The 72089-nt window shown below is 37.6% G+C and overlaps 1 non-coding gene across 1 annotated transcript; it reads right to left on the reverse strand.

Annotated features, from left to right (window-relative positions):
- Nucleotides 1–39663: 39663 nt before the first annotated feature.
- Nucleotides 39664–39768, reverse strand: LOC136385117 (U6 spliceosomal RNA). Its single transcript, XR_010747727.1, has one exon. It is a non-coding gene; the product is annotated as a U6 spliceosomal RNA (small nuclear RNA).
- Nucleotides 39769–72089: the final 32321 nt, after the last annotated feature.

Consider the following 72089-nt stretch of genomic DNA (forward strand, 5'->3'; position numbering starts at 1 on the left):
AGCCATAAAGGGTGTTTTTGATCAATGAGGCTCTTTCTGTGAACTGCCTGGCAAAATACGAGCAAGGGCATTTTAAAAAATGATGGCATTTTTCTTCCCTGAAGCTGTTCTTCTTGGGTGAGAACTCCTTAACCTTGTCACTTTTCTTTGGTCTGTAATATCAATATTATAAACAAATGAACAGATAAGCCCACCTAGTCATACAGTAATTTAAGTATCATAAAAATTACATTGACATTACATTGCACTTGTAGTTTTATAATTAATAAATTTATTGACATCTACTTATAGGCAATGCACTATGCTGATTGTTTTTGTTGTTGTTGTTAAAACCATAAAAAAAATGGTCCTTGGCACCAAGGGAATCATGATCTAGTCTATGATTCTTTCTTTGGTATATGACACTATTTCCTAAGATGACAAAATAGTATAAATTTGATCTAACATTTATTGAGTATCTATTATGTGTCAGCTACTGGTTAGACTCTGGGACTCAAAAATTAATGTCTTGGCTTCTAGATGCTCATGATCTAGTGACGGACACAGAGGGCTACATAAATAGCTCTGCTAGATGGCAGAGAGGGGTCAATGATCTGATTTCCAACCAATATATTACGGGAGTAGAGGAGAGAGGTGAAAATTCTGAGTGGAGCTGATGGAAAGACAAATGAGATATGGTGGGATATGAGCTTGCTTGAAAGAAAATGTAAGTCTTGGGTTTGATATGCTTTCCAGGTAAAATAATAGCTTGATTTAAACATGTATAGAAATATATATATATTAAAAAGGATAAAACTGGCAGAAATATCATTTCTAGGAGGCTAGAAATCAGCCACAATTATTGTTTAGACATCTGCTTGATGGAATTATATAGAGGTAAAATTACAAGAATAAAAGGATAATTATTATTTTCAAGATGCTTACAGTCTAGCTGGAGAGTAAGAGCATTTATTTTGCAGGATTGTATTTTTTTTAATGTAGTTTGTTGTAATGACAAAAACTTAGGTTTTAAAGCAAAACAAGTTTACCTACTCTCACTTTTTAAAGAGATTTTGTGACTATAAAGAACATATTTGGAATTGCTTTACCGATTCTAAAACTTTAAAGAAATATCAGTGATGTGACATTAGAGATGCACGAGTACTAAGTAGTAAATGTCCCCAAATATCACACAACTGATTTCCTAGCAATCCAAAGGGCTGTGTTAGACAGAGAAGGCAATACTGGCTTTTGCGACTTGACTAGCAGTGACAAAATGCTGTTAGTAATGTTGCCGCCTCATTGCAAGGCAAGATAGCATCATATTTCATCTACTGTGAACCTTGTTTTTGCAATTGACAAGCAAGAATTCTAGAAAGCAAGTTGCTATCACTGATTGAGATTGAGTGTCAGTGCAGGAGTCTTTGCTTCTCAGGTTGGGAGCTCTAGCCAGCTCTGTCTCCATCACAGGGTGGCAGAAGTTAGGATGGGCCTCCAAACACATCAGCAGTGGAAATCCCAGCAGCAGTAACAGCACTAATGGCCAAGCATCCCATGCTTGTGTAGATGGCTAGTATCATTAGTGTTCCCTGGCGCAGTGATACATCCCCATTAGGTGAGTCCAAACTGAGCAGGGCTTATAAAAACCTACTAAAATGTGAGGAACTTGAAGTCAATCTAATCTTATTTATGTAAAACCAAGTTCTTGTGCAGTGAAGGCTGGCATTCCAAATACCTCCCTCCCTCGCCACCATATTTTTTTTTATGTGACTCATATTAAAATAATTTTATGTGTGCTTCAACAATCACACAGCTCTGAGAAGTGCATGAGCACTATATTTGATTTCTTGGACACTTCACATTAATCTCCATGACTCCTCATGTCTTAAATTCTTTAAAGTATTGGATTTTTAATGTTACAATATGGTCTTTTACACTTTCCTAGATTTTCATCTCTTTGCCTTTGGACAGATAGACCTATGTTGGTATCTGACCATTACATAGTACTTTAAAAATCAATAACTATAATCACCACTAGCCTTTATTCTAACTGACCACTTAATGACAGTTACCATAGACTTAGTAATGGAGTTGGGGCATAAGATGTGGACTATTTATTCTCATACTTATAACTCAGTCAAAGCCCCAGTAGATTCTTAGATCTTGAAAAATTGTTAGAGTGTCTCTGTTCATTGCCCTCTATTTCAAATTGTTTAACAGAATCTATCCAGACTGATGCATTAGTGTCCAAAGAGGACGAATAAAATGCCAAAGAGATGGACATACACAACTCATTTGTTCAATTTTTAATACTTGAAGCATGCTGAATATTATTTCACACTTCACCCAAATGCCTTTACCCCAAATTTAAAATGACTCAGATATTTATATAAATGGAAAGTCCAATAAATTCCTGTTTGACGTGTGCACAGAAGGTCTTGAGACCTAACGAAAATCTGTCCATGTGTGCATGTTGGAAGATTCTGCATTTTTCCATTTTCCATGATTGTGTATGCATTTTAAATACTAAGGGATTAAGGAGTTTTAAAAAAGATTGTCCAGGGCTGACCTGCATAGATAAATAAAAGTGTTAATCTGAAAGAAGAAAGTTTGAAGTAGAAATGAGATAATTAGAAGTGAGATATGGTAGAACAAATAAGTAGATTAGAATGGAAGATTTAGCTCCACCAGCGGGCAGAGTCTTAATGAGTTTGCCATACTATCTCATTGATCAACTTGGTGCCTACAAATTGTGTGCTCTTAGTGGAAACAGTGAAAGTCCGTCAGTAATGTGGCATAAAATAAAGAAGCAAATCAGCACTTGACTTGAGACAGTATAATGGGGCCACTGAACCAAGACAGTGAAAACCACATTTCTAAATTAATTAATTAATTGCATGCCTTTTAAATGACCCTGGTGTCTTTCTTATTACTTTCTTGGCTCTTCATATCCAAACCCTTGATCGTTTTTCACACAGTTTTCGTAATGAGTATGTCCGCATTGCTTAATCTGCACACAGAGGAGGCAAAACTTGCAGCAAAGTTTTGTGGAAACAATAGCTATTCTTTAATGTGGCCTCTTCTGCATGAGGTCCTAGGACCTTGTAGGGGACTATAATTTCTTTAGAATGGATGTAATAGTTTAGCATTGATTACTTTCAAATTCTGAATGTGATTATGCCCTCTGGTAGGAACTGGATAGTCTTGGCTTTCTCAAATATAGTGGATGTTGAAAAGTATACCAAATTATAAGTAAATATTACCACTACTTTAAAAAACATCTCATTTATTCTCACTGACTTATTTTTTTGACTTCTTTCAGTTTCCAGTTACACAGAGACCCTAATAGCAAGCTCTTTTCTTTGTCACAACAGTGCAAATTTTATTTTTTATTAATATTTTATTTTCAAAAACCTTGATAAGCAAGTGCTCTTTTGAAAACACACGCTTCTCAAGGGTTTTGAGTGCACGCCGGCAGTACCGGGGTTCTTTGTGAATCCCACACAAATAAAATTCCATGTCAATTTGGATGGAGACTTTATTATTCTGTTTTCAGTGACTTGAATTGTGTGCTGACTTGTTGATCCAAAAATAACCATTTAAAAAACATTCCACACCACCTGGTTGATTCAATAGTGGTGAAAAAGCCATCCCTGTCAGGGTCTGGCCTATTGTATCCTACCCCAGGTGACTCATCTACAGAGACAGAGTGCAGATGGCATGCTCTGCCTAGTCTACTACACATGACAGCAAGACTGCTAGAATGAGACAATATATATGCTTTTCTTTCTTTCTTTTTTTTTTTTTTTTGAGATTTCCAACTGAAAAGAAATCTATAAGTAAAAGCCATCCTTATTATTATAAATAGAAATATCCAAGACACTCTGGAGGTATCAGTTTCCCAAACATAGCAGCATCCTTTCTCTCCCACAACCCACAACCAAAGAGAAAACTAGCCTTTGAACCACCCACGTCGGTGCAGGGAGAACTTCTTAACATTTGCGTTTGGATCTTATATTATTACAGAAGTCAACAGAGTTCCCCAAGAGGCTATATAAGTGAACATTGACTTTTTACTTTTTTTTTTTTTTTTTCTGAAGCTGGAAATGGGGAGGCAGTCAGACAGACTCCCGCATGCGCCTGACCGGGATCCAACCAGCACGCCCACCAGGGGGCGATGCTCTGCCCATCCAGGGCGTTGCTCTGTTGCGACCAGAGCCACTCTAGCACCTGGGGCAGAGGCCAAGGAGCCATCCCCAGCGCCCGGGCCATCTTTTGCTCCAATGGAGCCTCGGCTGCGGGAGGGGAAGAGAGAGACAGAGAGGAAGGAGAGGGGGAGGGGTGGAGAAGCTGATGGGCGCCTCTCCTGTGTGCCCTGGCCAGGAATCGAACCCAAGACTTCTGCACGCCAGGCCGACGCTCTACCACTGAGCCAACCGGCCAGGGCTGAACATTGACTTTTGACAGGTCTTTCATGTTGTTCAGCCAACCTGCGGTCTGGGTGGAGTGAAGTTAGAAAGCAGACAATTGCTGTGGGCCGGAATGTGTCAGTACCATGTATTTACCACGTGTGTGCCTGGGAGCTCTCTTAAATGACTATATAATTAAAAGGCAGTTTGTTCTTTACTCAAGCGGCTACTTTTCTCAGAGTAGGTGGGAAATATTTTTAGTAAAGTGTTGGGCAGATGAAATATATTATGCTCACTTTGTTAAAGATGGCGCTGCCCACGTGGAAGCCATTGCCCAGGTGATATTAATATGTGTTGGGGGCGAGCGATGGGCAGGCAGAATCCTTGTAGCCTGGGGCTTGGTTTTAGGACTAAGCCTTTCCCACCCTTTTTGATGTGGGGTGGTGCAATCCCATCATGCCCCAGATAAGTGACTTTGTATTAGAGACTTCCCTATTTTGTATATTGAATTAAAGGTTTTGATTTCTACACTATAAAATGGGGGCAGAATGGGAGCTTGCTCTCTAGGTTCCTGTGATTAGCATTAGAGGACAGAGCAGAGAGGAGGCCAGGAGAAGCAGCCAAGATGGCGGAGTGCTAAAGGAGAAGTTAGTTAGTGCAGAGTTTGTGCAGGGAGAAGGAAGGAAATGAGGAACAGAGGTGAATAAGTCTGGTGAGCTAGAAACCTTTGATTCTAGGAAACTCAGATAAGTCAGTAACTTTGTGAGCACTGAATGAGTGGGTTTTGGAGCCCAGTGTGTATTTTTACTTGCCCGCCGGTTGCAAGCTAGGATTAAAGATGATGGCCCATCAGTTTTTGGCTCCATTGTTTCTTTACAGACTGTCTGAATCCAATGCAAACCTGCATGGGCCAGGCGGCTGTGATGGTAGCCCTGGCTACTGGCTTAACATAAAGGCATTCATATTTTTCACAGAGTAGCTCAGACCACTGATGGATAACCTTAAAGTAAGTGGATGCGGGTTGCTTTCATTAACCAGTCATCGGGGTTTCAATTAATTTCCATTTTATTTCTGTTTCACTCTTTCAGACAATAGAGAACTTCACTCTTTTTCTGGTGGCCAAATGCTTAGAATCGAATAACGTGGTAAATGGTTTATCATATTGATAAAATTAATACAGACCCTCCTCCATCTGTTCATTTAGTAAAAAGAATGCAGCGCCTTTTGAAACACTTGTTTGTGGAAATATCAGATCCCGCTCAGCGGGAAAAGCAAAATGGTAATCAGATTTGTTCTGTATTTAAACAAACAGATATTAAGGGGAGAAATGGTCGCTGGTGACAAAAGGGCATTCAGGAATGAAACCTAGCAGCGATTTCCTAATATTTTGTTCACAGCAGGTTACTTCAACTATATGGCAGGAATAATGATCTTGTTAACTGTGTTTCCAGGTGTTCATGACAAAGGGCAATGCCTTTCAACCAGAAAGGCTTAAATAGTCCAAATTTCAAGTCACCTTAGAAAGTATCAGGGTAAATGAATGACTGCAGCAGAAATTTGCAATTCAAATAGAACCATTTTCTCTCCTATGTGGCAAACTGCTTTAGTTCAGAAAACAGAATGCCCCTCCCCCCAAAAAAACCCAAACCAAACCTCATGCTGTGTACACCTACCACTTGAAGTTGAAAAAGGTGTTAATTGTCCTATCAAACCACCCACTGTTTTTCATGGAATGTTATCAATGTTTCTCAGGGTGCAGTTAATGTTTTAAAACATTTTGCCTTTCATCATAATTACCTGGACCTTTCTCATACTCTTTTGCAATTCCGGCTGCTAACTGTCTTACAAGTAATGAGATAAGTGTGTTAACATTTATTGGATATTATTTCTTTCTGTCTTTTCTGCACTCTTCATTGGGCTGTGGGTAAAGGAGCAAGGGGGACTTTCTCCTGGGGCCTTCTTTCCTTCAAATAAGGTTTAAGATTGGTGTTATTTTCTAACCAAAAACATATTGAATATGTCATATACAGTATTTGCCTGCAATGCCTTACAGGTCTGCTGAATAAGTGGTGATTTCAGCCATCTAATACAGTGGTCCCCAACCCCCGGGCAGCGGACCGGTACTGGTCCATGGGCCATTTGGTATCGGTCTGCAGAGAAAGAATAAATAACTTACATTATTTCCGTTTTACTTATATTTAAGTCTGAATGATGTTTTATTTTTTTTTAAATGACCAGACTCCCTCTGTTACATCCATCTAAGACTCACTCTTGACGCTTGTCTCGGTTACATGATACGTTTATCCGTCCCACCCTAAAGGCTGCTCTGTGAAAATATTTTCTGACATTAAAGCAGTCCATGGCCCAAAAAAGGTAGGGGACCACTGATCTAATAGACACACAGAGGTGAATGCCAACGCGGAGGAAAGCTGGGAGGGTAATTGTGTAACCCACAAAAGAGAACCACAGAGAATCCTGGGATTTTGCACATTAGGTGGGATTATTTTTCAGGCATCTTCCTGGATTCATCCTGTAATAAAAATCAATTTGTCAGATGCAAAAACCTTTGGCAGGGAAATAGTAGACAAAATTTATGTCTATATCACTCTAAAGCAGGGGTAGTCAACCTTTTTATACCTACCATCCACTTTTATATCTCTGTTAGTAAAATTTTCTAACCGCCCACCAGTTCCACAGTAATGGCGATTTATAAAGTAGGGTAGTAACTTTACTTTATTAAATTTATAAAGCAGAGTACAGCAAGTTAAAGTATATAATAATAATTACTTACCAAGTACTTTATGTTGGATTTTTGCTAAGCTTGGCAGAATAAATCTTTATAAAACAATTTACTATAGTTAAATCTATCTTTTTATTTATACTTTGGTTGCTCCACTACCACCCTCCATGAAAGCTGGAATGCCCACTAGTGGGCGGTAGGGACCAGGTTGACTACCACTGCTCTAAGGGAAGTTTGAAAAGAAAAAATAAATGTAATTGGGAGTTACAGAGCATATATTGGGATACACACAAAATCGTTTGATTACTTTTCTAATTAACAGGTTGCTTGGGGATTATGTAGACCCAGCCTGATTAAATTAAAGTGTAAGGCATGCCTCACTTCCCGTCCAACATGGATACCAGTTGTTGCTACACACACATGCATAAGCACAGAGCTCTTTTCTAAGCAGAAGATAATGTGTATTTAGAAGAGTGATCTAGGCCCTGGCCGGTTGGCTCAGTCATAAAACGTCGGCCTGGCATGCGGAAGTCCCGGGTTCGATTCCCGGCCAGGGCATACAGGAGAAACGCCCATCTGCTTCTCCACCCCTCCCCCTCTCCTTCCTCTCTGTCTCTCTCTTCCCCTCCCACAGCGAGGCTCCATTGGAGCAAAGATGGCCCGGGCGCTGGGGATGGCTCCTTGGCCTCTGCCCCAGGCGCTGGAGTGGCTCTGGTCTCAACAGAGCGATGCTCCAGAGGGGCATAGCATCGCCCCCTGGTGGGCAGAGCGTCCCCTTGGTGGGCGAGCCGGGTTGATCCCAGTCGGGCACATGCGGGAGTCTGTCTGACTGTCTCTCCCCGTTTCCAGCTTCAGAAAAATACCAAAAAAAAAAAAAATGTATAGAAGAGTGATCTAAAGAGATTAGGGGAATAACAAATAGTTACCTTTTTTATTTTCTTTAGTATTAGGCTCCAATGAGGACACAACAAATAAAACGCTAATGAGTGTTTCGCATAGACTCTTTTAGATTTAATCTATGTTTGTATTTTTTTTTCTCTCTCTCCTAGAATTTCCTCTTCTCTCCTCCCCTCCCTTTCCTACTATTTGTATTTATTGTCTTAGAAGAGATGGAAGTTAGAAAATCTATAAAGCTCTTCTGGCTTTGATTTCTGTAAACCAAGCCCCTGTGGAAACACGGAGCCTTCAGAACCTTAGTAAGATGATGGGGAGAAACAGAGAGTAAATTAACTTTGTCATCTTAGAGAAGAAGTAGGTTTCCTTAGCCTTTCAGCAGAGAGAGGGGAGTAATGAAAGAAAATATGTTGATGTTTTGAAGAAAAAGGAGCGCTTTCATTTTCTTGCAAAGTTTGTCCAGTGATACAGGTGTAGCATCCACCGGGTATGAGAACAAACGTCAGAGACTTTCAGGAGTTAAGATGTTACTTTATTGGCCAGTTTAACCTGCACAGGGGCGAACTCCCGAGATGTCCGGAGACACCGTGCCCACAAGGAGCTGCAAATGGGAGCCGCACCTGGAGCTTACAGCCAGACCCTTATATATCCTAAGTGAGCAAGCATCATATACAGAAGCAGATGTGGCAGTTTAGCTATTGGCTAGGGAGATCACTTGCAGCATAGCAACAGGGGCCGGTTTTAGCTTAGTGACGAATTTCAAACATAAACTTCTGATAAGGGTCTCTGATTTCTTTGTTCCCAGCCTCACAGGAGCCATATCAGCACTTACTGTTCCTTCAATAGTTACACTCTTTGGCAGCCCCAGTACTCCCTGAATCTAACACAGGGAAGATGGGACCACAGAAATCTACCAGAGATTACTAGGTCCCTGGGGGTGCAGTTGCATTACAGATCATCCTATGAACCCAACACTGGCATGGAAATATTACAGAAAACTGGTAGACTGTTGGGCAAATGAGTTTGTAAAATTTGTATTTTTGAGTTTGCTTTCTTTTATTGTTAAAAAAAATGGTGCTGGGCAGCCAAGGGTGTGCTTGCCCTCAAGCAGGGCAGTTGGTTGCAAATTGCAGATTGCATTCCAGTTTAGCAGGGGCCATTGTTTTGATAATGTTTGCTGGAGGAGAGGTTTTCATGCCAGAAAGTTTTGAAAAGAGAGAGAAGGAGGAAAAGAGGCAGGAAGAAGTCATGTTTGCAGAGTGAGAGGGAGAGAATGCAGAGTGCTGAAGAGAAGCCATGTTGGCAGAGAAAGAGGTGTGCAGATGGGTAACCAATGCTGAGGGGCTTTGGGACCCCTACTGAGGCTTGTGGGGGGCCTTTGAATTCTAGGAGGAACTAGAGAAGATTTTCCAGGTTGTGGAACTAGAGAATGCTTCAGGGCTTTGGGAGCCACTGAATGAGAAGGAAGAGGTCATCCCTGCCTGTTTGCTTGTCGGCCAGTGTGAAACTTTTTTTTTTTTTTTTTTTGTATTTTTCTGAAGTTGGAAATGGGGAGGCAGTCAGACAGACTCCCGCATGCGCCTGACCGGGATCCACCCAGCATGCCCACCAGGGGGTGATGCTCTGCCCATCTGGGGTGTTGCTCTGTTGCAACCAGGGCCATTCTAGCGCCTGAAACAGAGGCCATGGAGCCATCCTCAGCGCTCGGGCCAACTTTGCTCCAATGGAGCCTTGGCTGCGGGAGGGGAAGAGAGAGACAGAGAGGAAGGAGAGGGGGAGGGGTAGAGAAGCAGATGGGCGCTTCTCCTGTGTGCCCTGGCCGGGAATCAAACCCGGGACTCCTGCACGCCAGGCCAACACTCTACCACGGAGCCAACTGGCCAGGGCCAGTATGAAACTTTAATAAAGAAAGAGCCCACCATTTTTTTTTTTTTTTGGCTTCACTGTTTCTTTATCTTCTGCCTGAATTCAATGAGAACCTGCATGTGAATGGCCATGACGGCAGCGGCTCCTGGCACTACATAGACATTATAGTGCCATGAGGATAAATATTGCTAATAAAGATATTATTAATCTCTACTGACCAAAGACTAGAAAATTTGAAATTTCCATTCACCAGTGTTTCAGCACTGCGTATCTCTTGCATGAACTTGACATAATAATAACAGGACTCTTAGATGACTATGGTTCAATTTTCCCATCAACCCCACTTCCCAATCCTAGTAGATGGCAGCTCAAGATTGCAACAATTTTGTTACTGTAGAGCTCAACAAAGCACTTGCTTTATACCTGAGATTGTAGACCTCTGATTTTGAATTTTGTGGGCCCCACTCTCAAATGATACAGGTGTGAGATTGGCTTCCTATCAAATGAGAAGTATGAGGAAAGAAATGTTTACAGGCAGTGTATTTGGAGGGGGGTGGGGGTCATTCCAGGAAGCCAGAATAAGGGAGAAGGGAACAGGAGTCAGAAAAGGAGGAAAAAACAAAAACCAATATCAAAGTGGGTTTCTGTGGTTGTTGCTCTCGGCAGTAAGGCTTGATTCTTCCGGGACCTCTGAGGAGTGTGGCCAAAGCCTCCAGAATTGTGCACTGGCTCTCATCCCCACCAGTGGAAGGTATCTTCCAAGAACATTCATTCTATCATGTCTATGCTACTTTTATACTTGGACTGAGTGGAATACTATCACGTTGGTGATGGCCTGGAAGCAGAAAAAGTAGAAAAAGACACCGAGCCTGCATTTACGTTGGGGCGCTGTCAGCATGGGAATGCACACCACTGCTATCAGCGATCAGGTTGGGTCCACGGGAGGTAACGGTGCCAGGCTGAGCTCCTCCCTTGCATGCCTCCGGTCCGCTGCTGCCCAGCATCACGTTCACTCTGACTGTTTTTTGTTTTTTATTTTTGGGTTTGTTTCTGTTTGTTTGTTTTGTATTTTTACAGAGACAAAGAGAGAGAGAGAGAGTCAGAGAGAGGGATAGATAGGGACAGACAGACTGGAACACAGAGAGATGAGAAGCATCAATCATCAGTTTTTTGTTGCAACACCTTAGTTGTTCATTGATTGCTCTCTCATATGTGCCTTGACCGTGGGCCTTCAGCAGACTGAGTAACCCCTTGCTCGAGCCAGCGACTTTGGGTCCAAGACAGTGAGCTTTGCTCAAACCAGATGAGCCCATACTCAAGCTGGCAACTTCGGGGTCTCAAACCTGGGTCCTCTGTATACCAGTCTGACACTCTATCCACTGCACCACTGCCTAGTCCGGCTATGTTCACTCTGATTGTTGATGACACGGGGGGGAGGTGTCAGATAATGTCTCCATAAAACACATCAATATGAAGAATTTATGGAACATGCTACATGCCGTACTGCTGCACATGTGCTGAGACCATGCAAAATCAGCATTTTCTCCTCCCACCGACTCTGCATTCCACTACCTTTGCCAGCCCGTCAGCTGTTCCATGGTTCTTCCCTGTTGAGGTGGCTCAACCCTTGTTCCTGAGGGATCTGACACCGGGTTGCCTTGTCCTATTAGGCTGTAGTTACTGACACAAAGCACCAAGAAAAGCCCCCAATGATGCCCTGAGCTCCAGAGATAATCTTTCCTCCACACTGTGTAGCAGTAACTAGAGTTCTTATGATTACTAAGGTAAACAACAGTGTGAATAGCCCAAAGTAATCAGAGTGCAGTTATAATTTTAGACTTTGGGGAAAATTTATTATAGCCCCTAGTAGGAACATATTGCCCCCCCCCCAACTGGGAACAAAGGCTTCTAATCTAAAAGAGTATGAGAAGCACAAATTTTGCAATTGGCTCACCAGGAGAAATGGTCAAAGAGATCAATACTTCTTCCACAGCTTGGCTTTGAAGCCTGTGCATTCTGGCTATGTAACACTTGGTACCATGTATTGATTTATTGGTTTATTGCACATAAAGCATCCCGAAGGACAGAAACCCAAAGCTGCAGTGTTATTCTTGAACTTGAGCGGAGCCTTTAATAACAATCTATTAGACTAATTCTATATGATGTGATGTAAGTAAGGTCAGATCAGTGGGTTATATGATAATGTGACAATCATTACTCCTCCTTGATTATAAACTTGGCCAACTGGTCCGAAGTGATGCTATATTAGGTCTATACAAGTACATCAAATATTCTATAATTTCTCTAATAGTGCTACTATAAGAAGAGAAAGGAAAAACATCTAGCCTAGATTTCAAATCCAATAAGGATTCATAACTGCCTCTATGGACAGGCTGGAAGTGACCTGGTATTTTCAACTTCAGAAAAAACCCCAGTTAATTTCCTCAAAGGACGTGACTTACTGAGGTGTCAGAAATGAGTTGTGTTGATATGTGTGCTGTTAAGTGGTTTCAGTAGCTAAATCAGTTTTACATAAAGGGGGGCCTTCTTGTTTGGAGCACACATGGATATTATCAAACATGGACACACCTTTTGTGAATCTATTGCCCAAACAGAAGACAGACAGATATAGAAGTTGGCTAACATCCGTGAGACGAGCCATTCTGTCCACCTGTTTCTGAGCACCTTTGTAGTGGGTCCTCTGTGGTGTTCACTGATATAATACACACATGCCCATATGCTAAGTGCCAACTAGCATGGATGCATGCATATGTATCTACCCCAAAGCTCCTGGGATTTGATATTTAAATTTCTTTCCTATCCCCAAACCAGCCTGCCAAGATATTTGCAATTTTTCATGAGCCCCTGTATATCCTTACTTCAGACCATTTTTCTCTCTCCAAACAAAATAGACAAATTATATTTCTGGAAGTTTCCCTCTCCGTTGTCAGTCAAGGTCACTCCTGAGACAAGCTGTAGGGCGGCAGAACAAAACTGATAAAGCTGGACATGACATCTACACAGCAGACTAGAATTTTTACTCCTCATTCATCTGGTGTGGGAAATGCCGTAATAGGCAACAGTCATGACCATCGGCGCCGCCTAGGTGAGGAACATGGGTATCTGGTGTGTGTGCTCATAAAACTGAGTGGTCCTCTCTGCACCTGCTTGGGAATGATTCTGAATATCATAGATTGCTCCGGATTAACATGGTATCATTCTTAAAGCATCTTAACACAGTGTTCTGCAGAATATGAAGATGATTTAGCTTCCTATGGACTATATTATGACGGAAATCAGGAGTTAACTAGCTCTTGGTTTATGCAGTGAATGTATATTGCTATATTTTCCATATAAAAGTGGATTATTTTTATTAATCCACTAGATTGCATATTTATTATTGGTGGGGTTTGAAAAGAACATTTTTTTTGCCAGATAAACTGCAGCAAATCTAATTAAAGTGGCTGTATTAACCTAGTTCAAGAAATAGTTCTTATCTATTAGAACAGTTTTGATTAGAGATATGTTAGTTACATTTGTAGTAATCATTAGTTTTTCAAAACCATATTCTGATTTTCATAGGAGCGGATATATGAAAAATTTTGAAAGGAGGCATTAATCTCTGCAGAGGATATGGGCTGCTATCATGTTTCAAATTTCCCTTTCTGTCAATATGAGGATAGTGTTAGGGGCTTACCCTTGCACTTGGTCTGCTTACCATAATAATTAGGCTATAGATCAGGGGTCAGGAACCTATGGCTCGTGAGCCAGATGTGGCTCTTTTGATGGCTACATCTGGCTCGCAGACAAATCTTTAATAAAAAAAATAATGTTAAAAATATAAAACATTCTCATGTATTACAATCCATTCATTTCCAACCACTCATGTTCATGTTTGTGGCTGGCTGGAGCCAATCACAGCTGTCCTCCGGGAAAACACCAAATTTTTATTGGATAATGTGGAACGTACACGGGTCGTTGTATGTTTCTCATGGAATTACATTTTAATATATGTGGCATTCATGGCTCTCTCAGCCAAAAGTTTCCCCACCCTTGCTATAGATCATGGAAACAATATGAAGATCCTAGCAGCTCCTAAAGAAATCAGTTTCTAATTATCTTCCCACCGATATCGACAATGGATTAAAATTTGTTTGAAGGCATTGGCAACAAGGCAGGAAGAAATCTGAGGAATTATAGTTCTTGCAAAAACAAATGCACTAGGTAAATTTCACATTGACTTGGCTTTTCCTCTGAGGGCACTCTTCAGTTCTCCACAAAATGTGGAATGAAGTTAAGCGAAAAGCCACAGTCTCCGTGGACAGAGATGTGGAGCTAGCATAGAAACTGGGGTTGGTGGGAACTTAAAGGAGAGGAAATCAAAAAGAAAGGGGTATTTTAAATCTCCATGAAAGTTTTTCTTAAATCATTGGCTGATTATTAAATTGCACCTGTGCAGATCAAGACATCAAGAAACCCAGTGGGATCAGGAACTGGTAGGATCTTAAGCTAAACAGAGATTTAGATAGATTCCTCAAACTAAGGAGACATGGTTTAGTCCAAGTCCTGCCAAGTTAGAGGGTCTTGTCAACATTGCAGATTTGGAGTTAAAGCTCCCAAAGGTATACAACCTAGAAGTAAGGGCAAAACTAAAATAGACCGGTTTTTACAAAGTATTTAAAAACAAAACAAAAAAACCATCCATTTAAGATTAAGTTGATCTGTGGAAAATCTATTTGAAAAAAATTCCTTTCAGGGACTCTACAGACATTCCACATGGCTGACATCCAATGAAGAATCCTAAATCAGGCTTATCTTTAAAAAAGAATTAGTTGCTAAGAAACTATGAAAAAACAACAGATAAAAGTAACTTAATCACACTGAATCAGAGTTGAGACAGAATTTTAAAATAACTATTAAAAATGTTAAAGTAGAGGAAAAGATAGTTAAAATGAATGAAAACGTGTAGAATTCCAATTAGAACTTGTAGCATATAAAATGAGTTTTTTTAAACAACAAAATACAGCATACATTATTAAAAACCCATTGAATGAATGCAGAGTCTGGGCATAGAAGAAAACAGGATTAGTGAATTCAGTGACAGATCAATAGGAAAACACTTAAACTGAATCACAAAGAGGAATAAAATGGAAGAATAGGATAAGGTAAAAGACATGTGAGACATGGTCAAATCAAATATAATATATACAATTGGAAACCCATAAAGAGGAGAAAGAAAACAAGGAAGAAGAAACATTTGAAGAGGTAATGACTGAGAATTGTCCCAAGTTGATAAAAGATTGTATTCCACACATTCCAGAAGATCAGTGAAACCTAAGTAGGAAAAATACAAAGGGAACTATACTTAGACACTTCATAATCAAATTGATAAAAATCAAAGTTAAAGAAAAAAAACCTTAAAGCAGCTAGAGAAAATAGATACATTAACGTCAAAGGAGCCAACAATAAAACTGATATTTGACTTTTATCCAGGAACTATAGAACCCAGAAAACAATAAAAGACATTGTTTAAAGCAGTGGTCCCCAACCTTTTTTGGGCCACAGACCGGTTTAATGTCAGAAAATATTTTCACGGACCGGCCTTTAGGGTGGGAGAGATAAATGTATCACGTGACTGAAACAAGCGTCAAGAGTGATTCTTAGACAGATGTAACAGAAGGAATCTGGTCATTTTTTAAAAATAAAACATCATTCAGACTTAAATATAAATAAAATGGAAATAATGTAAGTTATTTATTCTTTCTCTGCAGACTGGTACCAAATGGCCCACGGACCGATACCGGTCCACAACCCAGGGATTGGGGACCACTGGTTTAAAGCACTAGCCCCCCCCCCAAAAAAAAAGAATGAAAGAAAAACCCCCACAAAAAACGGATTTTAGTTTTAGATTCTAAATCTAATAAAAATACTTTTCAAAAGTAAGTGGAGGCAAAATTAAGACTTTTCCAGACAAACAAAAGCTGAAAGAATTTATTACCAGAAGATTCATACTACAGGAAATACTAAATAAGACTTTTAGACTGAGTAAAAATAATTTCAGAACAGAAGCTTTGAAATCAATAAAAGAAGGAAGAATTAATAGAAAGGCTAAAGATGGGGTGAATATGAAAGAATACGAACGGCACAGACAACAATAACTATGGCCTGTGTAATATGTAAAAGGAAAGTATACGATGGCAAAACATAGGTAAACATTTGAAAGTTCCTTGCATTATTCTAGATGTGGTAAATGTACTCAGTTAAGGTAGATAGCATGCAAATCTAGTCCACTTGAAGAATAATACAAGGGCACTAAAAATCTTATAACAATACTTATTCAATTCTAATTTCTTTTTGGATACTAGGAATACATCATCGAACAAGACTCTGCTCTATTGAGGAGAGAGAGGAAATAAACAATTTTTTTAAAATGAATATATAACATGTTAGGCGATGAGTGCTACAGATAAAAATCCATTTTAAAAATTGCTACTATTTCTTGACTATCTTGTAAATGTAGGCACTGAGCAAAGAGCACAACAGGTCTAGCTGTTTGTTTGTCTGTTTCTTTATAACAGTCCAACAGAACTATAAAACCCGCATTTTACTATGAATAAAATAAGTTTTATACACATTGATTTACTCACAGCTACAATACTAGTAACTGACATATGCAAGTTTATAAAATGGTTTTTTAAACATCATAGCACAAGCATTTTCCCATGTTATAACCAGAATTTTTAAATATTATTTTTAATTGCTATATGTTTTTTTTTCTGGCTCTCTCTTATCTTTTCTCTGATTAATATTTGTCCATACGTTTTTTTTTCTTCCTTTTATTTTATTAAAAAATAATCTTTTAAATAGCTTTAAAGCTGCAATTCACAAACCATAAGAGGTACAACAGTTGGTGTATATTACATTACTGATTTTTTAAATTTTTTAGCAAGAGAAACAAAGAGAGAGAGGGAGAGACAGAGAGAGGGACAGATAGGGACAGCCAGACAGAAAGGGAGAGAGATGAGAATCAATCAATCAATTCTCTCAACAATCAATTCTTTGTTGCAGCTTCTTAGTTGTTCATTGACTGCTTTCTCACATGTGCCTTGACCTGGGGGCTACAGCCAAGTGAGTGCCCTCTTGCTCAAGTCAGCGACCTTGGGCTTCAAACCAGCAACCTCTGGGCTCAAGCCAGCGACCATGGGGTCATGTCTATGATCCCACGCTCAAGCCAGCAACCCTATGCTCAAGCTGGTGAACCTGTGCTTAAACCAGATGAGCCCGCACTCAAGCCTTTAACCTCAGGGTTTTGAACCTGGGTCCTCTGTGTCCTAGTCCGGCACTCTATACACTGTGCCACAACCTGGTCAGGCACATTACCGATTTTTAAAAACTGTGGTAAAATATATATAACATTAGATTTACTATTTAATCATCTGGAAACATACAGTTCTGTGGCATTTGTTACATTCACAATGCTGTATGACCATCACCGCTATTTCCAAGTCATTTTCATCACCTTAGAAAGAAACTGTGTAATCATTATTCAATAACTGTCTATTTTCTCCTTTTCCCCAGCCCCTCTAACCTACTTTCTGTATTTATGAATTTGCCTATTTTAGGTACCTCATTTTAGAGGAAACATACAATATTTTCCTATTGTGTCTGCTTTATTTCATTTACCATATTTTTCAAAGTTAAACTATGCTGTAACGGGTATCAGTATTTCATACTTTTTTTTTTTTTTCTGAAGTGAGAAGCAGGGAGGCAGACAGACAGACAGACTCCTGCATGCACCTGACTACCTGACTAGGATCCACCCAGCAAGTCCAATAGGGGGCGATGCTCTGCCTGTCTGGAAAGGAGAGAGGGAAGGGTAGAGAAACAGATGGGCGCTTCTCCTGTGTGCCCTTACCAGGAATTGAACCTGGGACTTCCACACACTGGGCTGATGCTCTACCACTGAGCCAACAGGCCAGAGCTGTATTTCATACCTCTTTAAAGCTGAATAATATACCCACATTTTGTTTATTTGGTCACTCAACTATAGACAGTTGGGTTGTTCCCACCTTTTGGCCATGACCCCTAGTGTACCTGTATCTGAGTGTCTACTTTCAACTCCTTTGCATTTATATTTGTTTTTGAGAGACACAGAACTCTAGGTTGACAGTTTATTTTTTTTCTTTCGGTGCTTTAAATATTGTATCCCAAATTCCTTCACGTCTCCATTGTTTCTGATGAGAATCAGCCTTCATTTTTATTTTTGAGGGGCTGCTTTTATAATGTCTTTTCTTTTCCCACAAGCTTTATTGTGATATATTTGAAATATAACATTTATGTTTAAGTTTAAGGTGTGCAATGTGATGATTTTTTACTAGTGTATATTGTGAAATGCTTACCACGTAAGGTTAGTTAACACATTCATCACCTCCCATAATTACCATTTGTTGTTTTTGTAGTGAGAACGATTGACATTTACTCTTTTAGCAACTTTCAAGTGTACAATATAGTATTGTTAACTATCGTCACCACAAGGCTTGAATTCTCTGCACTTCCCACTTCCGGGTGTGTCACCAGGCCTCTCTGGATGTCATTCTTTTTTTTTTTTTTTTGTATTTTTCTGAAGTTGGAAATGGGGAGGCAGTCAGACAGACTCCCACATGCACCCAACCGGGATCCACCCGGCATGCCCACCAGAGGGTGATGCTCTGCCCATCTGGGGCATTGCTCTGTTGCAACCAGAGCCATTCTAGTGCCTGAGGCAGAGGCCATAGAGCCATCCTCAGCACCTGGGCCAACTTTGCTCCAATGGAGCCTTGGCTGCGGGAGGGGAAGAGAGAGACAGAGAGGAAGGAGAGGGGGGAAAGGTGGAGAAGCAGATGGGCACTTCTCCTCTGTGTCCTGGCCAGGAATCAAACCTGGGACTCCTGCACGCCAGGCCGACGCTCTACTATTGAGCCAGCCTGCCAGGGCTGGATGTCATTCTTAATGGTATGGTGATTTCTTCATCTATAATTGGCCAGAACAGTTGCCTCTGTGGGTAAGTTTTATTCGGGCTTTGTTACTAAGGCTGATTTGCCTCACACAAAGCGGAAAAAATGAAAACCAGGCCAGGAGTGAGTCTCAGTTCAAGGGGTCAAAGGAGCAGTGGGTATTGGGTAATGTGACAGTGGTCTGCTGTCTAAGTAGGGAGGGCCTGGGCAGCAGATTGTATCTGGGATGCAATGCAGACTGCTTCAACTGTGGTCTATTTTATTGACTACAGTCCACACACACCATGGGTATATGTCACTCACAGACTATGAGTTATTTACGTCTGATATCAATTCTATTTTTCCTTAAAGGAGCACATGCAAAAGAGCTGAAACAAAGTGAACCGATGGAATTTTCTACTCACTGTTTTTAGGAGTTGGACTTTAAACATGCAGTAACTGTCTGTCTCTTTCTGACGTTTTTTACTTAGCATAATGCTGTCTAGGTTTACCCAAATTGTTGCAGAAAACTGGATCTCCTCCATTTTTAATGCTGAAGAATCTTCCATTGATATATGTACCATACTTTCTTCATCCTTTTGTCTGTCAATAGACATTTAGGTTGTTTCTAAACCTTTCCTATTGTGAATAATGCTGCAGTGAACATGGAACTACAGATATGTCTTTGAGATAATAATTTTGTTCCCTTTGGATATATGCCCAAATGTGGGACTGCTAGATCTTATGGTAGTTCTATTTTTAATTTCTTAAGAAACCCCCATACTTTTTTTTAAAGATGGCTGCTGCAGTTTACATTCCCAGAAACTGTGAATAGGACTTTCCTTTTCTCTACCTTCTCTCCATCATTTGTTATCTCTTGTCTTTTTTCTAACAGGCATCCTAACAGTTATGAAATGATACCTCGTTATGGTTTTAATTTGTATTTCCCTGATGATCTAGAGACATTGAGCACGTTTTATTATACCTGCTGGACACTTGTATTTCTTCTTTGGAAAAATGTATACAGTGGTCCCTCGTCTATTGTGGCGGTTAGGTTCCCAGAATCCCCCATAATAGGCAAAAATCCGCGAAGTAACGACCTTACATTTATTTTATTATTTATAAATATTTTAAGGCTTTATTTTGATTTGATATTCCTTTAATATGTTTTAATTAATATTTTTATATTTTTTATATTGTTTTCAATTTTTAGGCTAGAAAATGCTTATTCTACTGCAAAAATAATTAAAATAATAAAAATATAAAAATACCTATATTCTAAAAAATCCCATGATATAGCAAAAATTCCGCGATACAAAATTAGATATATACAATTTTAAAATCCATGATACGGTGAGGCCACAAAATGTGAACCCTAATATGGCAAGGGACAACTGTATTCATGTCCATTGTCCATATTTAAATTGGGTTATTGTTCTTTTGCCTATTTTGGATATTAGTTTGATGTAGTCCTACTTGTTTAAGTTTGCTTTTGTTGCTGATAGATATATGAAATTCCAACTGCCCTTTTGTTGTCCCACCTGGCTGCCTGACCTCACCCTTACTTACTGGACAATTGCCCCTGAGGCAGAAGAGTTCCAGGAAGCTGGTCAACCTACCCCAAGAAGGAGCGTTCCAGAAAACTGAAATCCTAAAACCGTAAAAGGAAACATACCAGAACTTTTGACTCAGTACCCCCTCAGGCTCTCCCACACCCTATAAAGTTTGCCTCTAATCTATAACTGGTGCCCTTCTCCACCGGTGAAGTGCCTGGCAGGGTTCCTTTCTTCCTTTCAATAAAGCCTGTTATTCTGGTCTTTTTGGACTCCCATGGATTCCAAGTTTGCCTTTTTTTTTTTTGGTGTTAAATTGTAAAAATCACTGTCCAGATCAATATCAAGGAGCTTACCCACTACATTTTTTGTAGGAGTTTTCTACTTTCAGATTTTACATTTAAGTATTTAATCCATTTTGAGTTGATTTTTGTGTATGGCATGTGCTAGGCATTCTGTTTTACTCTTTTGGATTTGTCTGTCCAGTTTTCACAGCATCACTTATCAAAGAGACTATCTTTTCCCCCTGGTATCTTCTTGGCTGTTATTAATTAAACACTCATGCATTGCTTCGTTTCTGGTTCCTCTGCTCTGTTTCATCACTCTACACTATCCTGTTTCGATTACTATCTCATAGTACTATTTGAGCAAGAAATTTGATGCCTCTAGCTTTGTTCTTTTCCAATACTGCTCTCCCTAGACAGGGTCTGTTGTAACTTCATGCAAATCTTTTTTTTTTTTTTTTTTTTTTTTTTTTCATTTTTCTGAAGCTGGAAACGGGGAGAGACAGTCAGACAGACTCCCGCATGCGCCCGACCAGGATCCACCCGGCACGCCCACCATGGGGCGACGCTCTGCCCACCAGGGGGCGATGCTCTGCCCATCCTGGGCGTCGCCATGTTGCGACCAGAGCCACTTTAGCGCCTGAGGCAGAGGCCACAGAGCCATCCCCAGCGCCCGGGCCATCTTTGCTCCAATGGAGCCTTGGCTGCGGGAGGGGAAGAGAGAGACAGAGAGGAAAGCGCGGCGGAGGGGTGGAGAAGCAAATGGGCGCTTCTCCTGTGTGTCCTGGCCGGGAATCAAACCCGGGTCCTCCGCACGCTAGGCCGATGCTCTACCGCTGAGCCAACTGGCCAGGGCTTCATGCAAATCTTAAAGATTTTCTTATTTCTGTGAAAAATATTATTGGGATTTTGATTTTGATAGGGATTGTATTAAAGCTGTAGATGTCTTGAGCAGTGTGTATGTTTTAACAATATTAATTTTTCCAATTAATGAATACAAAATATTTTTCCCTTTATTTTCAATGTCTTCAATTTCTCTCATCAGTGCCTTAGAATTTTCAGTAGATAAATCTTATACCTCCTTAGTTAAATGTATGCCTAAGTGTATTATTTTTTGATGCTTTGTTAATAAAATTGTTTTCTCAATTCTATTCTTATAGTTCATTGATGATGTATAGAATTACAAATGATGTTTGCATTTAACTATGTATTTTTTTTTGTTTTTTTAAATAAATTTTTATTAATGTTAATGGGATGACAAATCAGAGTACATATATTAAAAAAAAAATCTAGGTTATCTTGTCATTAAATTATGTTGCATATCCCTCGCCCAGAGTCAGATTGTCCTCTGTCACCCTCTATCTAGTTTTCTCTGTGCCCCTCTCCCTCCCCCTGCCTCTCTCCCTCCTTCCCTCCTGACTATGTATTATACTTTGCAACTTTACCAAATTTATTGTGGTCCTACAGTTTTCTGCTGGAGTCTTCAGTGTTTTCTATATATAATGTGTCATATGCAAATAGAGATAATTATACTTCTTTTCCTATTTTTATGCCTTTTATTTCTTTTTCTTGTATAAGGACATCTAGTACTATGTTGAAAAGAAAATAAAAAAGAGTGAGAATGTGTATCCTTTTGTTCTTGATCTTAGAAGAAAAACTTACTCATTTTCTTTAATGTGTGTGATGTTAGCTCACAGTGTGTCATAGATGGCCTTTATTATGTTGCGGTTCATTCCCTCCATTCTCTGTTTGTTGGCAGTTTTTATCATAAAAAGTTTAATTTATAAAATGCTTTTTATGTAAGTATTGAGATGATCAAATAATTTAGATCCCTCATTTCGGTAAAGTAGTGTATCACAGTTACTAATTTGTGAATGCTGAACCACTCTTATATCTCTGAGATAGATCCCACTTGATCATGGTGTTTCATCATCATAATGTACTGTTGAATTCAATTTACTGATATTTTAATTTTTATATCTATGTTCTTCAGTAATTGGCATGTAATTTTCTTCTCATGTAGTGTCTTTATTTATTTTTAGTTTCAGGATAACACTGGTCTGATAAAAAGAGTTTTGAAGCGTTCCTTACTCTTCAATTTTTTGGAAGTGTTTCAGAGGAACTAGCATTAGTTCTTTAAATATTTGGTAGAGTTTACCAGTGAAGACATCTGGTCCTGAACTTTTTGTTGAAAGATTTTTTTTTCAGAGACAGAGAGAGAGTCAGAGAGAGGGATAGATAGAGACAGACAGACAGGAGAGAGATGAGAAGCATCAATCTTCAGTTTTTCATTGCAACACCTTAGTTGTTCATTGATTGCTTTCTCATATGTGCCTTGACCGCAGGCCTTCAGCAGACTGAGTAACCCCTTGCTCAAGCCAGCGACCTTGGGTCCAAGCTGGTGAGATTTGCTCAAACCAGATAAGCCCATGCTCTCTGCATCCCAGTCCGACGCTCTATCCACTGCACCACCACCTGGTCAGGCTTGTTGAAAGCTTTTTAATTACTAATTCAGTTTCCTTACTAGTAACTGATCTTTTCAGATTTTCTATTTTTTCATTATTCCTTGTTGGTAGGTTACATGTAGATATGTGTCCTTTTCTCTTAGGTTGTTCAATGTTGGCGTAGCATGGTTCACAGTAGTCTTGTATGACCCTTTGTATCTGTGTGGTATCAGTTGTAATTGTCTCCTCTCATGTATAATTTCATCTGAGTTCTCTTTCATGGCTAAAAGGCTTGTCTATTTTATTTAAAGTAAACTAGCTCTTAATTTCATTAATATTTTATATTCTCCTATTAGTATCTATTTCATTTATTTCTATTCTGATCCTTATTGTTTCCTTTATTATAACAAATTTGGTTTAGTGTTTTTTCTAGTTCTTTGAGGAGCAAAGTTAGGTTGCTTATTTGACCTCTCTTTTACCTTAATGTAGACACTTACCACAAAAATATTCCCTATTAAAACTACTCTTTATTAGCCTGTAAGATTTAGTATGTTGTGTTTCCATTTTCATTTGTCTCAAGAGAATTTTTTATTTCCATTTTGATTTCTGTTTTGACTCATCGGTTGTTAAAAAGATTCTGGTTTAATCTCCGCATATTTGTGAATTTTCCAGTTTTCTTCTTGTGATTATTTTCTAGTTTCACACCACTGTTTTCAGAAAAAGTGCTAGAAATGATTTTAAGATTATTACATTATTTAAGACTTGTTTGTGGCTTAACTTATCATCTATCCTGGAGAACGTTCCATTTGTACCTGAGAAGAGGGTGTATCCTGCTGCAGTTGGAGAGAATGTTCTGTAAATATCTGTTAGGTCCATCTGATCTAATATGTCTTTTAAGTAAAATGTTTTCTTATTTTTTTTTTTTTTTTTTTAAGGAAGCATTTTTTTTCCTTTTTTTAATTTTTTATTTTATTTATTCATTTTAGAGAGGAGAGAGAGAGACAGAGAGAGTAGAGAGAGACAGGGGAGAGGAGCTGGAAGCATCAACTCCCATATGTGCCTTGACCAGGCAAGCCCAGGGTTTTGAACCGGCGACCTCAGCATTTCCAGGTCGACGCTTTATCCACTGCGCCACCACAGGTCAGGCAAATGTTTTCTTATTGATTTCTATGATTTATTTATTGTTGAAAATTGGATATTGAATTCCCTAATATTTTTGTATTTCTGTCCATTTTTCCTTAGGCATGTAGATCTTTGGTTTTTATATGTTGGTGCTCCTATGTTGGGTGCATACATATTTACAAATGTTATATAATCTTGTTGGATTGACTCTTTTTTTTTTTCTGAAGTTGGAAACGAGGAGGCAGTCAGGCTCCTGCATGCGCCCGATCGGGATCCACCTGGCACGCCCACCAGGGGGCGATGCTCTGCCCATCTGGGGCGTCACTCTGTTGCAACTAGAGCCATTCTAGTGGCTGAGGCAGAGGCCATAGAGCCATCCTCAGCGCCCGGGCCAACTTTGCTCCAATGGAGCCTTGGCTGCAGGAGGGGAAGAGAGAGACAGAAAGGAAAGAGAGGGGGAGGGGTGGAGAAGCAGATGGGTGCTTCTCCTGTGTGCCCTGGCCGGGAATCGAACCCGGACTCCTGCACGCCAGGCCGACGCTCTACCACTGAGCCAATCAGCCAGGGCCTGGATTGACTCTTTGAATATTAGGTAATGACCTTAATTTCTCTTATTACATGTCTCTTAACATGTCGATTTTGTCTGAATAAGTATAGCTTCCCTGCTTTCTTTTAGTTCTATTTATGTGAAATATCTTTTACCTTCTCTTTATTTTCAGGGTGTCCTTAACCCTTTGTGTAGTATGAACGTTCATGCATGTCCTTGTGCTTACTGACCATCCAGAGTATAAGCGTACATGAGTAAAGCAACATTAAAAAAAAGGCAAATATATGTTCTTCTTGTTTCCATGAATTGGTTATCAAACAAACATGATTTAAAATTAATAAAACTGTAACTGGAATTAATTTCATTTTTTGAAAAGAAACTCACTCCCAAGGGTTAGTGAGCATGAAAAAACTCACTACTCAAAGGGTTAAAGTAGACTGAATTTCTTGTAGGTAGTATATACTTGATTCTTGTATTTTTTGTTTTCCTAAATCAATTATTCACTCTATGTCTTTTGATTGGAAATATAGCCCCTACACATTTAAAGTAAGTATAAATATTAATAGATGTGGACTATCTATTGCTTTTGTTAATTGATTTCCAGTTGTTTTGTAAATTATTACTTTCTTCTGCCCTTATTGCTATCTTTGTGATTTAAGAATTTTCTGTAGTGGCATGCTTTGCTATCTTTCTCTTTATATTTTGGTATTTACTATAAGCTTTTCCTTTGTGTTTAACAAGGGACTAATATAAAACATGTATATAACAGTCTATTTTAAGCCCTGGCCGGTTGGCTCAGCGGTAGAGCGTCGGCCTAGCGTGCGGAGGACCTGGGTTCGATTCCCGGCCAGGGCACACAGGAGAAGCGCCCATTTGCTTCTCCACCCCTCCGCTGCGCTTTCCTCTCTGTCTCTCTCTTCCCCTCCCGCAGCCAAGGCTCCATTGGAGCAAAGATGGCCCGGGCGCTGGGGATGGCTCTGTGGCCTCTTCCTCAGGCGCTAGAGTGGCTCTGGTCGCAATATGGCGACGCCCAGGATGGGCAGAGCATCGCCCCCTGGTGGACAGAGCGTCGCCCCATGGTGGGCGTGCCGGGTGGATCCCGGTCGGGCGCATGCGGGAGTCTGTCTGACTGTCTCTCCCCGTTTCCAGCTTCAGAAAAAACAAACAAACAAACAAACAAAAAAACAATAGATGGATTGAAGCATGAATAGATGAGCAGAACCATTTAATAAACTAGTACTGCTGTCTTGCTGATATTTTTATTTAATTAAAGGACTCAACCCAGTTCCTGGCACATGGAAGTTATTAAATGAACATTAGTTGTTGTTGTTTTTGTTTGTTGTTTGTGTGTGTGGGTTTTTTGTAAGACAGGGAGACAGAGAGACAGGAACATAGACTTGCTCCTGTATGTGCCCTGACTGGGGAATTGAACCGGATACCTTTGCACTCTAGGATGACAAAGCATCTAGCCACAGCTTTATATATATATTTAGAGACAGAGTGAGGAAGGGAGAGAGAGGAGAGTGGTAGGGAAGCATTCATTTGTTGTTCCACTCAGTTATGCATTCACTGGTTGCTTCCCATGTGTGCCCTGATTGGGGATAGAACCCATAACATTATTGTTTCCAGATGATGCTCTTAATGGACTGAGCTAATCAACCAGGGCTTAAACATTACTTCTTTGTTTAATTTTATTTCATTTACTCATCTCAATAACACTAATAAGCATTATCATTATAATTTTAAAAATAAAGAAACTGAGGCATAGAATAGAAACTTGGCAGTCACATATCTAGAGACTTGGAGCTGAGATTCAAACCCAGTTTATCTAAATGACACATATAGGCATGTGTACATACTCTCATAGTGTTAATCGCTGTGCTCTACTGTCTCATACTTATTACTCCAAAGCCAAATGCTTATTTTATAATAATAACAAGAAGGAAGGTAATAGTTCACATATATTAAGTTTTTACCATATGCCAGAATTATAATTTTATATATAATCTTATGAAGACATCAGCACTATTCAGTATTTTCTGTCTATAGCACCATTTTTTCTCCTAGTCAAGAATCATGTGTATTACTGTATATATCCTAAAGTGTTTTTTTTTTATTTCAAGGCACAGAAATTTCTGATACAATTTAAATTGTTTTTGCTATAATAAAAAAATCTATTTTGAAGTAGTCAATAAATATATAGGAAAATGTTTATGTAAGGTATAAAAAATAATCTAATGGTCACATGTGCACTCACCCACAGCTTGGAAAATGAAAATAGTGTTGAAGTATTGTGTTCTTGCCTGATCATATTCTCTCCCACCCTTTCTCACAGGGATAACAACTATTTTAAGCATTTTTTAAAAAATTGAATTTATTTGGATGTCATTGGGTTGCAAAACCGTACAGGTTGCAAGTGTACAACTCAACAAACTCCTATCTTCCCACCACATTGCAAGGAGTTTTTATAATTCTCTTCATTAAAAACAGTTATAATATAGAGACAAGTATCTCCATATGAAATAACCTATTATTTTTAAACTTTATCCAATGGTATTAGACTCCATAGTCTACCATGACTTCATTTTATCAAACAACATTCTTTTTACAATTTATTCATTTTGCTGCCAGTACTTATGGTTCATTTGATCCCTGTGCTGTGTCAGAATATGCCTCGATTTATTATATATGCTCCTTTCAGTAGACTTTGCCTTGGTTTTTAGATTTTGATTTTTTAAACAGTGTGACTTCAAACATCTGTTTTCATGTCTTTGGGTGCACTGATGCAAGAGTTTCTGCAGAGTATAAATCCCTGAGTGTAGAAATCATGCATGTTAAAATATGTGCACACTCAACTTTACAAAATAATACCCAATCAATTTCCAAAGTCTTTGTGACAATTTACATTTATTCCCATAGTATATATCATTGTATCATGTCCTGATTAACATGTGGTATCATTTAATTATCTGACATCTGTCTATTTATATATACATACATATCTATATCTGTATCACTTATTAATTATCTATCTATTGAAAGAAACTTAGTGATTGACTGACTCAATACCTATGTTACATTTTTTTTAGGATATAAAATAGAAATTCACTCTATAAAAAATAGAAGGAGAGGGGAAGAGGCATTTAAGGGTTTGTGTAAGGATAAAAACACTGAGAACTATAATCCAACTATACAGGAATACATAAAAGTCTTAGTGTCAGAGAAAACAGATCAAAGGCTTTCGAGAGCTTGAAAAATCTCTTGGGATCTGCATGATCATTGAGGACAGGCCCTGTTCTTGAGAGCTGCTGCTCTCACTGTCTTTGCAGCAACAGAAAATCATTCATCTCTACAAGTGGGACTGTCCGTTCTTGAATTCTGAACAGTAAGATCAAAACCAAAAAATATTCAGGTAAACTGAATGCTTAAATTTTATAGGTATCTAGGCCCTGGCCAGTTGGTTCAGCGGTAGAGCTTTGGCCTGGCATGTGGATAACCAAGGTTTTATTCCTGGTCATAGCACATAGGAGAGACAACTATCTACTTCTCCACCCCTTCCTTTTTTCCCTTCTCTCTCTGTCTCTCTCTATTCCTTTTCTGTAGCCATGGCTTGAGTGCTTCAAGCAAGTTGGCCCAGGGCACTAAGGATGGCTCCATGGCCTTGCCAAAGGTGTTAAAATAGCTTGGTTGCTGAGCAATGGAGCAAAGACCTAGATGGGCAGAGCATCACCCCATGGAGGGCTTGCTGGGTAGAACCTGGCCAGGGTGCATGCGGGAGTCTGTTTCTCTGCCTCTCTACCTCCCACTTAATTAAAAATAAAATTATATCTATTTAGTTCTACCACAGGTGATAAAGATACATATTTATTTAATTAGTTTTTGTTTTTTTAATTGGTCACAGGTCTCCTCACAGTGTGCTTTATAATTCTTTTATTCAAATATGAGATCACTTATATCAGCTTTTTGCACTTAATATATATTGCTTACTAAAATAAGGGATATTTTAAAATCAATATGAAGTAATAAAATAAGAAGTGTTTGATTTCTGTTATTAAACAAGAACATCAGAAAAGCAAGAGTGACGTCAGAGAAATGATGGCGTGAGAGATACACCTCATCTCTCCCCTTAAAATTTCAACAAATTCTACAACTATATGCAGAGAAAAAAATCCCACATGAACCTGAAATATACACGCACTGGATAGACAAAGGTACAATCATGCAAGAAGGTGGGCCAAAGCACAGAGGAAAAAAATAACACCAGAGGACTGAGTCTTTCTCCTTCCTCACGGACCTGAGGGAGGGAGGCACTCTAGGTGCAGGCTTTGTCTCAGACCCGGAGGAGCCAGGTGGAGACCCTGGGGGGAAGGAGAAGAGCAAGGGGTGACAAGAGGGAAGCAGGGCCACTTCCCAGTGTCTGCTGCACCTGTAATTGCAAAACTGAGCTATTATAGGCAAGGGGCACACACAAAGCCATTGATAAGCTCCCAAGCATGTATGGATGGGAAGCCCCTGAGCTGTGATCTCTGCTGCAGCTGCTCCTGAAACTCAGGGACACCGGCTTTTGGTACACACCCCTGGCCCTTCCCAGAGCTGTACCTGGAGAGTTTAGAGCAGGGGTCAGGAACCTATGGCTCGTGAACCAGATGTGGCTCTTTTGATGGCTTCACCTGTCTCGCAGACAAAACTTTATTAAAAAAATAATAACATTAAAAATATAAAACATTCTCATATATTACAATTCATTCATTTCCTGCCGCTCATGTTCATGGTTGCGGGTGGCTGGAGCCAATCACAGCTGTCCTCCGGGACAACACCAGATTTGTATTGGATAATGCGTAATGTACACGGGTCATTGTATGGCTCTCACAGAATTATATTTTAAAATATGTGGCATTCATGGGTCTCTCAGCCAAAAAGGTTCCCTACCCCTGGTTTAGAGTGATATCAAAGGAGGGACTGGACTCTGTCACCCCAGCCTCCCGGTTCCTTATTGCTCCCCTTGCTGTGAAAACAGCAGTGGTGGTGAATCCCCCTCCAGTAGGTCCCCAGGCTGCTCTCTCCTGTGAGAGGCGGGGTTACAAAGAGACTAAATCCCCTGCTCTGTGGGGACATGGGGAAGGGCCCTGGAGGACTCCTGGTTAGCCAGTGCTGGTATCATAAAGTTGCAAAGCCCTAGCAATAAACCCCTCCTACCAACACAACAACTCTGCCTTCATCATTACAAAGGCGACAGCTAGGCATTAACATATCACTCAAGAATCTCGCAGAGGCAAATCTTGTAGTGCACTTCCTCCTGCCAGAAAAAGGAATAATTATCTCTTATTGGGGTTTTTAACAATATCACCAGCAAATGCCATCAAAGAAAAAAAAATCAAATATGAATATACAAGACAGAGAGGTACATCAGGTAGATGATAAAAAAGAATTCAGGAAAAAAAAACTCAATTCCATGGAAACCTTGGAGCTTAATGACATAAAATTCTAATGGAAGCTCTAAAAATACTCAATAAGATAAAGAAAACACTGAAAGGCAATTTAGTGAGCTCAAAAAACAACTTAATAAAGAAAAAGAGTACTTCACCAAGGAAATTGAAACTATAAAAAAGAGTCAAACAGAGATGAAAAACACAATACACAAACTGAAAAATGGGGTAACAAGCTTAGCCAATAGAATAAGCCAGATAGAGGAGAGAATCAGTGACATTGAAGACAGGCAACTAGAGATACTACAGAGAGAAGAAGAAAGAGACTCATGAATTAATAAAAAAATGAAAGCCCTACAAGAATTGTTTGACTCCATCAGGGAGAGCAATATAAGAATAATGGTTATATTAGAAGAGAAAGAGAGGGAAAAGAATGGAGAACATATTGAAACAAATAATTGATGAGAACAACCCAAGCCTGTGGGAAGAGTTAGAGCCTGGAATCCAAGAAGCAAACAGAATGCTGAGTTATGTCAACCCAAACAAACCTACTCCAAGGCACATTGTAATGAAATTATCACAATCAATGACAAGAAAAGAATCCTCATGGCAGCTAGGGAGAAGAAGGATATAACATATAAAGGAAGGCCCATTAAGCTATCATCAGATTTCTCAGCAGAAACTCTAGAAGACAGAAGAGAGTGGACCCCAACATTTAAAGTACAAAAGAGAAGAACTACCAACCAAGAATACTATATCCATCAAAGTTATCCTTCAAATATGAAGGGGAAATGAAAACATTTACAGACATACAGAAGCTGAGGGAATTTATCACCAGAAAACCCCCACTACAGGAAATAATAAAGGGGGTTATCCAACCAGATACAAAGAACAAAACAAGACAAAATTACAAGTAAAATTTTTTTAACAAAACCACAATAAAAACGAGGACAATCTGTGACAACAATCACACAAAACGGGAGAGGATAAAGATCAGCAGTAACAAAGGAAGATGAAATGCAGAAGCACTCATGACATAATGGACTCTAATAAATATGATAATTTTTCTTCTAATAACCTAATGGTAACCACCTCTGAAAATGCCCCTACTGAAACACATAGCTTAAAAAAAGAAGCAGAAGATAGAAGTATGGAACACCACCAAACAAAAACAAATAACAGAAAAACAAAAAAGAACAAAACAAGACACAAAGCTATCAGAAAGCAGTATATAAAATGGCAATAGGAAATCCTCAAGAGTCAATAATTACACTAAATAAAAATGGATTGAACTTGCCAAAAATGAGGCACAAAGTAGCAGATTGGATCAAGAAGCAAAACTCAACAGTATGCTGCCTTCAAGAGACACATCTAAGCTTCAAGAATAAAAATAGATTCAAAGTGAAAAGTTGGAAAGCAATTCTCCAAGAAAATAATATAAAAAAAAAAAAACAGGAGTAGCTGTACTCATATCTGACAATGCCAACTACAAGACAACAAAGGTAACCAGAGACAAGGATGGACATTTCATAATGATAAAGGGGACAATGTATCAAAAAGACATAACACTTCTTAATATATATGCACCAAACCAAGGAGCACCAAAATATATAAGACAACTACTAACTGATCTAAAAGTGCAAACCAAAATAATATAATCATACTTGGAGACCTCAATACACCATTGATGGCTTTAGATGGCTCATCCAAACAGAAAATCAATAAAGAAATATTGGCCTTAAATGAAACACTAGAACAAATGGACATAATAGACATCTACAGGACATTTCATCCCAAAATGTCAGAGTACACATTTTTCTCCAGTGTACATGAAACATTCTCAAGAATAGACCATATTCTGGGCCACAAAATCAACACCAACAAATTTAGAAAGATTAAAATTATACCGAGCATATTCTCTGACCATAAGGCTTTGAAACTAGAATTCAACTTCAAAAAAGAAGTAAACACACCTACAAAAATGTGGAAATTAAACAACATACTTCTAAAAAATGAATGGGTCAAAGAAGAAATAAAAGAAGCTATCAAAAGATACAGACAAATGAAAATGACCAACATGACATGACATATCAGAACCTCTGGGATGCAGCAAAAGCAGTAATAAGAGGGAAGTTCATATCATTACATGCTTATATGAAAAAGCAAGACATAGCCCAAGTAAACAACCTAACATCACATCTTAAGGAACTAGAAAAAAGAACAAAGGCAAACACCAAAACCAGCAAAAGAAAGGGAATAATAAAAATTAGAGCAGAAATAAATGAAATAGAGAACAGAAAAACTATAGAAAAAATTAATATAATGGTTCTTTGAAAAGATCAATAAAATTGACAAACCCCTGGCAAGACTCATTAAGGATAAAAGAGAAAGGACTCATATAAACAAAATCCAAAATGAAAGAGGAGAAATTACCACAGATATCATAGATATACAAAGGATTATCACAAAATATTATTAAAAATTATATGTCACCAAATTCAACAATCTAGAAGAAATGGATAAACTCCTAAAACAATACAATCTTCCTCGACTGAATTATGAGAAGTAGAAAGCCTAAATAGACTGATAAGCAGGGAGGAAGTAGAAACAACTATCAAAAACCTCCCCAAAAATAAAAGTCCAGGGCCAGATAAATATACTAGTGAATGCTACCAAACATTCAAAGAATTGGTTCCTATCCTTCTCAAAGTCTTCCAAAAAATAGAAGAAGAAGAAGCAATACTTCCAAATCATTTTATGAGGCCAACATAACCCTCATACCAAAACCTGGCAAGGACAACACAATAAAAGAAAACTAAAGACCGATATCTCTAATAAATATAGATGCAAAAATCCTAAACAAAATACTAGCAAATCAAATACAACAACACATCAAAAAATAATTCATCATGACCAAGTGGAATTCATCCCAGGAACACAAGGATGGTTCAATATATGCAAAATGATTAATACATCATATCAACAAAACAAAGAACAAAAACCATATGATCCTATCAATAGATGCAGAAAAGGCTTTCGATAAAATACAACATCATTTTATATTTAAACAGTCGACAAAATGGGTAGAGAAAGAAAATATCTCAACATAATAAAGGCCATTTATGACAAACCATCAGCTAACATCAAACTAAATCGTAAAAAACTGAAAACTTTTCCTCTAAAATCAGGACCAAGACAAGACTGCCCACTCTCTCCACTTTTATTCAACATAGTGCTGGAAGTTCTAACCTGAGCAATCAGACAAGAGGAAGAAATAAAAGGCATTCATACTGGGAAAGAAGAAGTAAAGGTTTCACTTTTTGCAGATGATATGATTCTGTATATAGAAAATCTCAAAGACTCCACAGTAAAGCTATTAGAAACAATAAACCAATACAGTAAGGTTACAGGATACAAAATTAATATACAGAAGTCTATTGCTTTTTTATATGACAACAATTAAACCTCAGAAAAAGAACTCAAAACAATAATCTCTTTTACAGTAGCAACAACAACAAAAAAAACTTAGGAATAAACATAACAAAGAATGTAAAAGACCTATATACTGAAAACTACAAAGCATTATTAAAGGAAATTGAAAAAGATACAATGAAATGGAAAAATACTCTTTGTTTGTGGATAGGAAGAATAAATATAGTTAAAATGGCCATACTACCCAAAGCAATATACAAATTTAATGCAATTCCCATCAAAATTCCAATGTCATTTTTTAAAGAAATGGAACAAAAAATTATCAGGTTTATATGGATCCATAAAAAACCTTGAGTAACCAAAGTAATTCTAAGGAAAAAAAACAAAGCTGGAAGCAATACAATACCTGACTTCAAACTATATCACAGAGCCATGATAACTAAAACAGCATGGTATTGGCAGAAAAATAGACACACAGACCAATGGAACAGAATAGAGAGCCCAGAAATAAAACTACATATATATGGTCAAATCATCTTTGATAAAGGAACCAAAAGCAAACAATGAAGAAAAGAAAGCCTCTTCAATAATGGTGCTGGGAAAATTGGAAAACGACATGCAAAAGAATGAAACTTGACTACAGTTTATCCACTTGCACAAAAATTAATTCAAAATGGATCAAAGAACTAAACATAAGATCTGAAACAATAAATTACATAGAAGAAAACATAGGTACTAAACTCATGGACCTTGGCCATAAAGAGCATTTTATGAATTTGACTCCAAAGGCAAGGGAAGTGAAGGCAAAGATAAATGAATGGGACTACATCAGACTAAGAAGCTTCTGCACAGCAAAAGAAACTGTCAACAAAACAAATAGGCAACCAACTAAATGGGAGATGATATTTAAACAACAGCTCAGATAAGGGCCTAATATCCAAAATATATAAAGAACTCACAAAACTCAGCAACAAACAAAAAATCCAATAAAAAATGAAAAGAGGACACAAACAGACACTTCTCCCAGGAAGAAATACAAATGGCCAACAGATATATGAAAAAATGCTCATCTTCATTAGCTATTAGAGAAATGCAAATCAAAACTACAATGAGATACCACCTTACACCTGTTAGATTAGCTATTATCAACAAGACAGGTAATAAGTGCTGGAGAGGCTGTGGAGAAAAAGGAACCCTCATTCACTGTTGGTGGGAATGTAAATTAGTGCAAACATTATGGAAGAAAGTATGGTGGTTCCTCAAATAATTAAGAATAGAACTACCATACAACCCAGCAATTCCTCTAATGAGTATATACCACAAAAACTCAAAAACACTGGTACATAAAGACATATGCAGACCCATGTTCATTGCAGCATTGTTCCCAGTGGCCAAGACATGGAAACAACCAAAATGCCCTTCAATAGATGACTGGATAAAGAAGAAGTGGTACATATACACTATGGAATACTACTCGGCCATAAGAAATGATGACATAAGATCATTTACATCAACATGGATGGACCTTGATAACATTATACTGAGTGAAATAAGTAAATCAGAGAAAGCTAAGAACTGTATGATTCCATACATAGGTGGGGCACAAAGTTGAGACACATGGACATGGACAGGGGTACAGTGGTTACTAGGGAGAATGGTGGGATGGAGAAAGTGGGGGCTGGGGAAAAGGGGAGGGACTTAAAGAGAAACAAAATATAGGGTGACGGAAGATGATTTGAGTTTAGGTGATGAGTATACAACATAACTGACTGTCCAAACGATCTGGAGATGTTTTCTCTAAATCTATGTACACTGGTTGACCAATATCACCCTGTTAAATTTAATTGTCTAAATTTTAAAAAATTAAAAAAAAAAGAAAAGCAAATGACAAGTCAAAGTTATTCAATGATGCAAATTAGAAGTAAAACTAACTTTTATTTCATTGGTGAAAATACACTATACCAAAGGCTAAAAGTTCTGGAATCAGCACAGTCCCTGATTCCTTAATTTTTGTGAGCAGTGTATTTTTATTTCAAGCCCAAATGATCAGATATTCTTCTCCATGATTTGGCTGCCGACAAAATTCTACATTATACTTATATTCAATGATGGTTTCACCTCTTCCTTTACATTCTTTCTCAGAACCTTTGTCCTTGCCCTCCTCACCTCATCATAGGCGCGCTTGTATCTTTTGTTCTGCCTGTGAACATTACTGTTTCCATTATTCCTTCTCCTGGCATTCTGTCAATTAGAATTTACCTTTGCTGGATTCATTGAATTGATTACTTACAGTGGGGAGAATTGGATACTCCTAGCCTGATGGGTTACCTTTCATGTCTGCCTTTGTATCCTGTGACTTTGGAGGAAATGTCTCCCCTGTAAGAACGGGTGGAATTTCATGGCACTGTGACAAGTTGGAGGTAAAGCCATTCCATTGCCTTTACATAACTGCAGCATAAGGCTTAGCACCTTCACCTTACATTTGGGGCCAGCCCTCTATGTGTGGTATTATTTTTGAATAGTAAGTTAAAGAACTATTACCTATAGATACATCAGATATAATATGCTTCATGAAAAGACTGATCACTAAGGCAAAGTTTTTTTTTTCAACTTCTTTTATCTAAGTCTGAATAACAACGCCAGAAAATAGCAGCTGATAGGATGCTGGGCTTTTAACTTACTTAGGCCAAGTTTAGGTGAAATCTCTCTATTTTAACTTTTTTTATTGAGTAAAAATGAACAATCTAGGTTTGATCCTCCTATGAAGAAAAAGAACATTACACTTTATTAATGTGGTTTTGATGAAATAGTCACCCAATATGGGGCCATTCAGTCTTTGTTTAGCTGTGAATAGAGAGCACCAACACGCCGGGTCTCTCTGAAATACATTTGTTCCTCTCTCAGTTTTCTTTTGCATTTATTATAATGGAGCCTTTGGCAGAGAAAAGAAGCATATGAACTACATAGATTAAAAGCTTTTAGGTGATCTGATGATTATAATAAAGGCTGGAAACAAAGTTTATGTAGAGGAGAAAATCTAATTGTAAATTCTCTCTTCCAGCAACATGTCAATGAGTTATTAAACTCAGTTTAAATCTGAAGACAAAGGTCTCTGAGCAACTGTACAGATGTTTAAGCTTATTTCTGTAACCCTTTCTGGAACCTGTATGTTTGCTGTATTGATCTTGCTATGCATGCCCTGGGAAGCTCATGCATATTGTTCAGACCCAACCTACCCATCGGTGATCTTCCAGTGCCTTGGGTTTTATTGTTTAATACTAAAATCAATTGCCCATACCAGCTTCTGTTATCCACCATTATGATACATATATACATACATACGTTCTCACAAGCGTACACACAGACTATATATTGCTGTTAATGAAGTTTTCATTTTGATAATTCACTTGGTTCTATTCTTTATCTACCACATCCTATAATAACCCGCACTTCATGGACTTTACTTCAGCCGAGAGAGCATACTACCTGAAATTGTGCACCGATCACTTCTGTAGTGCAAGAAACTATTACGTGCAATGGGGCGTATGTGAGGTCAGTTTCTCTCACTTATGCCGATAGTCACTTTCAGTTTGTGACTTTCTGGAGGACCTCTGCCCTAAGCAAGGTAGCTTAGGGATGGTTCCAGGGGCATTTGTGTACAAGGTGGGAGAGATACTTGAAATGTCACTGTTGTTTTCTCTTGGGAGGTGCCACCAGGGTCAAAAGCATTTCTTAATCAAACTTGTAACGCTAACAAGTAAGGAAAATAAAATGCCAAGTAACCTTTTCCCTTATTTTGTGGTTTCCTTATCCACTTTTCACAAGTGAGAGATTAGTTTCGAGTATGTGTATTCGTTGGCTACAAATTTTTTTCTGTATTCGGGAGCACCGTGCCGGATTCTGATGCTACCATATCATGTGGACCATATTCGCTGGTAATAAGCATCAGTTAGCAGCACACCTACGTTTTTTTAGTTCCAAGAAACAAGTTATAAATCTTCAAATCTCACTTAAATATGACTTTTTAGTTCCACAAATTTAGAATTAGATTTAACATGAAGTATAGTGACAAACAATTGTGTTCATCTAATTTTATTGACATTGGACCTACCTAGTGGCTTTTTTTTTCCATTATAGCTAACCAACAGAAGATCTGAAGCTTTACCCTTTTCATTCTCTGTAGCAACATTTCTCCAGGTGTCGGTCTTGAACTCTTGTATTGTAGCACCTGCTATGAGTGTGAAAAACCCACTTCCAGGACTGTATTCCATTCTCATTAAATCGGAATCTCAGCATGAGGCTGAAGAAACCTGTATTTTAACCTCCATCTCCTCTGTACTCCTCTTTCAGGATTATTTTGCTGAAATGACATTGCTAAAGCAGTTATCCAGACCTGCTAAAATGTCCTACTTTAGCTCATTTTCTTCTGAATGTCAGATGACTCCAACTATTAAATCATTTTTAGGATTTAGCAATGATCTCAATTGTGCCATTGCTCAGTGTGTCTATGTTGACCAGGATATCTCTGGCACCTTAGAAAGACCTTGGGAATTAAACCTAATCTTTCAAGGCCTGACCCTATCCCTTACTAGCCCAGTAAATGAACAAGCCAGATATTAAAACTACCCAAATCTCAGCTGCCTGATCTGAAAATAGGGTTCAGAATCATGCTTTCATTTCAAGAAGTTGTCCCATGGCATTTTTGATGTTGGGATATCTTTGAGGCCTCTTACATGCTATAGTAAAGAAAGCATATGGGGAAAAACAAGTGTTTTGTTCAACTTATTTTTTTTTCTTAAAATCTGTCATTTTCTAAAGTGGAAGCAAAGAACAAGAAACATTAAAAATTATGAGTATTATGCAAAGCTATTTAATGGAGGTTCTCCCTTTCACAATAAAGATGAACTTGCATACCCAGGTCCATAAAATAGCTCTGAATGTCTCTACAAGTGGCTCCTATTGTTAAAGGTGCAGCATGCAACAATTCTGCCTATTAGTCATAATCCGATTAACAGATGATGAAATTTCAATTTGTGGGCAAAATATGGGTGCAAATTGGCATGGTTACCTTAAGCTCTATATGCCCTTTTTAATTACAAAATACATGAGCACAGTCTGTTTATAAATATGATACAAGGTTGGGCAAAAATAGGTTTACAGTTATGAGTACACAGACAGTTTACTCTTGTATTATTTTCCATACAAACAACTGCAAATCTACTTTTGCCTAAGCCTGTATGTCAGGGTATTGTAATTTCAAGAAAAGTAAAAAAATATATATACAAGATTGAAATATGTCCATTTACAAATTATTTATGAGTTTATTCACTAATGGAATTTGATTTTTTTTCTTAACTGAGAACCCAAAACCATGCTTAAAGAATTGAGACTACTCTGTGGATTATTTTCTGTCAGTCTCTTTCTGGGTGAATAGGATGGATAGGAATTATTATTGCTAATTTCATGCTAAAGATGGCATAGTAGATACTCAATGAACATTTTGCCATTAAAGGATGTAATAATGTTTATCAATGACTAGAGAGAGAAATCTAGGGGTGACTCGTCAAGGAAACATGCCTTCTCTCTCTTGTTTATTTTTGTCTTCTTAAATATACAGAATAACAATATTGATGGTTTCTGAAGTTTAGTTTCATTCCAGGTAACAAAATAATCTCAACATAGTTCAAAGAGTTTTGAAACAGCTATACTTGCTTTTTTGTCAGTGTTAATTCATTGTGTCTTTGACTTGTTGTTAAAGGGTTGGAAGACCATGGGCAATAGAAGAAGACAGTTTTATCACTCACCTCCTGGTAAAAGCTCCCAGAAGCGAAGTATCTTTCCATCTGTGTCTCAGAGAAAGCAATTCTTGGCTGCAGCATAGGTGATCCACAAGAGAATCTGTGATATGTTGAAAAATGTGTTAGTATTTATACTAATGAATTCTGAGAATGCATTTCTTTTGAGATAAGGTTGCACAGTTTAATTTTTAGACTTTAAAAATATGGAACACTCCACAAATTTGCATGTCATCCTTGTGCAGGGGCCATTGCTAATCTTTGTATTATTCCAAGTTTAGTATATATGCTGCCGAAGTGAGCACAGGTTGTGCAGTTTTAAGGTTACCCATGACAACCTTGTTTTCACGTACTTTATGGTATGTTTTCTTAAGTAGAAAAGAAGATTATTAACTCATGCGAGCATTGGCCTTATCTTGTGTGAAGCTCTGCATTGAACATCTGAATATTCTGTTGCATGACAGAAAAAAAGATTGCAAATCACTTGCCTGCAAATTATATTTGTTTGCTTTCTGCAAAAGCAGAAGAGAAGTAGTTGAGTGACCAAACCTGGGTAATGTTCTTTTCTTAAGAAATTATACACTGTCCCTTACAAAGACATAAAAATCAAGCAGCTTTTGAGGTTACTATCTGTTTCCTTCTGGGATCCTAACTGATATATTGATACTGAAGGGAACTATTAGAATGATTTTTATAGACTTTTAGATATGACTAATTAGAACAAAAATATGATAATATACCAAGGGAGTAGCAACTGAAGTAAGCCATTACCATCCCTAAGTCCTGATGGAGAGAGGGAAAGAAGCTACCTACCAGGAGTCTTTAAAAAATGTTGAGCCATGAAAGAGAGATCATCCCCATAGGGCCAGTAAAACTGAGTGCAAATACCAAAAACTACAATCAGTGAAGGAGTAGAGGAAATAAACATAGCAAACTCAGCCGCCTCCTGCCTTCCAATTCCCAAGAGTGCCTCCCAGCAGCCACACTCAGCTGGAAGCCAGAGGACAAGGAAGCCTGAGGGACCCAGTATATAGAGCAGGGGTCTCAAACTCAACTCAGCATGTGGGCCGCAGAGCAAGATCACAGCCGTTCGGTGGGCCGCACTAGGTCTACAAAAGGCAACTGTTATGCAACACTTTTCTCACTGCAGTTGAAAACAAAAAAAAATCAGTACAACAAGCACAATCGTACATGCAGTTTACTCAGTGTCACAAAACGACCAGAAACTGTAGTTCGCATCACAACTGCTGTTAACTAAGCTAATATCTAGCTAGGATGCTAGAGAAATGAAAAATACAAGTAGGCCCCTAGGCTTACTTAATTTTATCCAAAATATTTTGAACTTCGTGGATTAGTCTGCAGGCCGCACAAAATTGTTCGGCAGGCCGCGAGTTTGAGACCCCTGATATAGAGGTCAGAATCCCAGGGCACTTAGCAGGCAAGGAAGGGCTCAGAGTGGGTCTGAGAAGAAAAGGATTAATCACTTTCTGAAATGTGAAGCGAAAATAAAATAAGCAAAATTTGATTCTTCCTCTTTCCTCCAGGTGACTTTGCCAACTACCAGTTTCAATCTCCTCAGAGAGAAGTGAGCAGAAACATCATGCTGAGAAAACCTAGAGCTAACATATTACTTACTTCAAAGGTATCTGTGACCTTCTTTTGATACTGATGACTCTTGGTAAGTGAAACTTTTACTTTGGAATTATAACTTTAATCAAGGAAGTCTAGACTAAGCCAGCTTTCTTATTTCCACATTAAAATCCAGATGGGAATAGTGCTTCCCTTTGATGGCTGGTCTGCCTCTGTTGGTGCTATGAAAGATAGTGAGAGCATCAAATGATATATTACTTTGACAAGTGTGATCCTCTATTTCAATGTGTGTTATGATTTCTGTTCCGAAAGACAAAGGAAGAAAAATTATTAAGCCATTAAAAAACCTTTTGAATATTCATAACAATATGCCTGTGCATGATTAGTTAGAACAGGAAGTCACTACCAGATAAATAAGTTGAAAATGAATAATTTTTCTTCTTTTAGCCTTATTTAGTCAGTTTCAAGGCAACTACTTACAGTTTATCTTCATTATTGCTAAATTATTTTTGCTTTAGAGTCTCTCCTAAAAAAGCGTGTAGACATGGGAAGTTGTCCACATCAAGATTAGTACTTGAAAAAAATAAAGTGGTTTATTTGTTATATATGATATTAATCAAGGATTAATGAAGGATAAAAGTACAGTTGGTTCAGTAAGTACTTGAGGATTTTTTAATCAGAAATGTGTCTGAGAAACACTTTAAAAGATATTATTTTAATGACAGATTTCCTAAATACAATAAAAGGAGGATATGCCTAAAAAATTTTGTTAGATTTTTATGGGTTTATAATAAAGACTTGGCCAAGGAAAGTTACAGATAAATTTTCCTGACTCTCATTGGAGATATCTGCAAAAAATATTTTAAAAAATGTACTTGACCAGCAAAGTAAAATACCAATGATATATATGGAAATTTTGATTACATATGTAATGTAGATATGAGTAGGACTACTTAGGTATGGGCAAAAAGAATAAAGTGAAGATTTGGTGGTAATAAATTAACACTGAAAATACTGGTGTACTAATTATTTTATATATCTATATTTAGCATATATGATTTAAAAGTTTTTTTGGAAAAATTATCACTTTTCCTCAAAAATTTAATATTCAAATATATTTTATTAACAATGTTTTTTGTATATCTCATTAGCCTGTGTCCCCTTGGTTATAATAATACTCAGTATGTATGATGAATCATAGAATACACTTTAAAATATTAGAATGAACATTTTATATAGATATATACTTATATAAAGTTATATATAGTTAGATATTAATACTAAAAATATAAAAGGCTGTCAATTAAAGTTGAATGATTTCATGAATATGATATACCAGGTTCTGATACAAAACAAAAGGAGATGCTGTATACCATTCATGACTTTTTCTTATAGAGAACTTGGTAGTACTGGAGGCATTTATAACTGAAAAACATCCTCTCAGAGTATAGTTTCCATTTGGGAAAAAATGAAAACTTGGTAAAATTTATGTTACTTCTCTGTGAGAAACATATTAGGCTACCAATAACAACCAAAACTTATATTACCACATTTTAAACAACTAGGGGGATTACTTATATTAGTCAATAGTCTGAAAAATCAAGACATCTCTGTTTCCCCTTCACTATTCTTTTTTTTTTAATTTTTATTTATTTATTCATTTTATGGAGGAGAGGGAGAGACAGAGAGAGAGAGAGAGAGAGAGAGGAGAGACAGAGAGAGAGAAGGGGGGAGGAGCTGGAAGCATCAACTCCCATATGTGCCTTGACTAGGCAAGCCCAGGGTTTCGAACAGGCGACCTCAGCATTTCCAGGTTGACGGTTTATCCACTGTGCCCCCACAGGTCAGGCTCCCCTTCACTATTCTTGAAGAGGTGATATGCTGCCTCATATCATAAGAAAGCCACTGTAGTGCTTGCTCCCATGCATGTGTTTAAGTTAGGAGTATGGGGAAAAAGAGTGCCCGTACCCTTTAATCAGGAGCAAAAAAGTTTTCTTGTAGATCTCTACATCAAATTTTGCTTAGTTAACATTGAATATAATTGGACAATTGGATTAATTGGGCATGTTTTAAATGAGGAGAATCTGGAAATACTAAAAAAATATTGAAGATTGGTATAATGGGTTAGGTAGGGTGATCCATCCCTATGTTCTAAGTTTTTCATTATAGAGACTAATTGTTTCCCTATATCCATCCATGTCTTCCACTTTTTCTTTCCTAACAGAACCCTGAATTGGTTCAAAAGGCCAATGCTTAAGCTAAAACTACAAGAAATTACTGGGGATGATGTAGGCAGTGAATCAGTGTAATACAATAAAGCCACCACTGGGTTAGATGCCAAGACACCTGGATTCTGGTCTCAACTATATCAATAAGTAACGTATTTAAGTCAGTCCTCATTGGACCTGTTAATCAATCCATGAAATTTAAAATGTTAGAAAAGATTAGTAGATTTCAAAGTATATTCAGCTCTGGAGTTCTGCAGAAATATTTAGTGTTCTCCATGGAAATACAATTAAAGGAAAAACTGGGGGAAAAAAGTGCTGTGGCCCACAGTTACAACTGATGAAAGTGTAATTGCTTTGGTTTAATTGTTAAGCTTTTATGAATGTTTCACTTATATTAAAAGTGTCCTATTGAAAAAAATTTTAAACACAGGGAAAAATGCTCTCTTAGATCTGTTCCATCTATGATATGCTTAATAGGCTGTATTCAAATATATAAATTAGAGAAAATTGAAACTATATAGCTCTCATCAAATGTAAAGCCTAACTCATTCTAATTTGTGTGACATAAAAACACCCCAGAAAACAATAGAACTGTATCATACACCATTAGGATACGAGTTCCCACTTGTTTTTAGAAACTTGCTGCTATGAATGAATCCCGAGGGGAGACAACTCAAACTCTTACAACTGTAATATAATTTACAATTAATTTTGACATCGACAGGAGAGTTAAGATGTTAGAAGCAAAATCCGAAGAAAACTTTGGAAAGCAACAATAGAAAAGAGAGAAATTACATACAAGGTAGACTTCATAAACTTATAGGCAGACTTTTAAATACAAGAGTTTCAGAAAAGAAAACAATGATATGATATATTTAAAATATAAAACACAAAACACCCTGTCAATCAAGAATTCTATGACTGACAAAGTTGTGTTGTCAAAATGTAGGCACAATATAGACTGTCTTGAGCACATAAAAGTGAGAGTGTCCATTACCACTAGACCTTCTTTTCAAGAAATGCTAAAGGGAACATTTTAAGTAAAAATAAATGATGCTAATTAACATTATGATAACATAAGAAGGTAGAATAATGGCAAATACATAGGTAAATATGTAATCAAAGTTAGATTCTGTAATATGGTAATAATGGTGCATAATTCACTTCCAATTCTCTTTTAAAAGGGAAAATATAATAAAAATAACCATAACTACAGTAATATGTTATTAGTTGCATAAATGTAAAGTTTTAGAATTCTATTAAGGTTAAGTTGTTATTTGTTTTAAATAAGGTGTGATAATTTTAAGATATTTTATGTAAGCCTATGGTAACCACAAGGGAAAAACCTGTTGTAGTTACACAAAAGAATATAATAAAGAAGTCAAAGCATACTAATATGAAAAGACATCAAAACATAAAAAGAACAGTAGGCTAAGAACAGTGAATCTACAAAGCAGCCAGAAAAATTAACAAAATGGGAATTCTTACCTGTCAATAATTAAACAAATTTATTAATTCTCTAATCAAAAGCTACAGAATGTCTGAATGGATTAAAATAACAAAGTTTCCACAATATGCTAACTACAAGGGACTCACTGTAGCCTTAAAGACATAATTAAAGTACAAGTAAAGGGACAGAAAAAGACATTTCAAACAAATAGAATCTAAAAAAAAAGCAAAGCTATCTATATTCATACCACATAAAATAGACTTTAGGCTTAAATTGTTTAAAATACAAAGGAGAGCATTATATAATATAAAGGATTTAATACATTGAGAAAATATAAAAATTATAAATATGCACCTGGCATTAAGGCATCCAGATATAGAAAATAAAAACTAACAGAGATAAAAGGAAAAAATCAACATCAATAAAACAATAGTTAGATATTTTAATACCTCAATCTCAACAATGACTGGATCTTCTACATGCAGGAAGTAAGGAAACAGAAAGTTTATACAACACTATAGATAAATGGGCACAAATATATAGAGAAAATTCTATTTGACAATTGCATAATCCACATTCTTCTCAAGTGCACATGAAACATTTTCTAGGAAACATCCTATTTTAGACCACAAAACAAATCTAAGCAAATTTCAGAACACTGAAATATTATCAAGTATTTTCTCTGACCATATGGTATAAATTAGGACTCAAACAGGAGAAAAATAGAAAATTCAAAAATAATGAAAATTTAACATCGCTCTCCTGAACAATAAATGGGTCAAAGAAGATATTTAAGGAGATATAAAAAATCATCTTGAGCCAAATAAAAATAGAACAACATGCTAAGATTTATGCAAAAAAATAGTTCTAAAAGGGATGTTTATAACAATAAATACCTACACTGAAAAAAAATCTCAAACAACCTTCAACTCTTAAGAAATTATATAAAGAAGAACAGTTGAGCCCAAATTTAACAGAGGAAGGATAATAAAACTTAGAGCAGAAATAAATAAAATAGAGAACAGGAAGACAATAGAATAAATTAACCCAATGAAGAGTTGGTTCTTGAAAAAGGTAAACAAAGTTGATAAATCTTTAACTAGAATAACCAAGGAAAAAACAGAAGAGCCATAAGAACAAATTTATAAATAAAAAAGGAGATACTACACTAATACCACAGAAGTACAAAGGATCCTAAGAGGCTATTGGGAAAAACCATATGCCAACACACTGGGGAATCTAAATAAATGGAAAAGTTCTTAGAAATATACAATCTACCAATACTTAATCAGGAGGGCATAGAGACTATGAACAGACCAATTACTAGTAAGTACACTGAATCAGTAATTTAAAAATCTTCCAATGAAGAAAATCTCAGGACCAGATGGTTTCAAAGGTAAATTTGACCAAACATTTAAAGAAAAAATAATACCAACCTTCTTAGAGTAGGAAACACTTCCAAAATCATTTAAAAATGCCAGGATTACCATGATACCAAAGCCAGAAAAAGACACTTCTAGAAAAGGAAAGTATAGGCCAATATTGCTGATAAATATAAATACAAAATTCTCGATCAAGCTCTAGCAAACTGAGTTAAGCAGTACATTAGAAAGATTATTCATCATGGCCAAGTGGGATTCATCCCTGAGATGCAAGAATGATTTAACATATGCAGACCAATCAGTGTGATTTATCACTGTAATGGAAAGATAAAAAGAAAAATATGTTCATATCAGCAGATGTAGAAAAAAAGCATTTGAGAAAGCTTGACATCTGTTTCTTATAAAAATTCTTAAATTGAGTATTGAAGGGACATATCTGAACATAATAAAGACCATACAGACAAGCCCACAGCTAATGTCTTACTCAGTATTGAAAGACTGGAAACTTTTCCTTGAAGAACAGAAACAAAACATGAGTGTTCACTCTTACCACTTCTATTTAACATAGTACTGAAGTCCTAACCAGAGCAACAAAATAAATAAAAGTCATCAGAATTTGAAAAATAGAGTAAAATTATCTTTATTTGTAAATAGAATGGTTTTACATATAGAATATTCTAAAGACTCCACATACAAAATAAGTACAACCTGTTAGATCTAATCGGCAAATTCACAAATTCAATAAAGTGGCAGTATAGAGAAGTAACATACAAAAATCAGCAGTGTTCTTATCCAGTGACTTAATTACCTGAAAAATAAATAAAGAGATCTCATTTATTATAGTATCTAAAACAATAAATAATTAGGAATGCATTTAACCAAGGAGTTAAAAGAGCATTATCCTGAAAATTACAAGACATGGATGAAAGACATCTAAGACACAAATAAATGGAAAGGTATTTTGTGTTCATGGATTGAAGAAATGAATATTGTTAAGGTGTTCATACTATCAAAGAACATATGTAGATTCAATGCAATCCCTATCAAGATTCTAAAGACATTTTTACAGGAGTAGAAAAAAAATATCCAAGAGTTTATAAAGAATGACAAAAGACCCCAAATAGACAAAGTCATCTTGAGAAAGAGGAACAAAGTGGGAGGCTTTATATTTCCTGATTTCAAGCTCTATGATAAAGCCACACTAATCAAAGAAGTATTGTACTATTACAAAAACAGAGATTCTGACTAATGGAACAGAACTGAAAGCCCAGAAAAAAACATACTTGTATACTGTCAAATAACATTTAACAAAGGAGTCAAAAGACAATTCAACAAATGGTGCTGGAAAATTGAATAATCTTATGTAAAAAAAAAAAAATAGAATCCTATCTTTTACCTCTCACAAAATTAACTTAAAATGCATTAAGGACGCCTGACTAGGCAGTGGCGCAGTGGATAGAGCGTCGCACTAGGATGCAGAAGAACCCAGGTTCGAGACCCCGGCGTTGCCAGCTTGAGCGCGGGCTCATCTGGCTTGAGCAAAAAGCTCACTAGCATGGACCCAAGGTCACTGGCTCAAGCGGGGGTTACTCAGTCTGCTGAAGGCCCGCGGTCAAGGCACATATGAGAAAGCAATCAATGAACAACTACGGTGTCACAACAAAAAACTGATGATTGATGCTTCTCATCTCTCTCCGTTCCTGTCTGTCTGTTCCTATCTATCCCTCTATCTGACTCTCTCTCTGTCCCTGTAATAAATAAATAAATAAATAAATAAATAAATAAATAAATAAATAAATAAATAAAATGCATTAAAGACTTAAATGTAAGACCAGAAGCCATAAACTCCTAGAAGAATTCATAGGGGAAAAAAAGCTTTCACAGGAGTCTCAGCTTTTTTGTATATTACAACTAAAGCACAAGCAAGAAAATGAATAATACACATGTGCAACTACATCAAACTAAAAGCTTCTGCACAGCAAAAGAAATTCTCAACAAAATGAAAAGATGACTTATGCAATGGAAAAAATATTTTCACAATATATCTCAAAAATGATTAATATTCAAAATATGTAAAGAACTTATACAACTCAGTAGCAAAAAAGAACAAGCAATCCAATTAAAAACTGAGCAAAGTACCTGAATAGCTTTATTTATTCCCCAAAGAAGGTATCTGAATGCCCAAAAAGTACATGGGAAGGCCTGACCTGTGGTGGCGCAGTGGATAAAGCGTCGACCTGGAAATGCTGAGGTCGCCGGTTCGAAACCCTGGGCTTGCCTGGTCAAGGCACATATGGGAGTTGATGCTTCCAGCTCCTCCCCCGTTCTCTCTCTCTGTCTCTCCTCTCTCTCTCTCTCTCCCTCTCCTCTCTAAAAATAAATAAATAAATAAATAAATAAATAAGTACATGGAAAGTTGCTCAATGTGACTAATCATTAAGAAAATACAAATGGAAGGCACGAGATATCACATCCCACCTGTTGGAATGACTAGCATCATAAAGAGACAAGAAATGCTGACAAGGATGTGGAGAAAGGGGACCTTTGTGCTCTGTTGGTGGGACTGTAAACTGGTACAACCACTTATGGACAACAGTACGGAGTTTCCTCAAATATTAAAAATAGAACTACCGTATGTTCCAGTAATTTCACTTTTGGAAATATATCCAAAGAAAATGAGAACTTTGTGTTGAAGAGATATCTGTACCCTCATGCTCATAGCAGAATTATTCACAATAGCCAAGACATGGGTGGGGTGGAGCTAAGCTTCTATTAACAGACAAATTAGGAGAGAAGTTATGTCTTATCATTATGTATATTTTTCAGCCATAAAAGGGAAAAATTCTGCCATTTCTAGCAACATGAATAAAACTTGAGGGCATTATGCTCAATAAAATAAATCAGACAGAGAAGGACAACTATCATATGATTTTACTTATATGTAGAATCTAATGAATGAAATAAACTAACAAAATAGAAACAGAGTCTGGGATTAAGCAAAGAAAAAATACTCCTAAACACAGACAACAGTGTGGGACTGCAGTGGGGAAAGGGGTAGGGTGAAGGAGGGTAGACAGGGAGTGGACAGTGATGGAAGGAGGCTTAATTTGAGGTGATGAGCACCCAGTACAATATACAGACGATGTTCTATAGAACTGTGCACCTGAAAACTGTCCATTTTATTAACCAATGTTACCCCGATATATTCAATAAAAAATAATTTAAAAAAATAGGAACAGACTCATCAGAAGTGGATTTAACGGCAGGTGCACCAGGTGCGCGCCCTGGACCCCAACTTCTGAAGGGCCCCGCAAAACTCCACCTTTACACTTTTTTTTTCTAATGTAAGTGACCCAATATTTTCTTCTGTGCCCGGGGCCTCAAGTGACCTTAATCCGCCTCTGAGTCTCATAGATACTGAGATTAGCCTAACATCTGTCAGACAGAAAGGGTGTTGGGGGTTGTCTGAAACAGTAAAGGGATTAAGCAAAGAAAAAAATACCCTAGACACAGACAGCCCTGTAGAGGTTACAAATGGGAATGGGGGTTGGGGGGGAGAAGAGGGTAAAAGGGGGGATAAATGGTGATGGAAGGAGACTTGACTTGGGGTAGTAAACACACAATACAGTGTACAAATGATGTGTTATAGAATTGTATACCTGAAACCTATATAATTTTATTAATCAATGTCACTACAATAAATTCAATTTAGAAAAACTCATTGTAAAAGAGATTAGATTTGCAGTTACCAGAGGTAGGGGGTGGGGGGAAGAAAATTGGATGAGGGTGTCAAAAGTGTAAGCTCCCAGCTATAGAATACATAAGTACTGGGGGTATAATGTACAACGTGAGAACTATGGTTAACATTGCCATATGGCATATATAAAAAGTGTGAAGAGAGTATAGCCTGACAATTCTCATCACAAGGAAATATATATATTTTTTCCTTTTTCTTCTTTGTATGATATCTATAAGAAATGATGAATGTTAACTAAATTTATTATAGTAATCATTTTATAATATGTATAAGTCAGATTATTATGCTCTATATTTTAAACTTATACAGTGATGTATGTCAATTATTTCTCCATAAAACTGAAAGAAAAAAAATTAGGTGGAGGGATGGAGCAAAAAAAAAGGGGGAGGGGGAAAGAAACTCATAGACACAGACAACAGTGTGGTGATTGCCAGGCGGAAAGAGGTAGAGGAGGGGGTGGGGTCATAAATGGTGGTGAATGAAGACTTGGCTTGGCGGGGGTGGGGGTGAACACACAATACTGTGTATAGAGATGTGTTGTAGAATTGGGCACCTGAAACTTGACAATTATGTTAACCAATGCCACCCCAATAAAATAAAATTTAAATTAAAACTGTTGCACCATACTCAATATACTTTTAGCTTTTAACATCCCTATTTCTTGGGCACACAGTAAGTGCTCCTTGAAAAACAAAATTGTTGAATAAACCAATGAACTTTTACTCCTCTCTCTTTCTTGCACTTCCATTTTCCCATTCAATCAATTTCCAAGTGTTTTCAACTATCTTCACATCTTTTGAACTTTCTTTCTGTTTTCCTTGCCTAATCTTCATTGCCTTTATTATAATATCTTCCTATCTGATTTTATGGCCTTTGGTTCATCTGAAATACGCTACAACCGCAGCATAATTCTGGCCATGTTTTTCTCTAGGCTCAAAATTTTTCTTTGATCATCATTCTACTACCCATCTTCATGCCATGGACCCAATACACATTTCTAGGTTTCTACTTCCATTATTCAAATATTATTCTATATATTTGGAAAGATAGATAAATAGATAGATGAGATGATAGAATGAATTATTCCTTACCTTCCTTTTGACTTTGTTTGCAATTCTCGCTACTTTCTGTTATCTCATCTTCTCTCTACAAATCCAGATAATTTCTACTTTTAAAAGTCCAGTTAAAATGCTTTATGAACATTTTCCTGATCTAGAAAGTCAGAGGCAAATAACTCCCTTCTCCTCCAAAATTCAATGGCATGCTGAAATTATGCCAACACAACACATTATGGCTTATTCTTTTGATAATTATTTTATCTGTTCACTAAAAAAATTATTTATTGAGCACTTGCTATATGTCAGACAATACTACAGATATAAAGTTCATAAGCCAGTAAGAGAGACATTACAACTGTCAAGAGTTCTATGAAGAATAAAGACATGCAGAAACTAACAAGAAAACTGAAGAAATTATATCTACATTGAGACATGAAAGGTGAATATAAGTACTTCCCCTGATGGACTTGGAATTTTTGAAGGCAAAGACCTTCTATGCTTTGTCTTTTTGTTTCCTATAGCTGCTAGCTGTGCTTTTTACATGATCAATAAGAAGTATTTGTTAATAAAATAAAAACAGACTCATAGGTACAGAGAACAGACCGATGGTTGGCAGAGGGGAGGGGACTTGGGGACTGGGTTAAAAGTGTGAAGGAATTAAAAGTAGAGACTGGTACTTACAAATTAGTCAGTGGGGATGTAAAGTACAGCATAGAGAATATAGTAAATAATAGTGTGACAACTCTTTATGTTGTCATGTAGGTACTTGAAACACCAAGGGACGCCCTGGCCAGATAGCTCAGTTGGTTGGACATCATCCCAAAGTTCAGAGGTTTCTGGTTCAATTCCAGGTCAGGATACATACAGGAAAAGATGTTCCTGTCTCTCTCCTGCTCTATCCTTTCCTCTCTCTAAATATCAATAAAATAAACATTTTTAAAAAATACCAAGGGGACATCTTTAAAAGTATATGTTTGTCTAACCACTATGCTGCAAACCTGAAACTGATCCAAAATAATATGGAATGTAAACCATAAGTAAAGAAAGAAATTCAAATTTAAAAAGACATTTTTGTTGAATAGTGGCAACTAAATATTGGCCCAGTATATATCTTATCATTCTAAAGACTATTGTTTTGGATGAGCCCTACCAGAGGTGGCCCAAAATAAGGTTATGCCTGGCAGCCCATGCAACTAAGAGGTTCTGCCTACTATAGAAACAGCACCTGTTTCTAATTACATCGGCATATTCTTTGTAGTTGGTGAGGTTGATGGTGACCCACGCTGTGTTCTAGCAAATAATGTCATTTTAGCTGATACAGTTTAGATAAGATAAAATAACATAGGTGTCACCTTACATAATCAGGCTAAAGGATTTTTTTTCCCCCTAGAAACCTAGAGAGGCTGGTTTTTCAGTGCCCAAGACACAGACCCAAGCACATTCTTTCCAGTGAAATGAAATGTTCTCACAAAGAGGTACATTCCTGCTGTTCTCTAAACACCACAGTCTTGATTTTCACTGATCTCAGAGTGGTATTGTTTTGTTTAATAGAAGGCAGATATAATCAAGGTCTAAAATGCCATTACTTGACATCTATTACTTAGAGATGATTCATTCAAGTTAATTGTCATCCAGAGCAGAAGACTTAGCCATACAAGTGTCTAAATCCAAAAATGAAAACAAAAAAGTTTTTTTTCTACCTCAAATGTACACCTGTATCAATCACCAGTGACTGGCTGAAGTCCACTTTGGAAAAGGATTTTAAGTGTGTGCCAGACTTATCAAAAATGAGGGTCATTAATGCTCTCCTAGCTTTCAACTACTTTACCCTTGTTTTTATTTCACTCTAATCTAGACCGTCTTTTGCTAACTTTTCATTTTTCCAATATGTCATTCTAACATCTCAGCTCTAGCTTCAAATAATTGCATACTCAACACAGACCTTGAGTCATTCATCACTTTGCCTGTTTTTCTCCTTTCAATTCCCTTTCCACTTCATCTTCCAATTACTCCTGTGCACCCTCTCCCCCAAAACATACATACTGTCAAGAACCTGGCTTCACCTAACTGTAATTCCCTATGCATTGCTTCTCTGGGATGGGAGTAGAATTCTCATGACTTTCACAAAAGTTAAATATAAAGTTTAAATCAATGAACAGAGCGACGCCCCAGATGGGCAGAGCATCGTCCCCTGGTGGGTGTGCCGGGTGGATCCCGGTAGGGAGCTTGCAGGAGTCTGTCTGACTGCCTCCCCTTTCCAGCTTCAGAAAAATACAACAACAACAAAAAAGTACCATTCTAGACATCTCCTGGTTAAGTATTCACATAATATTGATATTCAAATGAGTAGTTTTATAGTGTTTAGCAGTAGTAATATAGGTGAGTCAATATGATATGAACTCAATTCAATTCACATCAATATTATAAATGAATCAAGAATATGTTCCTGGAGTTGGTATACTATTATGTGATGTTTCAAAGAGAGAAGGCTAAAGTAGGATTTTCCAAATTAGAAAATTCCCTAGATCACTTGGAGCTATTCCCCTAAACTATTCTGATTTAGGTATAGAGGACAAAGAATTAAGTATTGTGCATTTCTAATTAGTTATGCCTTGGATTTGAAGTGTGTTGTGATTTTGTCAGATCTATCTATTTGGGGCTCTTAGAGAGATTTTGGGGGCTGTGAGAGAGATGCTGTGTGTGTGTATGTGTGTACGTGTATGTGTGTGTGTGAGAGAGAGAGAGGTAGAGAGAGAGAGGAAAGGAGGGAGGGAGAGAGAAGAAGAGAGAAGAAGAGGGAGGGAAAGAGGGAGAGGAAGAGGGATAGAAAGGAAGAGAGAGATGCTGACCCAAAAGAAATTTAGTTAATCATATGCTATTTGTTGTGTCATTATTTTAAATTTTTTTTTTTAATAATAAAGCTTTTTCCAATTTTTCAGTCGTTTTTCTCAAGGCATTGGCTAATCTAGTATAATTCAACTTACTAGAACTTTTACATGATGCTATCCAGATTCCCTAGAACTTAAATGACTCAATCTTTTAATACATCACCATATTAATGTTCTTTTTTTTTTATTTTTTATTTTTTTTTGTATTTTTCTGAAGCTGGAAACGGGGAGAGACAGTCAGACAGACTCCCGCATATGCCCGACCGGGATCCACCCGGCACGCCCACCAGGGGGCGACACTCTGCCCACCAGGGGGCGAAGCTCTGCCCCTCCGGGGCGTCGCTCTGCCGCCACCAGAGCCACTCCAGCGCCTGGGACAGAGGCCAAGGAGCCATCCCCAGCGCCCGGGCCATCTTTGCTCCAATGGAGCCTTGGCTGCGGGAGGGGAAGAGAGAGACAGAGAGGAAGGAGGGGGGGTGGAGAAGCAAATGGGCGCCTCGCCTATGTGCCCTGGCCGGGAATCGAACCCGGGTCTCCCTCACGCCAGGCTGACGCTCCACTGCTGAGCCAACCGGCCAGGGCTCATATTAATGTTCTTAAGTTAATCCTCTAATTTTTATCACTTTTTATTTTCTCTATTAATAGAATTTTATATATTTCAACTTAAAGATAAATGAACATCTTAACTGGCTGTTTGGTATCTTAAAATTGTATTTTACGCCTAACCTATGGTGGCGCAGTGGATAAAGCATTGACTTGTAACACTGAGGTTGCCGGTTCGAAACCCTGGGCTTGCCTGGTCAAGACACATATGGGAGTTGATGCTTCCTGCTCCCTCCCCTTCTCCTCTTTCTCCTATATCTCTAAAACCAAATAAATAAAATCTAAAAAATAATTATATTTTAAAGAGACACATTCAGAGGCAGAATTATTCTAACCTGAGGTACAGGAATTAAAGATTTAGCTTAGTTTTGAAAAGATAAGAAATATACAGAAGGAGAATAATCTTGATGAGGACTCATGATTAGTTAGTTCATATTGTTAAATCTAGATATTAAGTCTTATAGATCGTGAAAATACCTAAAATGATGAAATGGAGTGATATTAAAGAACCCACATGGATTGGCCCAAGACAATTTTCAGGCAACTTGAAAATATCTCTTTAGTAAAAATAAAAGACATTTGACCAGATTCTGCTACACAGACAGCTCTGTCTATATCTCCTAATCATGTTTTAGTTATATAGTCTCCTCATTTAGGTCAATCAAGTTGAATTGCAAGTTCATTGTCAGACTTTCATAATCCTGAATTTAGGAGATGGAAATACTTAACTAGTTCTTCCTCAGTCTGAATTTCTCCAGATTTCAGGTATTATACTATTAAAAAATAGAGTAGGCATTTTAAATAATAAATTTTACCTTGTTGCATTAAAGAGTTAGGAAACATGACTGTATATAAATACAAAATGTTTAAAAATTTTCAGTATAAATGTTCAACAGAAATACAAATTAATATTGTTACCTGCTAAAAGTGGCTTAGATGGTTATTGATAAGTTCTGCTCAAATTTAGTCTACTTCCATCATTTAAAATTAGATGTTGACTTTGGGTAATGGGCACACAACACAATCAATTTCAAATGCTATAGAGATGTTTACTTGAAACCTGTGCATCCTTACTGACCAGTGTCACCCCATTATTTTTCATTTCTAAGTAAAAAATATATTAAAAATTTAGACTTTATATTAATACAATACCTTTTATCTACACATATTAAAAATTTCCATAACCTCCTTTTTTTTTTTTTTTTTTTTTTTTTGTATTTTTCTGAAGCTGGAAACAGGGAGAGACAGTCAGACAGACTCCTGCATGCGCCCAACCGGGATCCACCCGGCACGCCCACCAGGAGCAACGCTCTGCCCACCAGGGGGCGATGCTCTGCCCCTCCGGGGCGTCGCTCTGCCACGACCAGAGCCACTCTAGCGCCTGGGGCAGAGGCCAAGGAGCCATCACCAGCGCCCGGGCCATCTTTGCTCCAATGGAGCCTTGGCTGCGGGAGGGGAAGAGAGAGACAGAGAGGAAGGAGGGGTGGGGGTGGAGAAGCAAATGGGCGCTTCTCCTATGTGCCCTGGCCGGGAATAGAACCCGGGTCCCCCGCACGCCAGGCTGACGCTCTACCGCTGAGCCAACCGGCCAGGGCTATAACCTCCATTTTTTAAAATCTCCTAGTGATTTATTTATTTTTTATTCCACAAATGGGGAAACTGGGGAAGTTAATTCACTTTTCACTGTAATAAACGGTGAGTTAGGGACAGAGCCAGAAATAGACCCCAAGGCTTCATTCACCTCTTCCCATCCTGGTTCACATCATGAGAAAGAGCTATCTACTGCTAAATGTATTTAGTGATATAGTTCCTGGAACCGTTAATTAACGTAATCTTTAAAACCCACCTGGTTTCAGAGCTAGATAGATACTTCCCAAGTTCTGCAGGTTTTGATAAAAGTTTGGGAACTTCATGTTAATTTTGTGAGACAAGAACTTTGTGGTAAAGTTAGGGCAACTTATAGTAATCAAATAAAATCTGTGCATAATTTTCTCCACATATGCTTATTAAGCATGCTCAACACATCTCTACCAGGCAAGACCACATTTTTCTCATTGAGAACAAACATACATAGAAGACACACGGGTAGTAAAATAGATTGAAAACTGTACAACAGTCTAGACTTAGGATTGGGCTTCATCTCTCTTAATGACATATTTAACACATATTTAAGAGATTCTACTAATGAATTTATAGGAATAGTGCAGGGGTCAGGAACCTTTTTGGCTTAGAGAGCCATGAATGCCACATATTTTAAAATGTAATTCCATTAGAGCCATACAGTGACCCGTGTACATTACGCATTATCCAATAAAAATTTGGTGTTGTCCCGGAGGACAGCTGTGATTGGCTCCAGCCACCTACAATCATGAACATGAGCAGTAGGAAATGAGTGGATTGTAATACATGAGAATGTTTTATATTTTTAATATTATTATTATATTTTGTTAAAGATTTGTCTGCGAATCATCAAAAGAGCCACATCTAGCTTGCGAGTTATAGGTTTCCGTCCCCTGAGATGGTGAGTTGACAGATGTCATCAGAGAATACTGGCTGCCACTAATAATAATAACAATAATAATAATAATACCCTAAACTTTATAAAATGCAAGTACAAGAAAATTTTTTTTTCAACTCTACCAGGTAAAACATACTTACAGAACTGGCTTTGTTTAGATGTCATTTTTTTAAGATAGAGAAATCCATTGGTCATGTGTTTAAGCTACTATCCAGAGTAGAGAAGACCTTTAAATATTATTAAAGATTAAAATTATTGAACTTGCAGAAGAAAATATTCATGATAATATTAATATTTTATATGATAGTATACGGAAAAAGTATTAGACTCACCACATGTAGCACCAAGGGGAGAGAACAAAAAAGAGTGGATAGAAGCTATAATGATGCAAAATATAGCTCAAAATAAGGAAGATATTTGGAATGATGATGTGCAAAAAAGCAATGGGCTCTAGACTTTTCTGGGGTGAACAAGCCTACAATTCATGTTGAGGGGATTCAAGCACCAGATTGTTGACTTAGCTGGAATTTAAAGTCCTTACAAACACAGAGTCCATTATTCTTATTGACAAGATATGTAGCAAAGCAGTAATTTCTATGGGCAATTCAGGAAAGAGAAATGGAGAAAATACTGCAGAGAAATTGGGAGGACTGGAATTTAAATGGAAGTTATAATTTTCATAGATAAAAGTGAAGTGGTTACCACGGGGAGGGGGTTGTAGTCGAAGAAGGTGGGGAAGGGGAATGTAGGGGGACAAGTTTACTGTGATGGAGAATGATTTGATTTTGGGTGAGGTGTACACCACACAATCATCAGTTCAAATGTTATAGAGCTGTTTACCTGAAATTTATTACTTATATTGTTCAATGTTAGTCTGGTAGATTTAATTTTCTAAATTAAAAAAAATAGAGAGAAAAAAAAGATACAGGGTGGTCAATCTACAGACCAGCAAGAGAGAAATGAGAAAAATAGCTTGTGCCTATAAGAAATTATCAAAAGAACAGCCCTGAAAGAGTTAAATAAACTTATATACTCAGATTGGTAAGAAAGCAATAATACAAATGCCAAGAATATTGTTTTAACTTAGTTTGAAAAATAATATGCTGTGAAGAAAAAAGTATAGATTTTGGAACAAAAAGATTCATGTCCTGGTTAAATACTCTCCATCTCAAGTAGTCAATTTATAGAAACTGAATGATGGTTACCAACGGTGGAGAGGAGAGAGAATAAAGGAGTTGTTTAATGGGTGTAGAGTTTCAGGTTGATAAGATGAAAGAATTCTGTTTCACAACATTCATTGTGAATATACTTAACATTACTAAACTGTATATTTAACAGGGTTAAGATGCTAAACTTTATGTCATGTGATCTCAGCACGATAAAAAAAGTACCAATCGGCCCTGGCCGGTTGGCTCAGCGGTAGAGCGTCGGCCTGGCGTGCGGGGGACCCGGGTTTGATTCCCGGCCAGGGCACATGGGAGAAGCGCCCATTTGCTTCTCCACCCCCCCTCCTTCCTCTCTGTCTCTCTCTTCCCCTCCTGCAGCCAAGGCTCCATTGGAGCAAAGATGGCCCAGGTGCTGGGGATGGGTCCTTGGCCTCTGCCCCAGGCGCTAGAGTGGCTGTGGTCGCGGCAAAGCGACGCCCCGGAGGGGCAGAGCATCACCTCCTGGTGGGCAGAGCATCGCCCCTGGTGGGCGTGCCGGGTGGATCCCGGTTGGGTGCATGCGGGAGTCTGTCTGACTGTCTCTCCCGGTTTCCAGCTTCAGAAAAAAAAAAAAAAAAAAGTACCAATCAACTCTCTGAAATCTGTATTTAAGCTCTATGAAAATTGTGTGTTCCTTCTGTCAAAACTGTGCACACTTGTTGAGAGAACGAAATGAGTTCTATTAGGTGAAGTCAGGACTCTGTAAAGCAGCACATGAATGAAAATACCAAACATTTTTTCATTGGTTTTCATTTTCTCCATCTTCCTAACTTGTCAGGAATCTTTTTAAGAAAAGCAGAGGGCATAGTTACATGAAATTACTTTCATGAGAGTGGTACATTTTCAAGTCATATTCTAAGACAAAAAAAAAAAATTGTCTATAATCAGACATTTCCTTGGAAATCATTTTAAATTTACATAGAGTAATGAACAGCATCTTTTCTCAGGAAGTTTATATAGATACATTCTTCTCCAACATTTAACATTGTTTTTACTTTGAATACTGTTCTCAATAGTTGACTTGTGTGTAATGGCTATGCTGCATGGAAAATATAAACTTGACCTTCGAATGCAGAATATCATTTCACTCACACAATGAGAGAACAAGGCTACCAAGATTGAGCCAATGGTGGCTTTACACCTTCAATCACTTACGTACTCCAAATCAGTGCTTCTCAAATTCTGGAGAGCGTGTTAACTTAGATTGCTGGCTGGACCTCCAGAGTTTCTGATTCAGTGGGTGTAGGGGGGTTTCTAGAATTGCATTTCTATTGTAACACATTCTAGGTGAATTCTGATAAGCTGGTAGCATTTAATGTACCAATTCATACACTCACTGGTTGCAAGAGTAGAAAATATCACCCACACTATTAAAAATCTTTCTTTCTCTCTTCCATAAATGAAATTGTACATGTGTGTTAAACAGCTTTATAAAACCCGATTATATCTAATTCCTAAGCATATAAAATTAAAAAAAAAACTAGAAGAAAATTCAAAGGAATAAAATATTATTAAAATGAACACATCCTTGATGGGTGAAATTTCCTGGCCACTTCAGAAGAAACCTTCCAATTCCACATTCTAATCTCAGTCAAAGTCAAAATCAGCCTTTTTTGATTTGAGTCACCATTAAAATATGATACAAGCCCTGGTGGCTCTGGTCACTGCTGACTGGGACGAGCACTAAAGGTTGTGCTGGAACTGAAGGCCTGTGAGAATCTCTGTTTGGATTAAAATTCAGAGGTTGTATAATATGCTGAAGGTCCTTCTTCAGCATTTAAAATCCCTTCTAATATCATAATGCAGATGGATTTAATAGACACCCACTTTAACACCCACACTTTTGAGGCAGATAATATTAAGGTGTTGGCTTGCTACTCCAGCAGTGAGCTGGGGGATAAAAAGAAAGTTGCAGCTCATTTATTTAAGAGATCAAAAATTAAAACCACATGTGACAAGCCTAATTTATCTGAGGCAATGTACATTTTTTCCCCCAAATGCCATATCCATTTTTCTAACTACTTTATTCAATTTGCTCCTGTAAAATTTAGTTAAAGTTCTTGTTTTAAATTGCTTTTAGTAAACATTGCCCCAAATTGTTTACTCAGTTCTGTTTGCTTTGAAACTTTGCCTTTTTTTCCTCCCAAAGCCTCTTCATTCCTCTATTCATTATGCATATTTTCCCTAAAGAAATCCTTCTTGGGAGGGTTTTATCATGTCTCTCATAATGTGTTCAAGGTTGTGTCAAAAGGGTACTTGCATGGTAGGATTAACTACTCTGTTAGGATTTGCTGAAATCAAAGTAAGTTGTTTCTGGTTATAGTGGTATCATAGTAAATCTGCTCTAAGAGAAAACAGAATAAATTTATTGATGAAATAATCTCAACCTATGCAAATAATGGAAAAGAGGCAGCATCTTACTTTAAACTTATTTTTATATTCCAAAAGAGTAAGGAAATGGTAGACAATTAGTGTCTACATTTATGGAAAGGTAAATTGCCTTGCATTTCATGTTTGTGCATTAAAACTGTAATGAGTGGCAATAAATTAATACTTCAATAGATCTGTGATAGCAAATTAAGGAGGAAGGGGGAGAGAGAGTCATTTATTTAGGTTTCAGAAAAGGCTGTGGACCCCACATTTATGTATTCTCAAACTGATATTGAGCACATTCTTGAGGACATCAGTGACTTGAAATAAACATTGTAAGAGGGGACACAAGTTCACTTCAAGCATTACCCCTAGCATTGTTTTATGAATTACAGTATTTGACATAAGTTGCGGTGAGAAGAAGAGCAATATTAGGAAACTTATTGCTATTTTAACACCCCCAAAATACGGACCAATCCTGTCAACATCAAAAACCTACAAGAGAAATTAACTAATAAAATGCATGTTTAATGTTACACACACACACACACACACACACACAAACACGTACAAACACACACATACACACACACACCCCAAGTCCTGATTCTACTGAAAGGAATGAGAGAGAGTACAGAATTTCTCAGGTTTAAACTCAGGCAAGGTGAGGGTATTGTCCACCTCTTACTAACAAAAAATTTATTGAGTTGTCAAGAATTTAATGTTAACAGTTTCTGTATCTACAATTAAATGTGGCTATCAGAGAATTAAAGAAACTCGTTTGTGTAAAAGTCTACGTAAAAAGCGGCCCTTTGTGTAATCATTTCCATACAGTTTCCTTATTGTAATATTAATATACACATTTTCAATATTGGGGAAAAGTTAAAAAAAACATTTGGTATTTAGGTGCCACTACTTCTATGTGAAATAGCAATATTAGGGGGAATCTTTTATTTTTAATTTTTATTTTTTTAATTTTTTAAAATGTATTTATTCATTTTAGAGAGGAGAGGGAGAGAGAGAGAGAGAGAGAGAGAGAGAGAGAGAAGGGGAGGAGGAGCTGGAAGCATCAACTCCCATATGTGACTTGACCAGGCAAGCCCAGGGTTTCAAACTGGCGACCTCAGCATTTCCAGGTTGACACTTTATCCACTGCGCCACCACAGGTCAGGCTTAGGGGGAATCTTTTAAAAAATCACTGCATTAGCCCTGGCCGGCTGGCTCAGTGGTAGTGTTGGCCTGTCGTGTGGAAGTTCTGGGATCGATTCCGGCCAGGGCACACAGGAGGAGTGCCCATCTGCTTCTCCACTCTCTCCCTTCTCCTTCCTCTCTATCTCTCTCCTCTCCTGCAGCCCAGGCTCCACTGGAGCAAAGTTGGCCCCGGGCACTGAGGATGGCTTCATGGCCTCCACTTCAGGACCCACATGGGCAGAGCATCGCCCCCTGGTGGGCTTTCCAGGTGGATCCCTGAGGGGCACATGCTGGAGTCCGTCTCTCTTCCTCCCCGCCCTATGTGGAAGTCACAAATTTACATGCCTTACTCTTTTTTAACATTCATCTGCGCAACAGGGTATTCTAAGCACCCATAGTAATGTTCATTCTGTCCATAGGTAAAAAAAAAATATTGCAAGTGAGAACGCCAATGAAGAAGAAATAAGAAAATATCTTAAATAACAGTTGTATTTTTTTTATCAGATATTATTTTTTTATTCATATTTTAAAACTTTTTCTTATAACACGATCTAGTTTTGTGTACCTTTTTTATTGTTCTTATTTAAATATTAAATGCATGAAATAATAAACTACCTTTTGGTATATCATTTTTTTATATTTAAAATGGTCATCAGGGCAGAGAACTGGTTGTTAAAGTATTTGAATCCCACCACTGGTGGTAACTCATGGAGCTAAACGAGCAGGTCCTCCCTGCCATCCTTAAGGGTGACACCCCCACTGGGTAGGCCTGTAGGGCAGAGCATTTGACCAAGGAGGATTATTCTTGAGCCTTAAGAACTAAAAGAAATATACCCTAAGAACACCATAGAACTGTTCCAAAAGGAGAAATGCACCCCCATGTTTATGGCAACATTGTTCACAATAGCGAAGATCTGGAAACAGCCCAAGTGTCCGTCAGTGGGCGAGTGAATTAAAAAGCTTTGGTACCCCTTCTAATATCATATACTATGAGATACTACTCAGCTATAAGAAATGATGACATCGGATCATTTACAGCAACATGGATGGACCTTGATAACATTATACTGAGTGAAGTAAGAAAATCAGAAAAAACTAAGAACTATATGATTCCATACATAGATGGGACATAAAAATGAGACTCAGAGACATGGTCAAGAATGTGACGGTAATGGGGGGGGGGGAGAGGGAGGGATGGGGGGAGGGGAGGGGCACAAAGAAAACCAGATAGAAGGTGACGGAAGACAATTTGACATTAGGTGAGGGTTATGCAACATAATCAAATGTCAAAGTAATCTGGAGATGTTTTCTCTGAACATATGTACCCTGATTTATCAATGTCACCCCATTAAAATAAAAAATAAAAAAAACTAACAATTTGCATTGCTAAATTTTGTACCTCGATCTGTCTTCCTTGTTGGAGGAAGGAATGTCTACCTTATGCCTGATCTGTCTCACCTTAAATTTCTAATGGAATCAACAGTTCCAATGCTATAGAAATGTTCACCTGAAACCTGTGTATTCTTATTGATCAATGTCACCCTGTTAAATTTAATTTTCTGCATAAAATTAAAAAAATAATTTCCCAGTGTTTGAGCCATCTCATCCAGCCTCTGGTGCTTTGTTACAGCAGCCTGAGCAGACTGAGGCAGGTAGTCTCCACTATAGTGTGTGAGCTCCAATAGTGTGCTATGCACTTTTTGCTTGATTGTGTATTTATCTGTAGTTTATTGATGCTATTCTATCATTATTAGAAATCAGAAACATATTTCTTTTTTCTTTTTTTTGTGTGTGTATTTTTCTGAAGCTGGAAACAGGGAGAGACAGTCAGACAAACTCTCGCATAAGCCCGACCGGGATCCACCCGGCACGCCCACCAGGGGCGATGCTCTGCCCACCAGGGGGCGATGCTCTGCCCCTCTGGGGCGTCGCTCTGCTGGGACCAGAGCCACTCTAGCACCTGGGGCAGAGGCCAAGGAGCCATCCCCAGCGCCCGGGCCATCCTTGCTCCAATGGAGCCTCGGCTGCGGGAGGGGAAGAGAGAGACAGAGAGGAAGGAGGGGGGGGGTGGAGAAGCAAATGGGCGCTTCTCCTGTGTGCCCTGGCCGGGAATCGAACCCGGGTCCCCCGCATGCCAGGCCGACACTCTACCGCTGAGCCAAGTGGCCAGGGCCAGAGACATATTTCTTGATAATAATATATTATTAACTTAAAATATCATGTTTCAAATGTGTTCACCCACTTAAGATTTCTGAAAAATATATATTTATATATTCATAAAAATATAAATCTGGCATGCTTTTCAACAAAATATTGAGTAGTTGTGTTATAGTGAGTACTTTTTATTTCTAGTTGCTCATCACATTTTCTATGTTTTCTTACATTGATCATGTAACATTGTGTCATTATAAGTAAATAGAGAATAAGCTGGGGAAAAGATAAAAGTGTTATTAAAAACAATGCTGCTGTATCAGTTCACATTTGTAGTATTTTTTTACTTGATTTAAGACTAACAAAAGTCAAATTAAGAATTTTGCTTTTATTACTAATTCATATTCACCCAGTGACCTAATTTATCATTAACAGTTAATAATTGTATCTAAAGTCAGCAAATGTGGCAGCACCCACTGGATATTAGAAAGTATTAGAATCAGCCTGAAACCTTTATTTTATAATTGCAAAAATGTGTGTTTATATTATATATGATATTAAATGATCCTTCTCAAACCAGTTTATTACAGCAATGTTGTAGTATTTTTATTTTCTTCTTAAATATTAGAATTCCATGTTCTAGATAAATTGTCAACAGTTTTCTCTATCCTATAGGTTTATTTCTTCCCATTTTGTCCTCTCTACATTCCTCCCTTTTTTCTTTCTTCCTTTCTATCTTCCAATAGTTTTCTCGAATCTATGCCGAATACTGCAATGTGCATATGGAGATCCATAGTTGAATAAACTCTAATATCTCAAGTGGTCTCCCTGGGATGACAGACAAGTCTATGAGCTATTACAACGTGTTGTGATGGTGGATGAGACAGAAGCATGCACAGGGGCCTGAGGAAGAGGTAGAGGATATACTTAGCATCTCCACAAAATAAAGAGAGCAAAGACTCACTGCTTCCAAATGACTTTCAAAAGAAAAAGATAGAAAAAATACAGTCAGGTAGTTCATCTCCATTCTCTTTCTTACAGATTCATGTTTAAATTATAATTTTTTTTTCATTTTAAGTCCTCTTTCAATAGGTAGAGACAAAGAAGAGCTGTTTTATTTCAAGCAATAGTTTCTACAGTATTCATAATTTACGTTTCAAAGCTTTTTCTGTTTACTTTTAAAAGTATAAAAGAACCATTATAGAAACTAAAAGAATCAACTCACTCACGATTAGGACAATAGTGACAGAATCACTTATCACTTTTTTTTTTTTTTTACAATCTAGATCACCTACCTGGAATTTGAGAAAAATGAGTGGCTTTTAGTTGATAAGAAATTCATAAACATCAAAATGACTTTAGTATTAGCATTTGGATCAAGCTCCATTTAAAGAGACATAAAAATAAAGTTTTTCACAGTAGTTTTAAAAGACTTATGATGAAGCTGATTGATCTCTATTAGACAGAAAAAAACTAAAATTCCCCAAGGAAATACTTAACATGAATAATAATAATAATAAAGCAGGGAATATTAATATACCGTATCTGTGGGTCCCGTGTATTTTATTTCTTTCATAGTTCACATAATGATTATTGAAAACACAGTGCCTTCACACATTTTTGAAGTAAAACTCCCCTCTGACTTTATTGGACGAAGTGTGCAAGATGACAAATGAATTTAGCCTTTAAATGAACTCAACTCATCAGCAGCAAGGGGTGCTTTACAGCTAGCAACGGGCAGAAGTTGAGAGTTTGGGGAGGTTGGAGCAAGTTTGCATATTTTACCGGAAGCTAATGTGAACTATTTGATTCAGCGTTATAGGGTTGACTGTCTCACAGGGACAGAAATTAGCACATTCAGCAACATTGTACTAATATAGAAGCGAACATTTGTTGGGCAGATGAATTTTTGGTGTCAAACATAAAAATAGGTTTTTTTTTCCCCCTGGAACCTACTGTAGAGACCCATGAGGAACCGTAAATCTGAAATATTGTGAATTTTGAAAAGTGAACGTCAAAGATTAATTACTTCTAAGAGAACAGCCCAGAGCTTTTGCATGATTCACACTGACAGAGAGGAAATTATCCCCTGTAATTTGAAAGAGGGGTGAAAAAAAAGATATTTCTTTGTAGTCAGAAGAAAAATCTTGAATAATAAAGTTATTTCACTTGATATACAAATTTTGCGAGATAAATATCTCTTGAAAGAATAAATGTTGCTTTAGCTATAGATACATATAGATAGATACATAGATGTGCCTTCCTATTCCCACATGTACTCATTAAATTAAGATATGGAAAACTCAATCTCTTCAGGTTTTATTTATAAAATGTGTCCATTCCATAGCTTCTCTTTAATTCTATCATCCACACTATCTCAAAATGTAAACCAAATGAAGTGCCTCTTGAAAAAATTCCTGGAACAATAGAACAATTGCATTCATCTCAGCATCTCAGAGTCCCCTATATCCCAGGCACTATGAGTTAGCACAAACCGGGAAGGGAATAGGCTATTGAGCTCAATTCCCGTCAAGAAAATTTAATCTCATAGTAACTCCATCCACGATATGGATTATGCCCCAGGCATGAGGGGAAGTCTGCCAGAATGCCATCAAGCTCCATTTTTTTTGGTTCATCCATAAATGTTTATTAGACATTGTGATCTGGGCTTTAAGGGATTTCTCAGGGTCCCGGAAACAAATCTGTATGTCACTAAGGAAACATGGCACCATGTGAGCCACTAGAGAAAAGCAATAGATTCCTGCAACCCACAGTATAGTGCTGACCAAGCATTTCATTCAGAAAATGTACTGCATTTTGAAAGTTCACTTAACCCAAAGTGGGAGAGGGAATTGAGGTGGAGAGAGAAATTGGTCTTGGCTTTGGTACTGTTCAGCAATGATTTTCGAGGGTTTGGGTGGGGAGACACAGGGACAAAAAATTAAGGTAGAGAAAAAGGAAACTGGTGGAGTGCATAAAAGCTTTGTCTTTGGAGGAAAGTATCCTGGGCTTTATTGCCTGCCTCTATTCATTGAGTTTGGACATATCCCATAACCTTCTTTTTCCCTCCCTCCCTCCCTCCCTCCCTCCCTCCCTCCCTCCCTCCCTCCCTTCCTTCCTTCCTTCCTTCCTTCCGTCCTTCCTTCCTTCCTTCCTTCCTTCCTTCCTTCCTTCCTTTTTTTTGAAAGAGAGACAAGGAGAGAAAGACAGGAACATTGAGCTGCTCCTGTATGTGCCCTGACCAAGGAATCCCACTGGCAACCTCCGCTCCAGGACAATGCTCCAACCAACCAATCTATCTGGCCAGGGCTTAGTTTTTATTTACTGATTGATTCTTATAGAGACAGACAGAGGAAGGGAAAGAGGGAGAAGGGGGATGGGAAGAATTTATTTATTGTCCCACTCAGTCCTGCGCTCATTGGTTGCTTCCTCTGTATGTCCTGATTGGGGATTGAACCTGCAACCTTGTCCTTTCGGGAGGATGCTCTTAACCACTGAGCTAACTGGTGGGCCATCCCCAAACCCTTTTAGGTTCCAGGATTTTGTTTTCAATCTATAGACTTGGCATATTTATAGTATCTTTTTATATGATTATTGTGAGATTTAAAATGAAATAACAATAAGAAGAAGAAAATTACACTACTGAACTTAACAATTATATAATACATTTAGCATGGTCATCATAGTCCCTGGTAAATATTGTGATCTTTAACATTGTTATTATACTTTCTTTATTTATTGATTTTAGAGAGAGGTGAGAGAAAGGTGGGGGAAGAGTGGGAAGTATCAACTCATAGTAGTTGCTTCTCATATGTGCCTTGACTGGGCAAGACCTGGATTTCTAACCAGCAACCTCAGTATTCCAGGTCAACACTTCATGTATGCACTGTGCCACCACAGGTTACATGAACATCTTTATTTCTATTAGGGTGCTACTCTGATTTTTATAACAGTTTTGCTTTTATCTTTGCAATACTGGTTATATGAGTCTCCCTCATTGTCCAGAGCTTGGTTTCTCATGTCAGAAATGGCAGAGATTAGGCAATTAGTCTCTGGGCCTCTCTGAACTCTAACAATCTATGACCTGGTCTACTTTCACAGATGGCCCTTCTGAGAGTTACCAACTAGATACACATAGTCACATGAAATTCCAAATTGGGAGACTTTATGTGGGGAACAGAAATGGAAAAAAAATTCTGGCCCTGGCCGGTTGGTTGGCTCAGTGGTAGAGCGTCAGCCTGGCGTGCAGGAGTCCCGGGTTCGACTCCCGGCCAGGGCACACAGGAGAAGCGCCCATCTGCTTCTCCACCCCTCCCCCTCTCCTTCCTCTCTGTCTCTCTCTTCCCCTCCCACAGCAAGGCTCCACTGGAGCAAAGATGGCCCGGGCGCTGGGGATGGCTCCTTGGCCTCTGCCCCAGGTGCTAGAGTGGCTCTGGTTGCAACAGAGTGACGTCCCGGAGGGGCAGAGCATCGCCCCCTGGTGGGCATGCCGGGTGGATCCCGGTCGGGCACATGCGGGAGTCTGACTGCATCCCCGTTTCCAACTTCAGAAAAAAAAAATACAAAAAAAAAAAAAAGAAATGGAAAAAAATTCCAACAAAATAATTACAAAGAGAACATAATGATAGAGAGGGCCCATAATATTTTCTGCCTATTTCCAAAGTCTGTTTTTATACTTATGCATTCCCCATGAGACTGCCCAAAATGTAATTTAGAGAGACACTGAATCAGAATCAGAGAGTTGAGTGTTTTATGAATTTTTGTCCCTAAGTGACATATGCTTTTCTGAAAAAAGTCAAAAACTAAATTTGTTCAGTGCATGGAGTGGAGTATTACTGATGTAATTGGGTACGGCTGGCAAAATATGTTCGGTTTTAGTTGATGGCACTGAATAAATCTCCTGTCAGGAATAAATTGAGTATTCATGGAAGTTTCAATGTACCTATGAACACAGGCCAGCACGGAAATCTGAGAGCTTGATAATATTTTCTCATATTGATTGAAAAGCATTATGAAAATTGACTCAAATGTAGAGGAAAATGCAACTGGTGAAACCCAGCAGTTTATAAGACAGCACCTTCCCTCTAGAGGTGAGCAAGGAGCTCACTGGAACTGTGTGCACGCCTGAGCTGATGTGTGAGCTATGACATATGACACAGAAGTTTACCACTGAGCCTGATGTCCACTGGTTCTTCTATTAAACCTAGTTTAACTAGAATGAAAGATGCTGCTGCTCAGGAGATGGGAGGAGCTCTTTTAAATGTTTTTAAATTTAATTCAGTGAGAGGACGGGAGGCAGAGACATACTCCCAGATATGCCTGACTGGGATCCACCCAGCAAGCCCATTAGGAGATGATGCTCTGCCTATCTGGGGCATTGCTCCATTATATAGCAACCAACCTCTTCTTAGCGCCTGAGGCAAAGGCCATGGAGCCATCCTAAGCACCTGGGGCCAACTCAATCCAATCAAGCCATGGCTATGGGAGGGGGTGGGGGGAGAGAGAAAGAGGAGAAAGGAGAGAGAAGGGAGAGAGAGAGAGCAGCAAGAAAAGGAGGGGTGGAGAAGCAGATGGGCACTTCTCCTGTGTGCCCTGACTGGGAATTGAATCTGGGACATCCAAATACTGGGCTGATGCTCTACTACTGAGCCTACCTGCCTGGGCTGGGAGGAGCTTTTAAATCTGTATATCTATTGGCAGCAAGTAACAACCTTAACTGGCTAACTGCTTCAAGTAGTTGACATTCCACTCAAAACAAAGAGCACAAGTTTTTTTTTAATCTTATAAAAAGGAATACAGCTCATAAGAAAGAACAAAATACAGTGTAAAATGTTAAGGAGATACCTGGTCTTTCTTCCCCAAACTGACAAAAATCTCAATGAATTTGATTTTTACTTCCCCTTTTCTGGTTTTAGAGTCACAATCTATCTTTTTTTATATTGTGTTTTAAAAAGTCATAGTAGCTATAGTTACTTTTTATATTCTTGTCATTTAAATAACTTTCATACTATATTTGTTTAGCACACCATTAAAGTTTTCTTAATTTGACTATATGTTTACCTTTAATAGTATTTTGCATATTTTTTTTCATGTTGCTAAATAGCATCCTTTCATTTCAGCCTGAACCCCTTTCAACATTTCTTGGAATGGAAGGTATAGTCGTGATTTTCCTAATCTTTTGTTATTCTGGAAGTCTTTATTTCCCTTTCATTTCCGAATGACAACTTTGCTAGATATGGTATTCTTGGTTAGCATATTTTTTTCTTTTAGTACTTTAAGTATATTATCTCATACTCTCTTGGCCTGTAAAGTTTCTACTGAGAAATCTGCTAATAGTTTAATGGGGGTTTTTATTGTAGGAAACTATTTTATTTTCTCTCTTTATTTTAATTTTGTCTTGATTTTTTTAGAGTCCTTTTATAATGCCCTGGAGAAGATCACTTTGAATTGAGACAATAGCGTGATATATTAACTTCTTAAACTTCGATGGTCAAGTCTCTTTCTTAGGTTTGGGAAGTTCTCAGTGATTATTTATTTTTAAGTAAGCTTTCTATCATTTTTCCCCTCTCTTCTTCTTCTGGAACTCTTATAGTTCAGATTGTATTTTGTTTCTGGTTTTGTTTTGTTTTTTAATTATTATCCCATACACCAGAAAGTCTTCATTAACTTTTCTCTTTGTTCTCCTCTGATTGTGTTATTTAAGGTTCCTATCTTCTATGCCATTTTTTTTTCTATTTCATCTATTCTCTTGTTGATGTTTTCTATTGCATTTTTCGTTCCATTTATTAACTACTTCAGGTCCAAACATTCTGTTGATTTTATGATTTCTTTCTCTTTGTTAAACTTCTCATTTTGATCATATATTGTTTTCCTGATTTCCTTGAATTGGCTTTCTGTTTTCTTGAATTTTCCTAAAACAGTTATTTTGAACTCTATTGGAAAAATGTAAATCTCCATGTCTTTGGGTTTGGTTCCTAGGAGATCATTGTGTTCTGTTGGATATATCGTATTTCCTTGACTTTTCACATTTCTTGGAGTTATGTGTTCCTTTTTTTGAAGTAGCAGTCATGTCCTCCAATCTTTACTAACTGACGTTATGTTAGAAATACCTTTTGTAGGTCCTGCTATAAATTCTGAGGCTCCTTCAGATCTTGTATGAATACAATTTCTCCAGGCTTCTTCCTTCATTTAGTGGCAGAATTCTTAAAAATTGAATGTCTTTTTTGATCTTATATCACACCAGGTGGCTGCCATCACTCTATTTAAATCTCTCTCATTAGTCCTATGTAGTTTCCATAGTAGAGGTCTTGTACATTTTTGGTTTAATTTATGACAAAGTATTTTATATTTTTATTTTATTGCAATTAATGGTTTTAAACATTAGTTTAAAACAAAGGTCTGTTGTTAATAATTAAACATACGATTAATTTTTATATCTCTTTGCATATTGCAACTCTGCTAAATTCCTTTTTTGGTTTTCATAGGTTTTTAGATTTCCTATGATTTTCTATGTCCACAATCATACTACCTGTCAGTACGGGTAGTTTTACAAATTCTTATTTTCCAGTGACTGTGCCATTTACTGCTATTTTTTACTTTATTGATATGGCTAGGTCCTCCAATAAAGTGTTTAAAAAGGGATTAAATTGGGCATTTTTTTCTTTTTCTAAGGCTGAAAAAGGTGTTCAATATTTCACTTGTAAGGATATTAATGTATTTTTCACACAGATATGCTTTATTACCTTGAGCATGTTTCTTTTACTATTTTCTGATTTATTAGTTTTCATTATAAGTGGGTATTGAATTTTGTCAGATTCTTTTCCTGCATCTATTGAGATAATCATGATTTTTTTCTTTTTCTTATTGTATTAATATGATTAAATTTCTAAGGTTGAATCACACTTTCATGTCCTGAAAAAACCTCATAGAAAATAATTCTATGTGTTGAACCAGATTATGTTTGCTAATATTTTGTAATCATTTTTATGTCTATACACCCGATCTTATTTTCTTGTAATGCCTTCCCAGTTTTGGTATTCAGGTTATCCTTGACTCAAAAAATTATCTATTTTTTGGAAGTTTGTTGAGGTTTGATATTGGTGCCTCCCTTAATATTTTTTGCAAGAATGCCCCACTGACACTATCTAATCCTAAAGTTTTCTTAGTGAGAAATTTTATTATTATTATTTTAAATTCAATATTTTTATAAATACAGGGATATTTAAATTTTCTATT

The sequence above is a fragment of the Saccopteryx leptura genome, chromosome 13 (assembly GCF_036850995.1).
Source record: "Saccopteryx leptura isolate mSacLep1 chromosome 13, mSacLep1_pri_phased_curated, whole genome shotgun sequence".
NCBI classification, from domain to species: Eukaryota; Metazoa; Chordata; class Mammalia; order Chiroptera; family Emballonuridae; genus Saccopteryx; species Saccopteryx leptura.